The following is a 69,574-nucleotide window of genomic DNA, read 5'->3' on the forward strand; positions in this document are numbered from 1 at the left end:
ACTAAAGGGAACCACAAATGGAATGTGTTCAAAATTGTTTGTGTTAAAATGGGACACTTGTGACTTTGTCGGCGCCCTTTATATGGCGACGCTTTGCATACCCCGGGTATACAAAACAAAGAATATCACCGTGACCTGTCACATGCGACAATAAATTCTCATTCATCGTTCATTCAGTTGTATTGGAAAGTCGTGCCTGTTTCTGCTCCCCAAATTCAGTAACCTGGGAAACACAAACAAATCTTGATTTATCTTGATTTATTTTGATTTCATTTTTAATCAAATTAGGTTTTGAAGATCTACAAACCCTATTTTAATTATGGAAGTATAAATTTGTACTGCGTTTTTTTGCGTTTTCATTTTTTCAAATTGAGGGCGTGCTATTGAGGGCGTGCAGCGTAGGTTTACTAGATTAATTCCCGGAATGGCAGGACTAACATATGTTGAAAGACTGGAGCGACTAGGCTTGTATACACTGGAATTTAGAAGGATGAGAGGAGATCTTATCGAAACGTATAAGATTATTAAGGGGTTGGACACGTTAGAGGCAGGAAACATGTTCCCAATAACAGTAACATAACAGAGCTTTATTTGTCGTTCGGTACCGAAGTACCGAACGAAACTACATAGCAGTCATAGAAAAAAAAAGAACACAAGACACATAACCCCAACACAAACGTCCATCACAGTGACTCCAAACACCCCCTCACTGTGATGGAGGCAACAAAACTTCCACTCTCTTCCCCACGCCCACGGACAGACAGCTCGTCCCCGACCGACCCGCACAGTCCCCGCACCGGGCGCTGAAACGTCCCGCGGCCGAACCGGGCGATGAAAGGCCCGCGACCAAGCCTTGCGCAGCTAAGTCCCGTGGTCGAGCCGCACCGGGCGATGTCAAGTCCGCAGTCGAGCCGCACCAGCGATGAAAAGCCCCGCAGTCGAGCTGCACCGGGCGATGTTAAGCCCCGCAGCCGAGCTGCACCGGGCGATGTTAAGCCCCGCAGCCGAGCTGCACCGGGCACTGTTAAGTCCAGCGGCCAAGCCGCACCGGGATGTAAAGTCCAGCGGCCAAGCCGCACCGGGATGTAAAGTCCAGCGGCCAAGCCGCACCGGGTGATGTAAAGTCCAGCAGCCAAGCCGCACCGGGATGTAAAGTCCAGCGGCCGAGCCGCAGCGGGCGATGTTAGGCCCCGCAGCCGAGCCGCACCCTGCGCCGTGAGGAAGAGAAAAGTTCCCCCCCCCACCCCCACCCACCCCCCCCCCCCCCCCCCACCCACCCCCCACCACCACCCCCTCCCACACATACACAACCAAAAAAATATATATAAAAACCATCCCAACACCGACACACAACAAAAAAAAGACGGACAGACTGCTAGTCAGCCGCTGCCTTTAGGAGGAGTCGAGAACCAGGGGCCACAGTTTAAGAATAAGGGGTAGGCCATTTAGAACTGAGATGAGGAAAAACTTTTTCAGTCAGAGAGTTGTGAATCTGTGGAATTCTCTGCCTCAGAAAGCAGTGGAGGCCAATTCTCTGAATGCATTCAAGAGAGAGCTAGATAGAGCTCTTAAGGATAGCGGAGTCAGGGGGTATGGGGAGAAGGCAGGAACGGGGTACTGAGTGAGAATGATCAGCCATGATCACATTGAATGGTGGTGCTGGCTCGAAGGGCCGAATGGCCTCCTCCTGCACCTATTGTCTATTGTCAGTGGTAGCTGGGCCGCGACAGGTGAGGGTGGCTCGATCAAAAAGAGAGTCAGGTCAAGTCAAGTCAATTTTATTTGTATAGCACATTTAAAAACAACCCACGTTGACCAAAGTGCTGTACATCTGATTAGGTACTAAGGAAAAAAATGAAACATACAGTAGCACACAAACAGTTCACAGCGCCTCCTCAATGAGCCTCAAACGCTAGGGAGTAGAAATAGGTTTTGAGCCTGGACTTAAAGGAGGATTTAAGGAGGAAAATGACTGTTGAAACGTAAAGTCGACTTGACCTGACTGAACACAGACGGCAGCTTTAAAGAAGAATTAACATAGTCATCAGGAAGGCTGGCTCCATCCTGGGGGCTCCTCAAACTGCGGAGCATCCTGGACAATAACAGCTCACCCCCTCCGTGACACGCTGGTCAACCTGAGGAGCAGCTTCAGCAACAGACTGGTCCCACCAAGATGCAACACAGAACGCCACAGGAGATCCTTCTTCCCTGTGGCTATCAAACTGTACAACTCCTCCCCTTTCTGTCGTGGGGTCGACTGAGACTGACTCGCCCCCCCGCCAATCTTTGCACATCCCCAATCCTTTCCACTCGTCGCTTTCATTTCATGTTTCATGTATTTTGTGGGTTTTTTTTATGACCGTTGGCAGATCAATTTCCCTCCTGGGATAAATAACGTTGCATCGTATGGTAAATCAGCTTAAGTGGTGCTGTTTCATATCATATCATATCATATATATACAGCCGGAAACAGGCCTTTTCGGCCCTCCAAGTCCGTGCCGCCCAGCGATCCCCGTACATTAACACTATCCTACACCCACTAGGGACAATTTTTTTATTTTATTTTTACATTTACCCAGCCAATTAACCTACGTACCTGTACGTCTTTGGAGTGTGGGAGGAAACCGAAGATCTCGGAGAAAGCCCACGCAGGTCACGGGGAGAACGTACAAACTCCTTACAGTGCAGCACCCGTAGTCAGGATCGAACCTGAGTCTCCGGCGCTACATTCGCTGTAAAGCAGCAACTCTACCGCTGCGCTACCGTGCCGTCCATATTCAGACTGAGAGTCAGGGGAGAAGGAAACTAGGGATATGAAGAGATATGAAATACGAACCTCTTCATATCTCTAGTTTACCTCTCCCCTGACTCGGTCTGAAGAAGGGTCTCAACCCAAAATGTCACCTATTCCTTTTCTAGCATCCAGAGATGCTGCCTGACCCGCTGAGTCACTCCAGCATTTTGTGTCTATCTTCGATGTAAAATAACGGTTGCTTTAAAAGTCTTTTGGGATCCCATGCGATTTTCTGCTACATCACAGGCATGGTTATTTTTTTATATATGAAATGAAATATGAACATAAAAAACTAGCAATATTGGGTAGTGCAGGGAGGTGCCTCCTTGCTCATTTTGGGGGAGTTTTGTTTTTCAGAAGTCGTCGAATTCCAAAGTGTCTACGTCCCCGTCTGACAACTACTACCTGGCCCGCAGGCGAACACTGCAGGTGGTGGTCAGTTCCCTGCTCACTGAAGCGGGCTTCGAAGCTGCTGAGAAGGCTGCCGTGGAAACGCTGACCGAAATGCTGCAGAGTTGTAAGAAATAGTTGGCTCCATCCATTCAAGATAGTTCACGTCATCTAAATATGGATCGGCACAGTGGTGCAGAGGGCGTGCAGCGTAGGTTTACTAGGTTAATTCCCGGAATGGCGGGACTGTCATATGTTGAAAGACTGGAGCGACTAGGCTTGTATACACTGGAATTTAGAAGGATGAGAGGAGATCTTATCGAAACATATAAGATTATTAAGGGGTTGGACACGTTAGAGGCAGGAAACATGTTCCCAATGTTGGGGGAGTCCAGAACAAGGGGCCACAGTTTAAGAATAAGGGGTCGGCCATTTAGAACTGAGATGAGGAAAAACTTTTTCAGTCAGAGAGTTGTGAATCTGTGGAATTCTCTGCCTCAGAAGGCAGTGGAGGCCAATTCTCTGAATGCATTCAAGAGAGAGCTAGATAGAGCTCTTAAGGATAGCGGAGTCAGGGGGTATGGGGAGAAGGCAGGAACGGGGTACTGATTGAGAATGATCAGCCATGATCACATTGAATGGCGGTGCGTACAGGCTCGAAGGGCCGAATGGCCTCGTGCACCTATTGTCTATTGCAGCGGTAGAGTTGATCCCCCCCCCCCGCAACACCAGAGAAAAAATATATTTACTTTTATTAATATTGTCTGCCTCAGTGCCAGGGACACGGGTTCGATCCTGACCTCGGCTGTGCGCGGAGTTTGTGAGGTTCTCTTCTGTAACTGGGTTTCGTCCAGGTGCTCCGGTTTCCTCTCAGCCCAAAGACATGGGGTATTTATTGTAGGTTAATTGGCCATTGTAAATTGCCCCATGTGTGTCGAGAGTAGTGGGGGAAAGTGGGACAACAGAACTAGTGCGAACGGGTGATCGATGGCTAGTGTGGACTCGAGGGGTTGAGAGAAAGGAGGAAAGAGAGAGATAAAGATGTGATATGTAGGAGAACTTTGTCAGGCAACATCTTGGGAGAGAAGGAATGGGCGCCTTTCGGGTCGAGACCCTTCGGACAGATGTCAGGGGAGGGGGCGGGACAAAGATAGAATGTAACAGTAAGACTAGAGGGAGAACTCGAGCGGCACGGTGGCGCAGTGGTAGAGTTGCTGCCTTACTGCGAATGCAGCGCCGGAGACTCAGGTTCGATCCTGACTACGGGCACCGTCTGCACGGAGTTTGTACGTTCTCCCCGTGACCTGCGTGGGTTTTCTCCGAGATCTTCGGTTTCCTCCCACACTCCAAAGACGTGCAGGTTTGTAGGTTAATTGACTGGGTAATATGTAAAAACTGTCCCTAGTGTGTGTAGGATAGTGTTAATGTGCGGGGGATCGCTGGGTGGCGCGGACTCGGTGGGCCGAAGGGCCTGTTTCCGCGCTGTATCTCGAAATCTAAAAAAAAATCTAAAATCTAAACTCGCAAGGGGGAGGGGACAAAATACTGTATTACATCTTAAAGATGTAATACAGTATTTTGTCTAAACCCACAAAGTGCTGGAGTAATTCTCCATGCACTTATCTCAACATGAAACTAAATTGAATATTATTATCGTGGATAACTGTGAAAGATATAACAATGTGTCGTGATACTTTTCAACAGAGACTTTTTGTTTCCTGCCTAGATCTTTCTGAAATTGGTCACAGTGCTAAAGTTTATTGTGAACATTCGGCAAGAACGCAGCCAACCTTGTCGGATGTGGTGGTCACTTTGGCAGAGATGGGTACGTAACCCCGTTGGGTTCATGCGTTGAGCTGATTTGTTCAATTTAGCGGCTGCTGTAGTGTGACTGCTGTCCCAGAGATTCAGAGGCCTGACCAGAAGATGACATTCCCCTCATTTGCACTTGATAATAATAATAATAATAATGCATTACATTTATATAGCGCTTTTCATACACTCAAGGACGCTTTACAGGGATTTAAAGAACATAGGGAAGTGAATAAATAGATAAATAAGTAAACGAACAGAGAAAGGAGACAGAAGGTGAGGAGTCTCTGACGGTTTGGGGTAGTGAGTTCCATAGGGTGGGAGCAGTGATGGAGAAAGCCCTGTCCCCCCAGGATCTGAGTTTGGTCCGGATGGGGGGGGGGGATAGGAGATTGGCAGCAGCAGAGCGGAGGGTGCAGGTGGGAGTGTGCCTGTGGAGGAGGTCAGTCAGGTAGGATGGGGCCAGGTTATGGAGGGCTTTGTAAGTCATGAGGAGGATTTTGTACTGGATTCTCTGGGGGATGGGGAGCCAGTGGAGTTTGTAAAGGACGGGGGTGATATGGTCACGGATCGGGGTGTGGGTGAGTAGACGGGCAGCGGAGTTTTGAATGTATTGATGATTTTTGAGGGTGCGCCATAGAGGAGGCTGTTGCAGTAGTCCAGACGGGAGGTGATGAAGGCGTGGATGAGGGTTTCTGCAGCTGTGGAGGAGAGGGATGGACGGAGACGGGCAATGTTTTTGAGGTGGAAGAAGGCTGTCTTTGTGACGTGTTTGATGTGTTTGTCGAAGGAGAGGGTTTGATCAAAGATGATTCCAAGAACTTGTTTTTAAGTTCCACTTTTTGAGTTCACAAGTTTTTGAGGCCCACCGGAAATTGGAGGAACAGCACCTCATATTTCGCCTGGGCAGTTTGCAGCCCAGTGGTATGAACATTGACTTCTCCAACTTTAGATAGTTCTTCTGTCCCTCCCTTCCCCTCCTCCTTCCCAGATCTCCCTCTATCTTCCTGTCTCCACCTATATCCTTCCTTTGTCCCGCCCCCCTAACATCAGTCTGAAGAAGGGTCTCGACCCGAAACGTCACCCATTCCTTCTCTCCCGAGATGCTGCCTGACCCGCTGAGTTACTCCAGCATTTTGTGAATAAATCGATTTGTACCAGCATCTGCAGTTATTTTCTTGTACTGTTTTTAAACAAAAGTGGTTTGCAATCAGCGAGCAAAAAAACTGCAGATGCTGGTTAGAATCGAAGGTAGACACACAATGCTGGAGTAACTCAGCGGGTCAGGCAGCATCTCGGGAGAGAAGGAATGGGTGACGTTTTCCGGGTCGAGACCCTTCTTCAGACTGAATATAAGAAAATAACTGCAGATGCTGGTACGATATCGAAGGTATTTATTCACAAAGTGCTGGAGTAACTCAGCAGGTCAGGCAGCATCTCAGGAGAGAAGGAATGGGCGAAGTTTCGGGTCGAGACCCTTCTTCAGACTGATGTCAGGGGGGCGGGACAAAGGAAGGATATAGGTGGAGACAGGAAGATAGAGGGAGATCTGGGAAGGGGGAGGGGAAGAGAGGGACAGGGGAACTATCTAGTGCCATAGTGAGGCCCACCGGAAATTGGAGGAACAGCACCTCATATTTCGCCTGGGCAGCTTGCAGCCCAGCGGTATGAACATCGACTTCTCCAACTTCCTTCTCTCCTGAGATGCTGCCTGACCTGCTGAGTTACTCCAGCATTTTGTGAATAAAAACTTCTTCAGACTGATGTCAGGGGGAGGGGGGGTCTACCTTCGTGTGTTGTAGAGACATTTTGGGCCGAAGGGCCTGTTCCTGTGCTCTCCTTCTGTTTAACTGGGATGGGTGATAAATACTTGCATGCTAATGTTATCCTTATTCTGCACACAAATTTAAACAAAATAAAAGCATGAATACTCAATAGAAACTGGCACATTAGCAATTAGAGTGTTGCTGTGCCTTTTAAGTGAATCTTGAAACATTCGAGAATGGTTTGTGAAAGATAATGAATGCACTGAAAGCTAATTAGTAATCATCTAAAGGTCATGTTACTTCTCAGAATGGAGCAAGGAATTAGATTACATCCCAGACTAGGCACCTGTGAAATTGCACTAATAACCAGTGCATTTGTCGGATCAGGTTGTTTTGTAGGGTAAGATAGTCTGTCTTTTCCCAGAGTTGGAAGAGTCAAATACCAGAGCATGGGTTGAAGGTGAGAGGGGCAAAGTTTAAAGGAGATGCGCGGGGCATGTTTTTAACACAGAGGGTGGTGGGGGCCTGGAACGTGCTGCCAGGGGTGATGGCGGAGGAGGCACGTGCGTGCGATAGTGGCGTTTACGAGGCTTTTACACACGCACCTGGATATGGTGGGATCTGGATCTTGTGTGGATTTTTCACACGGAGGGTGTTGGGATACGTCACGAGCTGCCGGAGGAGGTCATTGAGGCAGGCACTATAACATTTAAAAGACATTTGGACAGTTACACGAATGGAAGGTTTTGAGCGATATGGGCAAATGCGGGCAGGTGGGACTTGTGTAGAGGAGGCAAGGGCAAGTTGGGCCAAAGGGCCTGTTACCATGCTAACTCTATGACTGTGTGCAGGCAGAGAAAACCAGTTGACAACCGGTGACTGGTCAACCCGCACCAAAAGCTCGGTACACCTGAGAATAAACTGAACAAAACTAGTTTATCTTGTTTATCCTGTTTCTATGCTGAACTGTTGATGTTCTAATGTTGGTGCAATCAATCAGAGGCAAAGTATTTTGCTGATCACCATGATGCTTTCCTCTAGGTTTCAACGTGGATAATATTCAAGCTTATGCCAAGCGTTCACAGAGGATGGTTATTACTGCTCGTAAGTACATCTGCACGCACGTTAATTATGGAGTGCTGTTAGCATTTTACAGTAGGATGTTAGAGTTATCAAGTTAAAACGCCAGGAGGAAGGGGAAATGCTGCCTAGAAGTAATGAGGTGAGATATCCTGTCTTCACCCTGGCAATGCTTGGTGTGGGAAACTCTCTGTTGACGCAGGGCGAGAATGGATATTTTAAGTTTTTAAGTCCATGCATGAAATGGATTAAAGGTGATTAAGGTTGCAGACAGCGGCTGCTTTAGAATACAAGAGACAACTTCTGTATGCGGGCATTTATATCAAGAGGACTGGAATACAAAAACACAGATGTAATGCTGAGGCTCCATAGGGCGCTGGTCAGGCCGTATTTGGATGTGAGCTCATTTGGGCCCCATATCTGAGGAAGGATGTGCTGGCTCTGGAGAGGGTCCAGAGGAGGTTTACAAGAATGATCCCAGGAGTGTCTGGGTTAGCATATGAAGAGCGTTTGTCGGCACTGGGCCTGTACTCGCTGGAGTTTAGAAGAATGAGGGGGGACCTCATTGAAACTTACCGAATAGTGAAAGGCCTGGATAGAGTGGATGTGGAAATTATGTTTCCACTAGTGGGAGAGTCTAGGACCAGAGGTCACAGCCTCAGAATTAAAGGACGCTCTTTTAGAAAGGAGGTGGGGAGGAACTTCTTTAGTCAGAGGGTGGTGAATCTGTGGAACTCATTGCCACAGAAGGCTGTGGAGGACAAGTCAGGGGATATTTTTAAGGCAGAGATAGACAAATTCGGTCCCCGCACAGTAACACTGTCCTACACCCACTAGGGACAATTTTTACATTTGCCTAGCCAATTAACCTACAAACCTGCACGTCTTTGGAGTGTGGGAGGAAACCGAAGATCTCAGAGAAACCCCACGCAGGTCACGGGGAGAACGTACAAACTCCGTACAGACAGCACCCGTAGTCAGGATCGAACCTGAGTCTCCGGTGCTGCATTCGCTGTAAGGCAACAACTCTACCGCTGCGCCACCATGCCGCACCTTGTCTATTTTGTGTCTATCTTCAGTGAAAACTCAGTTGTTCTTTACTGTTAGTGCTAAGGGACCCTTTACATGCTGGACCCTTTCCATTTACATCTCGTCTGATCGATAATGGACCTGACTGCAGAAAAAGACACAAAGCGCTGGAGTAACTCAGTGGGTCAGGCAGCATCTCTGGGAGGACATGACTAGGTGACGTGTTGGGTCAGGACGCTTCTGGAATGTTGTGGGAACTCGCTGAATGCCATCAGGACTTGCTTCTCTTCCTGCACAGTTCAAAAGGTCGTGGAATTCATTTATGAGCATTTTGGGACCAAGTTCATTTTGAGGAGCATATGGCTTGGTTGAATCATGCTTGTTGGTGGCTCGAAAGCAAACTGGAACTCAAGTGAATGGCGGAAACCATCTTGCCAAATGAGGAGACATGAGAAACTGCAGAAGCTGGAATCTTGAGCACCTTGTCTATTTTGTGTCTATCTTCAGTGATGGATGTTTCTTTTTTTGTGTGTTTTTGGGGCTGTGTAATTTGCCTATTTTAATGCTTTATTGTTGGACTGTGGGTGACTGAATTTCATCCAAAAAAATCGTTTTTTTGGATGACAAATAAAGCTATCTTGAATCTTGAAACAAAGTTCCGGAAAAACACATAGTAGAAACTCGCCTGAAGAAGGATCTCGACCCGAAATGGCACCCATTCCATCTCTCTCCAGAGATGCTGCCTGTCCTGCTGATTTACTTCAGTATTTTGTGTCTATCTTCTGGAGAAACTCAGCAGGTCAGATTGCATCTGTGGAGGGAATGTTTTGAAGATGCTGTGCGTTGTGATCCTTTAGAATTTAGAGAAGGGTCTCGATCCAAAACATCACCTATTCCTTTTCTTCAGAGATGCTGTCTGACCCGCTGAGTTACTCCAGTTTTTTACGTCTATCCATGTTCTCCAGAGATGCTGCCTGACCTGCTGATGGTCCAAATAACTTAATTTGGCTCCTATCACTTATGAACTTATGAAACGGCACGGTGGCGCAGTGGTAGAGTTGCCGCCTTACAGTGAATGCAGCGCCGGAGACTCAGGTTCGATCCTGACTACGGGCGCCGTCTGTACGGAGTTTGTACGTTCTCCCCGTGACCTGCGTGGGTTTTCTCCGAGATCTTCGGTTTCCTCCCACACTCCAAAGACGTGCAGGTATGTAGGTTAATTGACTGGTAATTGTAAAAATTGTCCCTAGTGGGTGTAGGATAGTGTTAGCGTGCGGGGATCGCTGGGCGGTGCGGACTCGGTGGGCCGAAGGGCCTGTTTCCGCGCTGTATCTCTAAATCTAAATCGAAACAATCATATTAAAATGGTATCCTTTCATTTTATGTATAATTTCTGAAGAAGGGTCTCGACCTAATACGTCACCTATTCATTTTCTCCAGAGATGCTGTTTGACCCGCTGAGTTACTCCAGCTTTTTGTGTCTATCTTTGTGCTAAATAATTTCCTTTTTCATCCTCCAAGCTCCTGTTACAAATACTCCAGGAACACCCAGAGCACTTTCTACCGGACAGAAAAAAATACATCCTTCCTACATCCCAGGGCACTTCCCAGAATTCCCAGATCCTCACACCTACATTAAGACACCTGTAAGTATAACACCTTTGTCTCTTCATATCGTCTTTATTTTCTCTTCTAATTTCAGACGTGTAAATAAAGTTCAAGCTTGGCCAAAGAGCCTGTTTCCATGCTGTATGAAAAGCACACTGTTCCATTGGTTGTCTAAATCTACCAGCGGACTCTCAGATAGAAACATAGAAAAATAGGTGCAGGAGAAGGCCCTTCGAACCATTCAATATGATCATGGCTGATCACCCAAAATCAGTTCCATGCCTTTTTCCCCACATCCCTTGATTACTTTAGCCCTAAGAGCTAAATCTAACTCTCTCTTGAAAACATCCAGTGAATTGGCCTCCACTGCCTTCTGTGGCAGAGAATTCCAGAGAAGATGGATGCCTTGCCAGTGGTGCAAGCTGCCTTTAGCCGACTGCTCAGCTCAGTTCAGTTTTGTTTATTTGTCACGTGTACCGAGGTACAGTGCAATGCCTTGTTTTTTTGTGCACAACCTGGTAAAATCATGCAGGAGACCTCACCTAGGGCGTACACAACGAGTCGGCATGTTTCTGGAGCCGACAAAGTTGCATCGAGTTCATTGAATAGGATTGTCTTCTGCTCGCAGTGTTGAATCAGGCCTGCTGCTGCAGGTGGCCCCTTGCTGCCCCCCCCCCTTCATTCTCAGTGCCCCCCCCCCCCCCCCCGCCGGGTCCCCAGGTTCTTAAACACTTCCATGTTGTATCTTGTTTACAAAAAGAGTTTGGCTCCGTTTAGTTTATTGTCCCGTGTACCGAGGTACAGTGAAAAGCTTTTGTTGCGTGCTATCCAGTCGGCAGAAAGACTGTACACGATTGCAATCGAGCCGTTTACAATGTGTGGATACTTTATAAGGGAATATCATAGTTAAAGCAAGAAACGTTGCTGCAGGAGTAGAGATTGAAGAGTGTGGAGTGATTGCAATATGTGATTGTAGATCTGCTTCTGTGGCTAGCACGCTAATAGTCGCCTGGGTTGGGCGCCATCTTGGAAGTGTCGTATACTTTGCAATGTCTCGTGCGAACATCCAAGTGTGCTTTCCCTCCTGGTAGACGATCAGAGAGCCCATGTCCGACTACCAGGTGCTGCGGGAAAAAGCTGCCTCCCAGAGACGAGATGTGGAGCGAGCCCTCACCAGATTCATGGCCAAAACAGGAGAGACCGAGAGCCTGTTCAAAGATGATGTCTCCACCTTCCCATGTGAGCGGGCCACATTTGTATTTATATTAAAGATAGAAGAGAGCTGGATGTACTTTGTTTGCTGTCTGAAGGAGGACCGCGGCCCGAAACGTCACCCGTTCCTTCTCTCCAGAGATGCTGCCTGACCCGCTGAGTTACTCCAGCATCTTGTGTCTACCTTGTTTACTGGGACACGTGCTTAGGAGATGGTGCTTGCATCGTCAAGAGCAGACACAAAATGCTGGAGTAACTCTGCGGATCAGGCAGAATCTCAGGAGAGAAGGAACCAGTGACCTTTCGGGTCGGTGACTTTCTTCCGACACCTGAAGTCTGAAGAAGGGTTCCGATCCGAAATGTCGCCTATTCCTTTTCTCCAGAGATGCTGAGTTACTCCAGCATTTGGTGTCTATCGCATTAGTTCTAGGCCCAGTCCCTGCACACTAGGAGCAATCTACAGAGGGCCAATTAACCCTCGAACCCAAACTCTGTAAATTGCAGTTCCTCTGGCACTTGGGAGGAAACCGGAGAGCCCGGACTGCAAGGAGAACATGCAAACTCCACACAGCTCGGGATTGAACCCGGGTGTCCGGCACTGTGAGGCAGCAGGCCTACCCGCTGTGCCTCGGCCTGCTATTCCATTATATGCCACAGTTTTCTCTGACAGGTGACTTTATATCTAAATTAGAATCCTGAACTTGTTGGCTGCTGTCAACAGTTCTAAAGTTTTTTTGTAAATAGAAGTAAGATGTTATAGCAATTGCAAAAGTAGTTCCAGATTTAGAAAGCTTTGGCTTTGATGTTGTGACACTGTTCAATATGTCACTGTTTTTATTCACAGGTTTTTCGAATGCCTCTTGTGCCAATCAAGAAGTGTTGATTTTCAAATTTTTAGACAATATCTTCTCTAAATTATTGATTTAGAAACATTTTCAATTGTGCAATAATCACTCTGTAAAGGTGAGGTGCTTAAAGTTAGCTTGAGGTGCGTTCTGCTTTCTTTCAAATAAAAAAAGCGTATTATTTTCCAGTGATTGCTGCACGGACAACCACTAATCCTTATCTCAACGCCTTGCTGCCATCCGAACTTGAACTCCAACAGATGGAGGAGACAGATTCGTCTGAACAGGACGATCCGACTGACATGGAAAGCGTTGTTCTAAATATGAATGCTGTATGTTTACCAGTTCATTCCTTTGCAATATTCTGTCTTCTAAATCTTGTCAACTAACGAGCCCAACAAAAGTCCCAGATTCACCCGAGTCTGAGGAAGGGCCCGACCGAAACCTCGCCTGTCCATGTTCTCCAGAGATTCCGCCTGACCCACTGAGTTGCTCCAGCACTTTGTGTCTATCCATGCATGTTCTCCCGAGATGCTACCTGACCCACTGAGTTACTCCAGCATTTTGTGTCTACCTTCGATTTAAACCAGCATCTGCCGTTATTTGTCCTAAAGGTAGAATGTAGTCAATAGACAATAGGTGCAGGAGGAGACCATTCAGCCCTTCGAGCCAGCACCGCCATTCATTGTGATCATGGCTGATCATTCTCAATCAGTACCCCGTTCCTGCCTTCTCCCCATACCCCCTGACTCCGCTATCTTTAAGAGCCCTATCCAGCTCTCTCTTGAATGCATTCAGAGAATTGGCCTCCACTGCCTTCTGAGGCAGAGAATTCCACAGATTCACAACTCTTAGTCGGAGACAGGAAGACTAGTGGGAGAAATGGGAAGGGGGGGGGGGTATAGAGAGGGAAAGCAGGGACTATCTGAAGTTAGAGAAGTCAATGTTCATACCGCTGGGGTGTAAACTACCCAAGTGAACTATGAGGTGCTGTTCCTCCAATCTGCACTGGTTGTTTAAAGCATGTTTGAATTGCCCTGTTTTCTTTCCTAGGATGAATTGTCTGCTGGGAAGGAAAACTCCATGTTGCAGCTGAATGCGGGTTTATCAAACAATAAGATCATCGAGGAGCCCATGATCGATAACCCGTACCTTAGACCAGTTAAAAAGCCCAAAGTCCGGAGGAAGAAGTGAGGAGGGAGGAAAATCCAAAGGTCATTTTGCTGGAACACTCAGCGTTGAAACGATGCGACTATTTAAACTGAAAGCTGCCATCCTCCCACGCATTGTGAACAATGGACTGACTGCAAGCCCAATGAAATGGTGGTCCTGAAATATATCTTAAATAAGGCAGTTCCAATTCGGTTCAGCTGTGTAGAATCTGAATCAGCAATACATCAAACCAGAATTTTCTGCACCACCTTGCGGGTGAAATAAAACATTCTCTTGTTGTCCATTTAAAAACTGCTTGAAATATGTTGCAGAACAACTGTTGGGTATGTTTGATCTTTGTACGAGGATCGTTCGCAACATGTAAGCTCAATTGGTTTACCAATGTGGTTTAATAATTACATTGCCTGTCCAAGGTCAACTATATTTTCCCTGCTGTTCATTACAGGTTATTGTACCTCCAAATAAATTAAAGTTTTTTTAGAACCACTTTGTATGCTGTTGACATGTTTTTAGAGTATACTCCACACGTTGCCATTTCAGGTCCTTTGGCTACTGGTCTTTAAGCTGAATGTCTGAACATTGACCATTTTTCTCTCTCCACAGATGCTGCCTGACCTGCTGTGTGTTTCCAGCATTTTCTATTATTTTAGATTTCCAACATCCGCACTTTTTTGATTTTCATTTGAGGGATGTGGTGAGTGTGCAAAGCCTACAATGAAGTACTAGTTAGTGACATTGCAGACAGATCGTGCACTACGTCATGCAGGCAACTAGACAGCCAGAGTGAGATTGCGAATATCACCTATCTATGATCTCTAGAGATGCTTCCTGACACGCTGAGTTACTCCAGCACTTTGTGTCTATCCATGCATGTTCTCCAGAGATGCTGCATGACCCGCTGAGTTACCCCAGCACTTTGTGTCTATCCACGCATGTTCTCCAGAGATGCTGCTGAGTTACTCCGGCACTTTGTGTCTGTCCATGCATGTTCTCCAGAGATGCTGCAGAGTTTTACTCCAGCACTTTGTGTCTATCCATGCATGTTTTCCAGAAATGCTGCAGAGTTTTACTCCAGCACTTTGTGTCTATCCACGCATGTTCTCCAGAGATGCTGCTGAGTTACCCCAGCACTTTGTGTCTATCCATGCATGTTCTCCAGAGATGCTGCAGTTTTACTCCAGCACTTTGTGTCTATCCATGCATGTTCTGCAGAGATGCTGCTGAGTTCCCCCAGCACTTTGTGTCTATCCATGCATGTTCCCCAGAGATGCTGCAGAGTTTTACTCCAGCACTTTGTGTCGATCCACGCATGTTCTCCAGAGATGCTGCTGAGTTACTCCAGCACTTTGTGTATCCATGCATGTTCTCCAGAGATGCTGCCTGACCCACTGAGTTACTCCGGCACTTTGTGTCTGTCCATGCATGTTCTCCAGAGATGCTGCAGAGTTTTACTCCAGCACTTTGTGTCTATCCATGCATGTTCTGCAGAGATGCTGCTGAGTTCCCCCAGCACATTGTGTCTATCCATGCATGTTCCCCAGAGATGCTGCAGAGTTTTACTCCAGCACTGTGTCTATCCATGCATGTTCTCCAGAGATGCTGCTGAGTTACTCCAGCACTTTGTGTCTATCCATGCATGTTCTCCAGAGATGCTGCATGACCCACTGAGTTACGCCAGCACTTTGTGTCTATCCATGCATGTTCTGCAGAGATGCTGCAGAGTTTTACTCCAGCACTTTGTGTCTATCCATGCATGTTCTCCAGAGATGCTGCATGACCCACTGAGTTACCCCAGCACTTTGTGTCTATCCATGCATGTTCTGCAGAGATGCTGCTGAGTTCCCCCAGCACTTTGTGTCTATCCATGCATGTTCACCAGAGATGCTGCAGAGTTTTACTCCAGCACTTTGTGTCGATCCACGCATGTTCTCCAGAGATGCTGCGGAGTTACTCCAGCACGTTGTGTCTGTCCATGCATGTTCTCCAGAGATGCTGCAGAGTTTTACTCCAGCACTTTGTGTCTATCCATGCATGTTTTCCAGAAATGCTGCAGAGTTTTACTCCAGCACTTTGTGTCTATCCACGCATGTTCTCCAGAGATGCTGCCTGACCCACTGAGTTACTCCGGCACTTTGTGTCTATCCATGCATGTTCTCCAGAGATGCTGCTGTTACTCTAGCACTTTGTGTCTTTCCATGCATGTTCTCCAGAGATGCTGCCTGACCCACTGAGTTGCTCCGGCACTTTGTGTCTGTCCATGCATGTTCTGCAGAGATGCTGCTGAGTTCCCCCAGCACTTTGTGTCTATCCATGCATGTTCTGCAGAGATGCTGCTGAGTTCCCCCAGCACTTTGTGTCTATCCATGCATGTTCTGCAGAGATGCTGCTGAGTTACTCCAGCACTTTGTGTCTATCCATGCATGTTCTCCAGAGATGCTGCATGACCCACTGAGTTACCCCAGCACTTTGTGTCTATCCATGCATGTTCTCCAGAGATGCTGCAGTTTTACTCCAGCACTTTGTGTCTATCCATGCATGTTCTGCAGAGATGCTGCTGAGTTCCCCCAGCACTTTGTGTCTATCCATGCATGTTCCCCAGAGATGCTGCAGAGTTTTACTCCAGCACTTTGTGTCTATCCACGCATGTTCTCCAGAGATGCTGCTGAGTTACTCCAGCACTTTGTGTCTATCCATGCATGTTCCCCAGAGATGCTGCTGAGTTCCCCCAGCACTTTGTGTCTATCCATGCATGTTCCCCAGAGATGCTGCAGAGTTTTACTCCAGCACTTTGTGTCTATCCATGCATGTTTTCCAGAAATGCTGCAGAGTTTTACTCCAGCACTTTGTGTCTATCCATGCATGTTCTGCAGAGATGCTGCATGACCCACTGAGTTACGCCAGCACTTTGTGTCTATCCATGCATGTTCTGCAGAGATGCTGCAGAGTTTTACTCCAGCACTTTGTGTCTATCCATGCATGTTCTCCAGAGATGCTGCATGACCCACTGAGTTACCCCAGCACTTTGTGTCTATCCATGCATGTTCTGCAGAGATGCTGCTGAGTTCCCCCAGCACTTTGTGTCTATCCATGCATGTTCTGCAGAGATGCTGCTGAGTTACTCCAGCACTTTGTGTCTATCCATGCATGTTCTGCAGAGATGCTGCTGAGTTCCCCCAGCACTTTGTGTCTATCCATGCATGTTCTCCAGAGATGCTGCATGACCCACTGAGTTACCCCAGCACTTTGTGTCTATCCATGCATGTTCTCCAGAGATGCTGCAGTTTTACTCCAGCACTTTGTGTCTATCCATGCATGTTCTGCAGAGATGCTGCTGAGTTCCCCCAGCACTTTGTGTCTATCCATGCATGTTCCCCAGAGATGCTGCAGAGTTTTACTCCAGCACTTTGTGTCTATCCATGCATGTTTTCCAGAAATGCTGCAGAGTTTTACTCCAGCACTTTGTGTCTATCCATGCATGTTCTCCAGAGATGCTGCATGACCCACTGAGTTACCCCAGCACTTTGTGTCTATCCATGCATGTTCTGCAGAGATGCTGCTGAGTTCCCCCAGCACTTTGTGTCTATCCATGCATGTTCCCCAGAGATGCTGCAGAGTTTTACTCCAGCACTTTGTGTCGATCCACGCATGTTCTCCAGAGATGCTGCGGAGTTACTCCAGCACGTTGTGTCTGTCCATGCATGTTTTCCAGAAATGCTGCAGAGTTTTACTCCAGCACTTTGTGTCTATCCATGCATGTTTTCCAGAAATGCTGCAGAGTTTTACTCCAGCACTTTGTGTCTATCCATGCATGTTCTCCAGAGATGCTGCCTGACCCACTGAGTTACTCCAGCACGTTGTGTCTGTCCATGCATGTTCTCCAGAGATGCTGCAGAGTTTTACTCCAGCACTTTGTGTCTATCCATGCATGTTCTCCAGAGATGCTGCTGAGTTACTCCAGCACTTTGTGTATCCATGCATGTTCTCCAGAAATGCTGCCTGACCCACTGAGTTACTCCGGCACTTTGTGTCTATCCATGCATGTTCTCCAGAGATGCTGCAGTTTTACTCCAGCACTTTGTGTCTATCCATGCATGTTCTGCAGAGATGCTGCTGAGTTCCCCCAGCACTTTGTGTCTATCCATGCATGTTCCCCAGAGATGCTGCAGAGTTTTACTCCAGCACTTTGTGTCTATCCATGCATGTTCTCCAGAGATGCTGCTGAGTTACTCCAGCACTTTGTGTCTATCCATGCATGTTCTCCAGAGATGCTGCATGACCCACTGAGTTACGCCAGCACTTTGTGTCTATCCATGCATGTTCTGCAGAGATGCTGCTGAGTTCCCCCAGCACTTTGTGTCTATCCATGCATGTTCCCCAGAGATGCTGCAGAGTTTTACTCCAGCACTTTGTGTCGATCCACGCATGTTCTCCAGAGATGCTGCGGAGTTACTCCAGCACGTTGTGTCTGTCCATGCATGTTCTCCAGAGATGCTGCAGAGTTTTACTCCAGCACTTTGTGTCTATCCATGCATGTTTTCCAGAAATGCTGCAGAGTTTTACTCCAGCACTTTGTGTCTATCCATGCATGTTCTCCAGAGATGCTGCCTGACCCACTGAGTTACTCCGGCACTTTGTGTCTATCCATGCATGTTCTCCAGAGATGCTGCAGAGTTTTACTCCAGCACTTTGTGTCTATCCATGCATGTTCTCCAGAGATGCTTCCTGACCCACTGAGTTACTCCGGCACTTTGTGTCTATCCATGCATGTTCTCCAGAGATGCTGCTGTTACTCTAGCACTTTGTGTCTTTCCATGCATGTTCTCCAGAGATGCTGCCTGACCCACTGAGTTACTCCGGCACTTTGTGTCTGTCCATGCATGTTCTGCAGAGATGCTGCTGAGTTCCCCCAGCACTTTGTGTCTATCCATGCATGTTCTGCAGAGATGCTGCTGAGTTACTCCAGCACTTTGTGTCTATCCATGCATGTTCTCCAGAGATGCTGCAGTTTTACTCCAGCACTTTGTGTCTATCCATGCATGTTCTGCAGAGATGCTGCTGAGTTCCCCCAGCACTTTGTGTCTATCCATGCATGTTCCCCAGAGATGCTGCAGAGTTTTACTCCAGCACTTTGTGTCTATCCACGCATGTTCTCCAGAGATGCTGCTGAGTTACTCCAGCACTTTGTGTCTATCCATGCATGTTCCCCAGAGATGCTGCTGAGTTCCCCCAGCACTTTGTGTCTATCCATGCATGTTCCCCAGAGATGCTGCAGAGTTTTACTCCAGCACTTTGTGTCTATCCATGCATGTTTTCCAGAAATGCTGCAGAGTTTTACTCCAGCACTTTGTGTCTATCCATGCATGTTCTCCAGAGATGCATGACCCACTGAGTTACCCCAGCACTTTGTGTCTATCCATGCATGTTCTGCAGAGATGCTGCTGAGTTCCCCCAGCACGTTGTGTCTGTCCATGCATGTTCTCCAGAGATGCTGCAGAGTTTTACTCCAGCACTTTGTGTCTATCCATGCATGTTTTCCAGAAATGCTGCAGAGTTTTACTCCAGCACTTTGTGTCTATCCATGCATGTTCTCCAGAGATGCTGCTGAGTTACTCCAGCACTTTGTGTCTATCCATGCATGTTCTCCAGAGATGCTGCATGACCCACTGAGTTACGCCAGCACTTTGTGTCTATCCATGCATGTTCTGCAGAGATGCTGCAGAGTTTTTCTCCAGCACTTTGTGTCTATCCATGCATGTTCTGCAGAGATGCTGCTGAGTTCCCCCAGCACTTTGTGTCTATCCATGCATGTTCCCCAGAGATGCTGCAGAGTTTTACTCCAGCACTTTGTGTCGATCCACGCATGTTCTCCAGAGATGCTGCGGAGTTACTCCAGCACGTTGTGTCTGTCCATGCATGTTCTCCAGAGATGCTGCCTGACCCACTGAGTTACTCCGGCACTTTGTGTCTATCCATGCATGTTCTCCAGAGATGCTGCTGTTACTCTAGCACTTTGTGTCTTTCCATGCATGTTCTCCAGAGATGCTGCCTGACCCACTGAGTTACTCCGGCACTTTGTGTCTGTCCATGCATGTTCTGCAGAGATGCTGCTGAGTTCCCCCAGCACTTTGTGTCTATCCATGCATGTTCTGCAGAGATGCTGCTGAGTTACTCCAGCACTTTGTGTCTATCCATGCATGTTCTGCAGAGATGCTGCTGAGTTCCCCCAGCACTTTGTGTCTATCCATGCATGTTCTGCAGAGATGCTGCTGAGTTACTTCAGCACTTTGTGTCTATCCATGCATGTTCTCCAGAGATGCTGCTGAGTTCCCCCAGCACTTTGTGTCTATCCATGCATGTTCTCCAGAGATGATGCATGACCCACTGAGTTACTCCAGCACTTTGTGTCTATCCATGCATGTTCTCCAGAGATGCTGCAGTTTTACTCCAGCACTTTGTGTCTATCCATGCATGTTCTGCAGAGATGCTGCTGAGTTCCCCCAGCACTTTGTGTCTATCCATGCATGTTCCCCAGAGATGCTGCAGAGTTTTACTCCAGCACTTTGTGTCTATCCACGCATGTTCTCCAGAGATGCTGCTGAGTTACTCCAGCACTTTGTGTCTATCCATGCATGTTCCCCAGAGATGCTGCTGAGTTCCCCCAGCACTTTGTGTCTATCCATGCATGTTCCCCAGAGATGCTGCAGAGTTTTACTCCAGCACTTTGTGTCTATCCATGCATGTTTTCCAGAAATGCTGCAGAGTTTTACTCCAGCACTTTGTGTCTATCCATGCATGTTCTCCAGAGATGCTGCATGACCCACTGAGTTACCCCAGCACTTTGTGTCTATCCATGCATGTTCTGCAGAGATGCTGCTGAGTTCCCCCAGCACGTTGTGTCTGTCCATGCATGTTCTCCAGAAATGCTGCAGAGTTTTACTCCAGCACTTTGTGTCTATCCATGCATGTTCTCCAGAGATGCTGCCTGACCCACTGAGTTACCCCAGCACTTTGTGTCTATCCATGCATGTTCTCCAGAGATGCTGCAGTTTTACTCCAGCACTTTGTGTCTATCCATGCATGTTCTACAGAGATGCTGCTGAGTTCCCCCAGCACTTTGTGTCTATCCATGCATGTTCTCCAGAGATGCTGCAGTTTTACTCCAGCACTTTGTGTCTGTCCATGCATGTTCTCCAGAGATGCTGCAGAGTTTTACTCCAGCACTTTGTGTCTATCCATGCATGTTCCCCAGAGATGCTGCAGAGTTTTACTCCAGCACTTTGTGTCGATCCACGCATGTTCTCCAGAGATGCTGCTGAGTTACTCCAGCATTTTGTGTCTGTCCATGCATGTTCTCCAGAGATACTGCAGAGTTTTACTCCAGCACTTTGTGTCTGTCCATGCATGTTCTCCAGAGATGCTGCAGAGTTTTACTCCAGCACTTTGTGTCGATCCACGCATGTTCTCCAGAGATGCTGCTGAGTTACTCCAGCACTTTGTGTCTGTCCATGCATGTTCTCCAGAGATGCTGCAGAATTTTACTCCAGCACTTTGTGTCTATCCATGCATGTTCTCCAGAGATGCTGCATGACCCACTGAGTTACGCCAGCACTTTGTGTCTATCCATGCATGTTCTGCAGAGATGCTGCAGAGTTTTACTCCAGCACTTTGTGTCTATCCATGCATGTTCTGCAGAGATGCTGCTGAGTTCCCCCAGCACTTTGTGTCTATCCATGCATGTTCCCCAGAGATGCTGCAGAGTTTTACTCCAGCACTTTGTGTCGATCCACGCATGTTCTCCAGAGATGCTGCATGACCCACTGAGTTACGCCAGCACTTTGTGTCTATCCATGCATGTTCTGCAGAGATGCTGCAGAGTTTTACTCCAGCACTTTGTGTCTGTCCATGCATGTTCTCCAGAGATGCTGCAGAGTTTTACTCCAGCACTTTGTGTCTGTCCATGCATGTTCTCCAGAGATGCTGCTGAGTTCCCCCTGCACTCTGTGTCCACGTGGATGTCCCTGTCAGTCACGGGCAGGGTGGGCGGGACCGGATGTGAAGTGGGCGTGGAGCTTCCGCTGGCCGAGGCGGGTCCAAGATGGCGGCGAGATGGCGGCCGCCCGTCACCGACTGACCGCCTTCCCCGCCGTCTCCAGCGCCCCGGTCCCGGCCCCTTGTGCGACCAGCAGCGATGGACGGGCGTTAGTGTGTGTGTGAGTGAGTGAGTGAGTGGGGCGGGGAGGGGAGGGTGAGACGATGAGGAGGGGGAGCGCGGGGCCAGCGCTTCCAAAATGGCGGCGGCTCGGCTGCTGCGGCCGCGGCCCCAGACCCGTCCCCCAACCCAGGCCCTCCAGCCCAGCCGCTCCCGCAGCATGCACCAACCCGCCGGCACTGCCCATCCCACTCACACCGCTGCATTCCCCTCCGTGCAAAAAAGGCAAAGCGTCGCGGGTGCAGAAACGTTGGGGCTGAGGCCAGAAAATGCGTGCAAAGGTCACGAGGGGGGGGGGGGGGAGAGTCTCCGAGGGCTAGCAGGGGCACGACGGGCCGAACGGGTGGATGGCAGTGAAATGTTCAATATAGTCAAGTCAATTTTATTTGTATAGCACATTTAAAAACAACCCACGTTGACCAAAGTGCTGTACATCAGTTCAGGTACTAAGAAAACGAACATACAATGGCACACAAACATAAACAGTTCACAGCGCCCCCTCAGAGGGCCTCAAAATGTAGGGCGTAGGAAAGAGATTTAATCACTACTCTCCTCGCTCCGATCTGCGCGAACCACCCCATAGTGGTGTTTGTGCGGTAATCAACCAGAACTGCAGATGCTGGTTTAAATCGAAGGTAGACACAAAATGCTGGAGTAACTCACACAGTGGGACAGGCAGCATCTCTGGACAGAAGTTTCAGGGTCCAGACCCTTCTTCGGATTCAATTTAGGGTATTGCGTTCAGTGCTCCTGCCGCACCTTCATGAGCATAAGTGATAGTACAACATGGCCATTCGGCCCATCAGGTCTACTCCGCCATTCAATCATGGCTGATCTATTTCTCCCTACTAACCCCATTCTCCTGCCTTCTCCCCATTACCCGTGACACCCATACTAATCAAGAATCTATCTATCTCTGCCTTTACAGGTATGTAGGTTAATTGGCTGGGTAAATGTAAAAAATTGTCCCTAGTGGGTGTAGGATAGTGTTAATGTACGGGGATCACTGGGCGGCACGGACTTGGAGGGCCGAAAAGGCCTGTTTCCGGCTGTATATATATGATATGATATGATATGATAAAACACCCATTGACTCTGCAGCCTTGTAGGCAATGAATTCCACAGATTCCCCCCCCCCCCCCTAAAGAAATTCCTCCTCATCTCCTTCCTATAGGAATGTGCTTTTATTCTGAGGCCATGATGTTTCGTCCTAGATTCACCCACCAGTGGACACAAGCTCTCCATACCCACTCTCTCCAGGCCTTTAGACTGGAGAAACCACACACTGGGTGGCTAATTTATTGAGGAGCTCAATTTCTTCACAAATATGACAATAACATCCTTTTCAGTTTGCCATGTTTCCAATGGTGTCTAAAATAATTTTATTCAAACTGCTGGTCTTTAAAGTAATTGTTACCTTGACAAGTAGAAACAAGGAACTGCAGTTGCTGGATTACAAAAATGGACAAAAATTGCTGGAGTAACTCATCGGGTCAGGCAGCATTTCTCTGGAGAAGGATAAGTGACATTTTGTGTTGAAACCCACCCTCGATTCTTTGGGTCAAAACCCTTCAATGGATAGGTAGAAGGCAGGAGAATGGGGTTGAGAGGAATAGATTGATCTGCCATGATTGAATGGCAGAGAGAATGCGATGGACCGAATGGCCTAATTCTGTTCCTGACTTTTCAGGTTAGGACCCTTCTTCAGAGATGAGATCGCAGATTTTTAGAAATACAGAGTGGAAACAGGCCCTTCGACCCACCAAGTCTGTGTCGACCCGTGATCACCTCGTACACTAGCAATATCCTACAGACTATTTACTGAGGCCAATTAACCTGCAAACCTGAATGTCTTTGTGATGTCGGAGGAAACTGAAGCACCCAGAGAAAACCCATGCAGTCACAGGAAGAACGTACAAACTCCATACAGACAACATGCGCTGTCAGGATCGAACCCAGGTCTCTAGTGCTGTGAGGCAGCGACTCTACCGTGCGCTACTTAGTGTCATAGGGTCTCTGATGAGGTAGATGGTAGGTCAGGACCGCTCTCTAGCTGGTGAGAGGATGGGTCAGTTGCCTGATAACTGCTGGGAAGAAACAGTCCCTGAATCAGAGGTGTGCGTTTTCACACTTCTTTCTGCGCCTCTTGTCTGATGGGACAGGGAAGAACGGTGAGAGTGGGCAGGGTGCGACTGGTCCTTGATTATGCTGTTGGCCTTGCCGAGGCAGCATAAGCTATAAATGGAGTCAATAGAAGGGAGGTCGGTTTATGTAATGGTCTGGGCTGCGTCCACAATTCTCTGCAATCTTGCAGTCTTGGATGGATGTGTTCCCAAACCAAGCTGTGATGCATCCCGATAAAATGCTTTCCGCGGCACATCTATAGATGGTGAAAATTGCTGGGAACATACCCATTCCCAATCTGACCTTTCTGTCCTGTACCTCCTCCGTTGTCAGAGTGAGGCTCAGCGCAAATTGGAGGAACAGCATCTCATATTTCGCATGGGCAGTTTACACCCCAGCAGTATGCACATTGAGTTCTCCAACTTTAGATAGTTCCTCTTTCCCTCTCTATCCCCTCCCCCATCCCAGTTCTCCCTCTAGTCTTCCTGTATCCTACTACATCCTATCTTTGTCCCACCCCCTCCCCTGACATCAGTCTGAAGAAGGGGCTCGACCCGAGACGTCACCCATTCCTTCTCTCCAGAGATGCTGCCTGGCCCGCTGAGTTACTCCAGCATTTTCTGCCTACCTTCGATTTATACCAGCATCTGCAGTTTCTTTCCTAAATACGGAACTTCCTAAGCCTTCTAAGGAAGTTGTGGCGTTGGTGTGATTTCCTGTCCATTGCTTCAATATGGGTGGTGCTAGAGAAGTTGTTGGTGATATTTACTCCTAGGAATTTGAAGTTTTTAACCATCTCTACTTTTGGTCTGGGATCTGTCGATAGTTTGTCCCCCATGATGGATGCAGGGTGATTATTAAAGGGGAGAGTGGTTCAGAGATAGTCCAGATCAATTTGAGGGCAGGTGGGAAGTTAGTGGTAAAGTTGATGAAAGTCAACTTTTGACAGTCGTCGAGGGTTGGGGAATGGTGCCGGTGTACATTTGGAACATGGGCTTTGTGTTTTGCTCAAGATTCCAGCATCTGCAGTTCCTCGTGTCACCAAGTAATAATGGCCAGTGATGTGATTTGTTTTAATGGTGTGAGTGGATCAAAATTGGACAGTGCACTAGGTTCTGGATACAAAAATGAGTTATACATTTGCAGAAGATAGACATAAAAAGCTGGAAGAACTCAGCGGGACAGGTAGCATCTCAGGAGAGATGGAATGGGTAATGTTTCAGGTTGAGACTGGTCACCCATTCCTTCTCTCCAGAGATGCTGCCTGTCCCGCTGAGTTACTCCCAACTTTTTGTGTCTATCTTCTGCAAATGCTTCAGCTTTTTGTATCTACAGTTTAAACCAGCATCTGTAGTTCCTTCTACATTTGCAGATATGTAAGCAGCATAAACACTGCAAATGTAAAATTTGTACCAACTGTTTTCAAAGTTGTGGTTGCTCTTTTAAGGAAGTGAATGCATCTGGCATTAAAATATGTTCTTGTAGTCTCTGCAATATTTCATAAACACTTTGCGGCTTCTACAGATGTGTTGCTTTGTTGTAGTGGTATGTTTTGACTCTTGTGAATCTTAGTTATACAGAAAAAATGCTCATTCACAAGTATACTTATGAATTTTGTTATGATTTATTCAGTCGGGCAGAGTTTGATTATGTTGATTAGTTGGTAAATTCTGCAGAGGTTGCGAGCAAATGAATGGCATTGTTTTGTGTTACTGTGTGCAGCTGTGCATTTTTGTCAATTTTAGGGTCTGATTAACTTGTGAATGAAATGTGTGGGTTGAATGCAAGTTGAGTGGTATTTTGTTCATCTGTATTTGTATTGGGACTCAGGGTTTTAAAGCAAGATTAGAAACATAGAAAATAGGTGCAGAAGTAGGCCATTCGGCCCTTTGAGCCAGCATCAACATTCAGATGCTGCCTGACCTGCTGAGTTACTCCAGCATTTTGTGAATAAATACCTTCGATTTGTACCAGCATCTGCAGTTATCTTCTTATACTTCAATATTCACTTCTGTTTGGTGGATTCTGAGGTACCTCACAAGTAACTGCGGATGGGAGAGATGGTGTCTGATGCAGTGTGGTGTGTGTGGCTGTTTGTGAGTTGGTGTGTTCCTGTAGTGTCCACTGGGTTTCTGTGTGACCTTGTGTTTCTCAGCACCACCCCAAATGTTCCTTCTCTACTTTAAATGACAATGGGCCAGGAATGTCCTTGATTACCTGAGAATGTTGCATTTCACTAAGGAAGCTTTGTAGCAACAAAGAACCCCAGATGCTGGTTTCTACCAAACTCAGACACGGTGCTGGAGTAACTCAGCGGTTCAATAGACAATAGGTGCAGGAGGAGGCCATTCGGCCCTTCGAGCCAGCACCGCCATTCAATGTGATCATGGCTGATCATTCTCAATCAGTACCCCGTTCCTGCCTTCTCCCCATACCCCCTGACTCCGCTATCCTTAAGAGCTCTATCCAGCTCTCTCTTGAATGCATTCAGAGAATTGGCCTCCACTGCCTTCTGAGGCAGAGAATTCCACAGATTCACAACTCTCTGACTGAAACAGTTTTTCCTCATCTCAGTTCTAAATGGCCTATGATTTGGTCTTTGATTTGGTTGTTGAGGCCGGTACTATAACAACATTTAAAAGACATTTGGACAGGTACATGGATAGGAAAGGTTTAGAGGGAAATGGGCCAAACGCGGGCAGGTGGGATTTGTGTAGATTGGGTATCTTGGCATGAGAAAGTTAGGCTGAAGGGCCCGTTTCTGTGCGATGTGACTTGTATGTTAAATATGTTTATAATTAATTTCACTCCTCTCCTTACCTGCAGGCAAAACCCTGTCAACATGACAACGGCATCCACATCTAAACCATATACATCATCTGATAATCCATGCAGTATATCAGCAGAAAAGGTTGGCCAGGTAATGTGTATCAAAACTACAGATTCTCCATTGTAAACATGGCTTAACATTTACAGTTCTTGTCAGTTGTGATGGTGGGTTTGTGCAATGCAATGATTGGTTTGGTTCACTATTGCCATGAGTACCAAGTTACAGTTTTGCGTGCTATCCAGGGAAATTATTACCAAACGCGAATACATCAGGTAGTGCTAAAAAGAGAAAATAGATAGCATGTTACATCTACAGAGATGGTGCAGATTAAAAAATAGTACAAGGGGCTTCATAAGGAAGATCAGAAGATTGGGAATAAATCCGTAGCGTCTGAGAGGTTAGATCAAGAGTCTAATAAAAGTGGGGAAGACGCTGTTCCTGAATCTGGTGGTATGCGGTTTCAAGCATTTGTCTTCGGTCTGATGGGAGAGGGGAGAAGAGGGAGTGGCTGAGGTGTGAGTAGTCCATGATTATGTTGGCTTTTTTGAGGCAACATGAAGTGTAGAAGCAGTCAATGGACTGAATACTGATTTATGTGATGGACTGCGCTGTATTCACAATTCTCTGCAATTTCTCTGCTGTCTCTTAGCTGAGCAGTTTCCATATCATCCAGAGAGGCCACTTTACACAATGCATCTGTAGAAATTAGTATACCCTGTGCTTATTACAAAAAATGCAGGGAATGGAGGGATATGGGTCACCTACAGGCAGAGGAGATTAGTTTATCTTGGCATAGTGTTCAGCACGGGCATAGTGGGTAGAAGGGCTATTCCTATACCATTTCTCAACCCAAATTATTAATAAACTTGAATCTGGAGTTTCATTATGATTTGCATTATTAGTGCGTGTTGCTTGCAAGACCAAATTCCCGGAATGGCGGGACTATCGTATGTTGAAAGACTGGAGCGACTAGGCTTGTATACACTGGAATTTAGAAGGATGAGAGGAGATCTTATCGAAACGTATAAGATTATTAAGGGGTTGGACATGTTAGAGGCAGGAAACATGTTCCCAATGTTGGGGGAGTCCAGAACAAGGGGCCACAGTTTAAGAATAAGGGGTAGGCCATTTAGAACGGAGATGAGGAAAAACTTTTTCAGTCAGAGAGTTGTGAATCTGTGGAATTCTCTGCCTCAGAAGGCAGTGGAGGCCAATTCTCTGAATGCATTCAAGAGAGAGCTGGATAGAGCTCTTAAGGATAGCGGAGTCAGGGGGTACGGGGAGAAGGCAGGAACGGGGTACTGATTGAGAATGATCAGCCATGATCACATTGAATGGCGGTGCGTACAGGCTCGAAGGGCCGAATGGCCTCCTCCTGCACCTATTGTCTAAATCGAATAGTGAAAGGCCTGGATTGAGTGAATGTGGAGAGGATGTTTCCACTCATTGCAGAGTCTAGGACCAGAGTTCACAGCTTCAGAATAAAAGGACGTACCTTTAGAAAGGAGGAATTTCTTTAGTCAGCGTGGTGAATCTGTGGAATTTATTGCCACAGACACCTGTGGTGATCAAACCAATGGATATTTTAAAGAGTGAGATTGACAGATTCTTGATTAATACAGGTGTCAGTGCTTTAGTGGGAGAAGGCAGGAGAATGGGGTGGAGAGGGAAAGATAGGTCAGCCATGATTGCATAGCAGAGTTGACTTGATGGGCCGAATGCCCTAATTCTGTTCCCAGAACATGTAAACATGAAATAAATGCTTCTTTGTTGAAAATAATTCCTTTTTGTTTTTCTGGCTAAGTATAAAAGTGCATGTAGATAACTGATGTGAATTTAAATGTTTTATAAATTCATAATCTAGTGTGCGGTTCTGTTTTGTTTTCCTCTTTAGATAAGGCCAAAGGTGCCTCTGCTGACCATTCTACATGAAGCAGGTGCATCAGGGGAAACCTTCACATTGAAGGAGGTAAAACAGCAGTCGAATGTTTTAATGATATTAATAAAGCTTCCAAAGAGTATGTGCAAATTATAGATAGATATAATGTTCACTACTGTTCAGGAAGTCACAGTGACGCATCGGTAGAGTTACTGGCTCGCAGCGCCAGAGATCCAGGTTGTTCCATTTTATGGGTGTTGTTTGTATGGAGTTTGTACGTTTTCCCTGTAACCACGTGCGTTTTCCCCAGGTGCTCCGATTTTCTCCAACATTCCAAAAACGTGCAAGTTTGTAGGTTAATTGGCTTCTGTAAATTGTCTCTAGTGTGTCGGATAGAACTAGTGTACGGGTGACTTGGTCAATGGACAATAGGTGCAGGAGGAGGCCATTCGGCCCTTCGAACCAGCACCGCCATTCACCGTGATCATGGCTGATCATGCATAATCAGTACCCCGTTCTTGCCTTCTCCCCATATCCCCTGACTCTGCTATCATTAAGAGCTCTATCTAACTCTCTTGAGAGCATCCAGAGAATTGGCCTCCACTGCCTTCTGAGGCAGAGAATTCCACAGCTTCACAACTCAATGAGTGAAAAGGTTCTTCACTTCACTCGGTTGGTGCGGACTCGGTGGGCTGAAGGGCCTGTTTCCACGCTGTATCTCTAAACTAAACAAAACCAAAGTCCAGAATCAATTATCCTTTCTTTTGAACATGATCTCATTTCTTGTTGGGCTCAGATAATTTGTTGAGGAAGTGTTTCAGAATCATAGAATAGTTAAGTGTATTTTCTAGCCGCTGTGGTTGCATTGGTTGTAGATCATACGACATGGAAACAGGCCTTTCGGCCCAACTAGTCCATACTGATCAAGATGCTGATCTCAACTAGTCCCTGTTTGGCTAATAATGGGTGAATAGTAGCCAGTTGCATTGCTTACCGAGTACCTCTAGTGTTAAAAAAGGGTACTACTGCACTGATCAAAAGTTACAGCAGGATATTGATCAACTAGGTATGTCAGACGAGGATAGCGAAATGATGTTCATTTCAGGATGGACACAAAATGCTGGAGTAACCCAGCGGGTCAGGCAGCATCTCGGGCTAGAAGGAATGGGTGACGTTTCGGGTCGAGGCCCTTCTTCAGACTGAAGAAGGGTCTCGATCCGAAACGGCACCCATTTCTTCTCTCCCGAGATGCTGCCTGACCTGCTGAGTTACTCCAGCATTTTATGTCTACCTTCGATTTTAACCATGATCTGCGGTTATTTTCCTACACATGATGTTCAGTTCAGATAATGGCGAGATGATGCATTCTGGAAATCCAACCAGCGTAGGACTTGCACAATGTACACTTGGGACTCTGGAGAGCATAGGGAACTATAGAACATAGGAGTACAAGTACTTACCTCCCTGAACCAGTGGACATAGATTTAAGGTGAGGTGGGAAAGATTGAATAAGAACCTGAGGGGTAACTTTTTTACCAGTCCATTTCTTTTACACATGGGGCATGTTGGTCGATGTGGGCAGGTTGGACAGAAGGGCCTGTTTCCACGATGTCTGACTCTATGAAAGTGACGTCACTGGTAGATAGGGTGCTGAAGAAGGCGTTTGGCATGTTGGCCTTCTCAGTCAGGGCATTGAGTACAGGAGTTGGGACGTTTTGTTGCAATTGTGCAGACATTGATGGAGCTGCACTATTGCGGACAATTGTGTTTGCAAAGGAGCCATTAAGCTGCAAAGAGTGCCACGGAGATTTGCAAGAATGTTATGAGGACTCGAGGGACTGAGCTGCAGCAAAAAAAATTGACAGGTAAGAACTTTATTCCTTGGAGTTTAGGTGACTGAGCACTTGAAAGCGGTCCATCAAATCATGAGGGGCATAGATAAGGTGAATGTATGCGGTCTTTTCACCAAGGAAGGAGCATCAGAAACTAGAGGGCATTGGTTTAGGGTCAGAGCAGAAAGGTTAAAAGGGAAGGTAGACACAAAACGGTGAAGTAACTGCGGGTCAGGCTGCATGACCCACTGAGTTACTCCAGCATTTTGTGTCCTGCCTGACCCACTGAGTTACTCCAGCATTTTGTGTCTGCCTTCGATATGAACCAGCATCTGCAGTTTTTTTTCCTGCATAAGTTTAAAAGCGATCCGTGGGGCTGGTAATGTTTGACTCCTATTGATACAACCTATTATTATACAACTTGTCATGATACGACCTATTGAATGACAGTATTGCCAACAATGTTCTTATCCTGAATAACTATTAGAAGAAATCTCCCTGTATTTGAAGCTCACCTTGATTTGTGATGTTTTCTTTGTGCAGGTAATGTATTATCTTGGTCAGTATATAATGTTAAAGCAACTCTACGATCAACAGCAGCAGCACATTGTGTATTGTGGAAATGATGCACTTGGAAAAGTATTTGGAGTCCAAAGTTTCTCTGTCAAAGATCCGAGGTAAAGGCGATTGTTTTAAATTGTTTTATTCTCTGGACAGCATCAAGGTGGTTTTGAAAGGGAGACACTGGAGTAACTCAGCATCTCCGGAGAACATAGATAGGCGACGTTTCAAGCTCGGACCCGTCAGAGATGTTGCCTGACCCACTGAGTCACTCCAGCATTTTAAGTATTATTTTGTAAACGAGCATCTTTAGTTCCTTGAAAGAGAGTGCATGAAGAGTCTGATGAACCTGAAGAAGAGTGTGGAGGGGATGTTTCCACTAGTGGGAGAGTCTAGAACTGGAAGTCATAGCCTCAGAATTAAAGGACGTTCTTTTAGGAAGGAGATGAGGAGAAATTTCTTTAGTCAGAGAGTGGTGAATCTGTGGGATTCTTTGCCACAGAGGGCTGTAGAGGCCGTCAGTAGATATTTTTAAGGCAGAGATAGATAGATTCTTGATTAGTTCAGGTGGCAGAGGTTATGGGGAGAAGGCAGGAGAAGGGTTAGGAGGGAAAGATAGATCAGCCGTGATTGAATGGCGGTGTAGACGATGGGCCGAATGGCCTAATTCTACCCCTATCACATGACTTATGACTAAGGGTGTCGACCCGAAACGTCGCCTATTTTCTCCAGAGATGCTGTCTGACCCGCTGAGTTACTCCAGCTTTTTGTGTCTATCTTCGGTTTAAACCGGCATCCACAGAAGTTCCTTGCTATGCACACCGACTTCAATTATCTGTTTGATTTCAAAAGCTAAATTTAATTGTTTTAACTGACAGGCGACTGCAAAATGTATAAACAGATTAATCCTAAACTTGACTGCCGTTCTGACTTTGGGTTTCAGCCTGGGTTTACATTTTAAGAAAAAAAGACACAAAGTGCTGGAGTAATTCAGTGGCAGCTCTGAAGACCATGGATAGTTGGCATTTCGGGTCAGGGCGCTTCTTCAGACTGATTTTATGTGTGTGGTGGGGGGGAGGGGAGACGGGAGACATTTCCAGTCTTGACTGACCATTGCAAACATGTTATTTTGAGGAAGAAGGGTCCGACCCTCGACCCGAAACGTCACCTCTCCAGGGTTGCTGCTTTACTTACTTACTGAGTTACTCCAGCACTTTGTGTCTTTCCTTGGTAAATCAGCATCTGTACTTCATTGTTTCCACATGCTATTTTGGGGAGTGAGTTTTTTGATTGGTTTCACTAAGTTGTGAATTCAAGTCAACTCAACGCAAAACTAAAACATTTTTTAAAAGATTAAATACACATGTTACATTTTGAGATTTTTACTTTATCTTTTAAATTCTAAGCAACGTTGAAGAGGGCAGCATTTGGGATTGTTTCATATGCTATTACAGTCTGGCAGGATGGTGATTTAAAATGTAATGTACCATGAACTGAAGCATGCTGTACTACAGCAGAATGTCACCGAGCATTATATGTCTGAATTTACACCAGCTTTTTGGAAGGCCAATTCGTGCAAACGGTTCTTTGATGGCAACATTTATAAACAACTTTGTTTTACTTTCAACATGAATGCCAACATAGATGCTTAGGAAGGTTCATTCTTTTAGAAACATATAAAATAGGTGCAGGAGGAGGCCATTTGGCCCTTCGTACCAGCACCGCCATTCATTGTGATCATGGCTGATCATCCGCAATCAGTACCCTGTGCCTGCTTTCTCCCCATATCCCTTGATTACGCTAGCCCCATGAGCTTTATCTAACTCTCTTAAATTTATCCAGTGAAGTGGCCTCCACTGCCCTCTGTGGCAGAGAATTCCACAAATTCACAACTCTCTGGGTGAAAAAGTTTTTTCTCACCTCAGTTTTAAATGGCCTCCCCTTTATTTATAGACTGTGGCCCCTGGTTCTGGTTTTAACTTGTTACCTACTGACTGAAGCAATGATGTGACTTGCAGCATTTAACCAGGAACTTGTTCTCTTACAGCCAGTTGTATGACATGCTTTCAAGGAACCTGATAGCTGCCAATTTTCAAGGTGCGTATATGTTTTGTTACCTTGTCATTTTACTGAAGCATACAATTGCTGTTGAAGGATAGATAAATGGGGAGGGGGGGAGTCGTGTAGAAATATGTGGTAAATCAACCCCGTCGTGGCAAAAGTGAAATGGTGGATTTATCAGCGTACATTGATTAAGATCATTCCAGTCTTGCAGAACCGTGACCGTTTAGAAAGAAGCAAATGGCGAATAAAAGGTTTGAAAGAATACGCGTACTGAATGTCTGCAGCGAGATGACTATCCGTACACGCTGGTCTATCATGGTGCCGTTCATAGGCTGAACTTGTGTGAATGGGCTGGTGTTTCATGGAAAGGGAAACCGCATCTGAACGATGGTTACAGCTATTAATGCGGGCATCTGCCAGCACCTTGTTGAGAGGCAGAAAGACCCTGTGGATTGAACAGAGAGCATAGAACAGTAGTACAGTACAGCACAGGAATAGGCCCTTCATGCCGACATTCCAGGTTAAATTATCTCCTCTGGCTGCACGTGATTATATCCATTCCCTGCATATTAAAATTCCACGGTCATATCTACCTCCACCATCAATCCTGGCAGCCGTTCCAGGCACCCACTGCTCTGTAACAAAAACTTCCTCTGCTCATCTCCTTTAAACTTTGCTCCTCTCATCTTAAAGCTATAGAAACATAGAAAATAGGTGCAGGAGTAGGCCATTCGGCCCTTCGAGCCTGCACCGCCATTCAATATGATCATGGCTGATCATCCAACTCAGTATCCCGTACCTGCCTTCTCTCCATACCCCCTGATCCCTTTAGCCACAAGGGCCACATCTAAATCCCTCTTAAATATAGCCAATGAACTGGCCTCAACTACCTTCTGTGGCAGAGAATTCCACAGATTCACCACTGTGTGGAAAAAAAACTTTCTCATCTCGGTCCTAAAAGACTTCCCCCTTATCCTTAAACTGTGACCCCTATGTCCTCTAGTCTTTGATATCCACCCTGTGGGGAAAAAAAACATTTTGACTGTCTACCCTATGTCTCTCTTTATTTTATACTTAAAATTTGATATATTTAGGTTGAAGATTCTCACGAGTTGCAATATTCTAGTAGAAGGTTTGCAAGGCATGGATTCTCAGTCACAACCTCCAATGAGTTGCTGTATTTGTTTCCCATTAAAGTTGCTGTAGAAATCAAAGAGTTTGTTCCTTTAGTCCGTAAATTGTTGGAAAACAAGAACAACAGTTATTTTATTTTCTCCCACGTGCCTTTTTTTTAGTTTCTCAATTCAGAATACGTTTCTCTTTTTGAACTGGCTTCGACATTACATTCACACACTCTTGATTTATCTTCCACTATTTTTCACAAACCTTGAATCTCATCGTCTGAGGTGATGTATTGCTGAATTTTAGGTTTTATTGTCACGTGTACCGAGGTGCAGTGAAACGCTTTCGACCGGTTGGCACGCAACAAAAACTTTTCACTGTACCTCGGTACATGTGCCAATAAACGAAACTGAATAAACCAAGTCTAACTAACAATAAACTAAGTCTGAAGAAGTCTCGACCCGAAACTTCACCTGAAACTTCTCTTCAGGGATGCTGCCTGTCCCGCCCGCTGAGTTACTCCAGCTTTTTGTGTCTAATCTTAAACTAAAACTAAACTGGATTTCTCTTGTGCAATTACTGCCAGCAGCTTATAGGGCAAAGTAGTTTAACGTTCAAAGAGCACAACAAAACCTTTAACTAATTGGGCACACAGCCTGATTCCCTTATTTACAGATTCTCAGCCAGTATATTTTTGCAAATAATTTATAAATTAGTGATGAATGTAATGGGATAGTTTCCGACTTGAAAATAATTAAATTGAAAAGGAATTAATGCTGTAGTGTATGGCTTAGAGTCTGGATCAGGAAATGAAACTGAAAGTTCTGAAGTAGAACTGATCTAATTTCATCGCATTGCAGTTCTGAAACTGATAATCTAATGCCAAATAACTGCTGCTGCATGCTTCCTAGCTGCATGCAATTTATTTTCCTGATTCGCCCGAATTAACAATCCATAGTGTAATTAGTTTGTTTTGATTTTTAAAAATCTGTGCGTGTTGTTCCAGCTCTTTATCCTTGACTCTGCACAGTTAATCAGATGTAGTACAAATGGCTCATGCTTGTAGTGGCATCAAATGACAAATGAGTCCACCAAGGTGGTTGCAATATCCACCAGATTTTCATTTGAGATGATGAGAACTCTGGTCCCTGAATTATGTTGATGACAGCCAACCAAAATGCACAAGTTTAGTTTAGGGACATAGCATGGAAGCAGGCCCTTCGGCTCCCTGGGTCCAGGCCGACTACTGATCATTTGTTCACAGTAGTTCTATGCTATCCTGCTTTCACATCCACTCCCTACACACCAGGGAAGATTCTACAGGACACAGTTAACCTTCATACCCGCAAGTCTTTGAGATGTGGGGAGGAAACCCAGGTGCTCTCAGGGAGAACGTTCAGTTTAGCTTATTGTCACGTGCAGTCTCCACACAGACAGCACCCGAGGTCAAGATCGAACCCGGGTCTCTAGCGCTGTGTCACTGTGCTGACAGTGGCTCGGATGTGGCAGCAGTTGTAACTGACCTGCTGGCATATTCCATTGTAAGTGCCACCAGGCTCAGAATTGGCATGCGATGTGGATTCCTGAGCAATTCTCTTTCATTCGACAGTAGAGTATTGGCTGAGTGAGCGCTAGATACATATGAGGGCATGTACCTTTTTAATCTAATTGCATTTGTCGGATTGGTTTTAAGGTATTTTAGTTTTACTTTCCCCCCAAATTTAAATTCCCTCTGATTTTAATTACTTTTTACTACTGTGCGTTCTTAAGGCGACACAGTGGCGCAGCGGAAGATTTGCTGCGTCACAATGCCAGAGACCCGGGTTCGATCCCGACCTCAGGTGCTGTCTGTACGCTCTCCCTCTGACTGTGTGGGTTTTCTCCGGGTGCTCCAGTTTCCTCCCAAACTCCAAAGACGTACAGGTTTGTAAGTTAATTGACTTCGGTAAAATTGTGTGTAGGTGCCTGGTGTCCGGGTTGATTGCTGGTCGGTGCGGACTACGGTGGACCATAGGACCTGTTTCCGCACTGTAGGTCTACTTTGAGTTTTTGCATGTGAGGAGCATTCTGAGTTTGCTCAGATGGGGCATGATTTAGCCAGCTGGCAAGGTTGGATCTCCACTTGTTTTGTGAAGGTAGTTGTTTGGTTTCCGCATTCCCCCCGTTCCCCATCCCAACCCTCTCCCCAAAGAATCACTTTGTGCAAGGTCCTTGTGCCGTGCATGCTCTGGTGTTTTTAGCTGGGGATAGGGTGGTAGCTTGGAAAAGCAAGTTGCTACCTGAGGATGCAGATTAGGTAAGCACATACCCAGCTAGGGTTGCCAACTTCCTCACTCCCAAATACGGGACAAGGTGAAGTCACCGCCCCGCGCCCCACGTGACCTCACCCAGCCAGAGGCCACGTGCTCCCGCTCCACCAATGGCAGCAGCCCGGGCCGGGCGGAGCGGGAGCACCTGGCCGCTGGCTGGGTGAGGTCACGTGGGGCGCGGGGGTGGTGACATCACCCTTTGTCCCGTATTTGGGAGTGTGGAAGTTGGGACCCCTACTAATACGGGACAAGGGCGGTCCCGTACGGGACAAACTAATTTAGCCCAAAATACGGGATGTCCCGGCTAATACGGGACAGTTGGCGACCCGATACCTAGCACACGAATCAGTAACCCACCATTGTGGCAGCAATCTCTGACACGCTGTTGTGGTTGATTTACACTACAAGGGTTTTAAAACAATGAAAAGAGAAATGTGTACAATATACTCATTCTTGGAGCGGCATATTTTTTTTAAGAGAACTAACATAACGTGCAACATTATTTATATGTGCATTATTCCCCCACCCCATCCCCTTGCCTCTGTTTTATTGCCCTTATAGGTCCCTGCTGCCGCTACATTTTCTTCTGCCAGCATGTTTTTGGTTGCAGACTTCAGTGACTGCTTTCAGCTTTGCTAGCTGACAGAAGCTGCCCTCCTGCAGGGTGGAACTGGTGCTGCCAGTCCACCCCCTTCCCCAAATCGAGAGTGAGCACTCCACTGCAAGGTGCTCGCGTCTGGCAGTCTGGCCAAGAACTGATGAGATTTCGCCTGCAGTAGTCTGAAGAAGGGTCTCGACCCGAAACGTCACCTATTCCTTTCCTCCAGAGATGGTGTCTGAGCCGCTGAGTTACTCCAGCTTTTTGTGTCTTATCATCAAGCATTGATGAGGCTCCCCTCCAAGTGGGGGCAGGTGAGTTGGAATGTCAATCAATGCCTGAATTTGAACTCCAACCTCCTGGTGTATACTCCATGTGTGGCCTTTCAGTGGCTTCTTCCTAATCTGTCCCCATTTCAGCATATAAACATTTACAGACTCCTCTCTATCTCCCCCTAAAACTGGCATCTTTCAGGGCAGAACATTTTGGTAGGAAGGTGATCTTAGTTTACGTTTAGTTTATTATTGAGATGCGGTGAAAAGCTTTTGTTTGCATGCCCAGCAGTCAAAGAAAAGACTGCATGAATACAAACCATCCACAGTGCACAGATAAAGGACAAAGGGTATAGCATCATTTAGTGCCAAGATTTTAGACTGCTGAGGAATTAATACAATCCAAAAATGATGTTCTTTTCAATCTATATCTACATCCTCTGATCTGCATTTCTGCTAGATGCTCCTTAAAATCAAAACATCAATAAGTTTGCATCAGTTTTCATTTGGAACAAAGTGTACCATGAGGCAGAATGGCTGCTTGAATTAAATTGTGCAAAGCAAGGTGTTTTTTGTTGTTGTCTTTTTATACCACCAGATGTGTAATCATAATTCATTGGAGTGTGTACGTAAAGAACCTCAAATAGACATTGAAGCATAAAATGAGTACTTCATCCATATAATTTTATTATGCAGTGTGTCGAAAGCGAAGAACTTTGCTCAACTGGATGATGAGTAAAGTTTAGGATTTCAACATTTCCTTTTAAAACAGCGCAAAAAAAGAGTTTGCAAATAGATTTAGCACAGCAGTCAAACAATGGGAAAACCAAGTTTAATGCCAAAAGAAATGTGTAGGAAGGAACTGCAGATGCTGGTTTACACTGAAGAAGGGTCTCGACCCGAAACGCTGTCCATTTGTTCTACCCAGAGATGCTGCCTGTCTTGCTGAGTTACTCCAGCATTTTGTGCCAATTTTTAGATGCAGAAAGCTTATATTATAAAGCTTCAGCGTAATGAATGTAAAGTACAAAATGAAACGTCTGAAGAATTAGAAGCCTTTTTCTTCACTTGCACTAAAAAATATCATTTAAATCCCCACATTAATTGTAGATCTGCAGTTCGGTCTCTTCTGCATGGAAGGATGGTGTGTTATTGAGCATTGGAATGGGAGAGGAATATTAATAAGGGAAACTTCATCTTTCTTCCTTGTTTTTTTAAAATCAGTGATCGAGGTTGAGTGGTAATGCGCACTGAGTTCCCAATGCTTATTGTGAGAATGGTTAATATTGGGGAAGGTGTTTTTCTTTCTTTGTTTTGCCTGCAATGCAGATGCTGCACAGACCTGCACACTTGTAAAGGATACGAAATGCCTGCCTATGAGGGAAGACCAGCCGAAGGTAAACTACTGTGTGCTTTGTTTCGTACAGAGTGGCCCCGTCTCTGTACTTCCCGCCTGAGATCAGGCGGGTGGGACAGAGCCACCTTCTCTGTTTTTTATCAGAGTTCTCTTCTCTGTCGTTTGGTAGGATGCAGCATCTCTCTCCCTGTTCACCTGGCCTCAGTTTGTGAAAGATGGCAGAAATATGAAGGCTCCTTGTCAACTCGAAGAAGAAAAGCATTGTAAATGTTTGAGGGGAGTGAGGGAGAAGCTCGGACTGTAAATTGGGCGGCGCCTAACTGCGTTCTACGTTTTCACCACCACCTCTCCCCACGGTCATTTTGATGTGGCTGTGGGAAAGCCTGTGTTTGTGCCTGGCCCCTTAACGTAAAGAACACTGCATTATCATTTAACTTTCAAATGACTTTTCATGATTTTCAACAAGAATGATAACAGAGGATCAGACACCGAGGGGAAAACCACCCCAAAATTCTGGAGAACTCAGAGGGTCAGGCAGCGTCTCTGAAAACCATAGATAGACGTATAACTCCGTACAGACAGCACCCGTAGCCAGGATCTAACCCGTGTCTCCACAGCGCCAGAGACTCCGCGTTGATCCTGGCTACGGGTGCTGTCTTCATGGAGATTGTACGTTCTCCCCGTGACCTGCGTGGGTTTTCTCCGAGATCTACGGTTTCCTCCCACACTCCAAAGACATATAGGTTTGTAGGTTAATTGGCTTGGTATAAATGTAAATATTGTCCCTAGTGTAGGATAGTGTTAATGTGCTGGGATCGCTGGTCGGTGCGGACTAGGTGAGCCAAAGTACTTGTATCTCTAAACTAAAGATGACATTTCGTGAAGGGTCCCGACCTGAAACATCATCTATCCTTGTCCTCCAGAAATGCTGCCTGACCTGCTGAATTGCTGCAGCACTTGGCAGTGATTCCAACCTCCCTAGAATAATTTACTTACAGTTTCCACTCTTGTCCAGATTCAGGACATTCTGTACAAAACATAAACTTCAGGTCCGAAGGGTCTCGACCCGAAACGTCACCCATTCCTTCTCTTCAGAGATGCTGTCTGTCCCGCTGAATTAATCCAGCATTTTGTGTCTATCTTCGGTTTAAACCAGCATCTGCAATTCCTTCCTACACATTTACTCTCATCTCCTCTGCCTGCACATGATCCATATCCCTCCATTCCCTGCATATCCACATGCCTATCTAAAAGCCATACGTTCACCTGTCCTAATACACTTGGAAACCTTAATCAACATAATATAAGGGTCTCGACCCGAAACGTCACCTATTCCTTCTCTCCAGAGATACTGTCTGACCCGCTGAGTTACTCCAGCTTTTTGTGTCTACCTTTATATTTTGACAATTAGTGGAAATTGCCCTGTTGTCAATTTTTTGCCTTTTGGAAATTTGCAATTAATTATTATGACAGTTTATTTAAACCCAGCTTGGTGAGGTGGATATGTTTGAATCGCAATTTGGCAGGTCAAACTGAAAGCGGAAACGTTTAAACGATTATGTATTCATGTACGGAAGTATCGTGCATGGATCTACACTGCACCACGAAGGCGTGCTTTTTACAGCTCATTATAATTGTGATTACTCGTGTTCCCTCTCTAATTTGCAGAAACAGCTTCTCCACCATCCCTCCCACAGTTGGATTTGATGTGACTGTGGAAAAGCCTGACTTTGTACAGGCCCTTTAACGCAAAGAACATTGCATTATAATTTGGCTTTCAATCAGTAACGGGTGTGACTTTTCCGTAGGAATTTCAATTTACAGATAACTCTGAACCTCCAAATTTCAAGGGGTTGGATTCTGCCTTTTTGTATGCACAAAGGTCGGTGATGGATTGGAACTGCTACATCCTATTCCCAATCAAAGATAACCATGTAAACATTGGGCTTCGACCTTTGTCTTCCCCACACAGTGCCCTGCATCAGGGGAACGTGAAGAAACGCCAACTGCCTGCAACGTACCCACTCCCGCTACCTCACACTTAAAAAGAAAGAACCCTGAATCAGGTCTGTGACTTTCTATCGTCTCTCAGTCTGAGGTTCCACAACATATATTTATTTACAGGCTGTCAAGGGTCATACAGCACGGAAACAGGCTCCTTGGGCACAGCTTGACCATTTTGAATAAGATGCCCCACCTGAGCGGCTCCCACCCGCCTGCCTCTGGCCCATCTCCCTCTGACCCGTTGCTATCCATGTAACCCATGTAAACCGAGTTTTCAAGCGAGAGTTAGACATAGCTCTTGGGGTTAACGGAATCAAGGCATGTGGGGAGAAAGCAGGAGCGGGATACTGATTGAGAATGATCAGCCATGATCATATTGAATGGCGGTGCTGGCTCGAAGGGCCGAATGGCCTACTCCTGCACCTATTTTCTATGTTTCTACCTGTCCAAATGTCTGTAATAAATATTTTAAATCCAAAAGTAGCAGATATAATATACATTATGCACTTAAATGTAATATATATTGATAGACAAGAGGACTCATGTTGGATGTGATTGGGGACTGAACTCTGTTGCCGGCACCCACCATTAGCATCGAGCTTTCCTGAGGCAACTCGAGCAGGAACATAGAACAGTACAGCACAAGAACAGGCCCTTCGGCCCACAATGTCTGTGCCGAACTTGATGCTGGGACCAATGCTTATCTGCCTGCACCTAACCCATATCCTTCCATTCTCTGCATATCTGTATGCCTATCTAAAAGACATCCATATGCCCATCCAAAGACCATCCATTAATGTTTCCCCATGCCCATCCTCTTTGCTCACTGGCCAACTGGTGAGATTGTTGGTTAGATGCTGCGGTGGATTTTAGAAGCTCCATTAAGCCTTTTTATTTTGTTCCATTCTTGTAATTTAAAGATTCTTTGTACGACATCTATTTATTTAAGAGCTATGATACTTCAATCCTGAACTTCGGAAAATTTTGAACCCAATGGTAGCTGTCGGCACGGTGGCGCAGCGGTAGAGTTGCTGCCTTACTGCGCCAGAGACCCGGGTTCGATCCTGACTACTGGTGCTGTCTGTACAGAGTTTGTACGTTCTCCCCGTGATCTGCATGGGGTTCCTCTGGGAGCTCCGGTTTCCTCCCACACTCCAAAGACGTACATGTTTGTAGGTTAATTGGCTTGGTAAAATTGTCCCTGGTGTGTGTAGGATAGTGTTAGTGTGCCTGGATCGCTGGTCGGCGCAGACTCGGTGGGCCGAAGGGCCTGTTTCCGTGTTGTATCTCTACTGAAGAAACTAAGCTGAACAATGAGTTTGGGATAAAAGGAATGTGTTCAATTTTGTAGATGAGTCTCGAACAGATGAACACATTGAAGCTAAAAGGTTGAAAGCAGATAATGTTTCTGATCTGTGGGACACTGCCGGACTGCCCTGGTGGTTTATTAAAACCTTGCGTAGTAATTATGGAAGCAGGAAAAGCGGATCAACTGATATTCACAGCAACCAGGTGAAGTGGTTTCTATTTTCACTTACTCGGTAGCTTGTTTTGTTTGTACATTACACTCTTCTTGTGAACACTCCTAATTCGAACACTTTCTCCTGGACGTGACAGCAGAAGCAGTAATGAGGCAACATCAAAATTAGGGGTTTGAGGCACCATACTGGTAAAGGCTCTGTCGATTAACAAGTGCGTGATCTCCCACCTATCCCCAATCAGAATTAGAGTCATACAGCTTGGAAACTTGCCCACACCGACCAACATGTCCCATCTACACGAGTTCCACCTGCCCACATTTGAATCATATCCCTCTAAACCTGTCCTATCCATGTACCTGTTTACGTTGCGCCTCAACTACCTCCTTTGGCGGCACGTTCCATATACCCACCACCCTTTCTGTTAAAAAAAACAGTTGCCCCTCCGATTCCTACTAAATCTTTCCTCGCTCACCTTAAACCCATGTATCAGTCTGAAGCAGGGTCTCGACCCGAAACGTCACCCATTCCTTCTCTCCAGGGATGCTGCCTGACCTGCTGAGTTACCCAGGCATTTTGTGTCTATCTTGGGTGGGGAGAGGATGTTTCCACGAGTGAGAGAGTCTCGGACCAGAGGTCATAGCCTCAGAATAAAAGGACATTACTTTAGGAAGGAGATGAGGAATTTCTTTAGTTAGAGGGTGGTGAATCTGTGGAGTTCAATTGCACAGAAGGCTGTGGAGGATATTTTTAAGGCTGAGATAGATAGATTCTTGATTAATACGGATATCAGGGGTTATGGGGAGAAGGCTGGAAAATGGGGTTAGGAGGGAGAGATAGATCAGCCACGATTGAATGGCGGAGTAGGCTTGATGGGCCGAATACCCTAATTCTGCTCCTATCACTTCCGAGCTTCTCCATGATGAGCCACGTGGCCCGCCCTTGCCCCTGTGTTGTCCGTGTGAAGATGTCACGGGTGGTGTACCGAAGGATCACTTGCTGGATCAGCCTCGCCGCAGTCGAGCAAGACTTCATCCTTAACGTTGCGTTTTGACTCCGCAGGATTTAGACACTGCCGTTGTCTCTGACTCCACCGATGATCTGTGGTTTCTCAATGAACCTGCTGCTGACCAGGGCAACACGGACACCAAGCAGGACAATGTTGAGTTGAAAGGGAAAGATGATTATGAGGGTCAGGTGGAGGAAGGCAAAGACACCGATCACAAGGAGGTAGGCTAAATCTAATTTCAGACAGAAATGAGCCTGGACATATGTGCCCTGCGACACCCTTCCCCCTGGCCCCCAACTTGCAAAGACTTGAACTGTTGAATGGGGGGTCGGCTATTTTGATCTGCTTCTGCATATCAAGTTTAAAGATGTTTCAGTGCAATACATCTTTGAGAAGCTGCGGATTTGATCATCACTGACTAATAAGATTGTTCATTTATATTATTTCAAAAAAACTTGCACCATGTATTTTAAACAAAATGAATGAACCTTGCTTGCATTTGGAAAGTTTTTGTGTTGGAAGTAATGACAGCAGGTGGTTGAAGATGTTTTTATCTTGGTCGTTGTTTGTCTCAGGTTAAAAAAGTGCTCATTTCCTGACCGCAGAGGAACCTTGAATTGGGAGAGGAAACTAAGTCCAAATAGATGCCGTAAAGGTCTCTTCTCCGAAGGCTCTTAATTTCCCAAGAGGAAAATGAGCTTGTGGGCAACTAACTCGGTTAAATGCCCTGAATTTAGCATAAACTGCTTGCAATTCAACAAGCTCTGTCCTAGGACACGCAAGGATGAAATGTCCTGGGAACGTTTTACTCTGGTGCGATATGGCAGCACTTCACTGAAGTTGATATATCACCAGTTGTGTGTAGACACCTTTACTTTGCATCTAACCTCTGGCATATCACTCAGAAGTGTTCAATACTCGTACCAGGTAAAAAAAAAAACATCATTCCCAAAATCATTATCATCCTTCACCGTCAAAGTGAAAAGTCGGTAACACTAAACACGGAGCAGCCAAGGTAAGAATCACTGTGCACCTCATCACCATTTAGCGAACCGCACTTTCAGCTTAGCAGCAGTTATCTTGGTATGAGCTTGGTTGTGATTTGCCCACCTCCCTTTCAAAGGTTATTGGAGTTACAGTATTTGAAGCAGTAAAGGACCCACCGTGCTCGGGGGACGATACTGACACTGAAGTCTCCGAAGTGGCCGACGATCCCCAAGATTCAAAGGTACGGCTTTGCGTTTTGACCAGCCCTAGAGTTTTGCAATACCCGCTGCCGTCTCAAAAGGTCATCACCACCAGACTTGGAAACAGCATCTTTCCCTCTGAAAAGCAGCCAACGTACTCAAAGGTCTTGTCCCACCCCAGTCATTCCTTCTTCTCCCTGCTCCTGTCCGACAGAAGGTACAGGAGCTTGAAAGCGCGCACCACCAGACTCGGGAACAGCTTCTTCCCCTCTGCTATCTGGCTTCTGAAAGGCCCTTCCATAAGCTAGGGTACTGTCCGATTCGCCTTTACCCCATTGTGCACAGTCCATGGAACTGACGCTACGATGCTGAGAACTATATTCTGCACTCTGTATCTTCCCCTTTGCTCCACCTACTGTACTTTATTGTATTGATGTATAGTATTATCTATAGGAAAGAACTGCAGATGCTGGTTTAAATCGAAGATAGACACAGTCTGAAGAAGGGTCTCGACGTCGCTCATTCCTTCTCTCCAGAGATACTGCTTGTCCCACTGAGTTACTCCAGCATATAGTATTATCTGATCTGATTGGATAGCTATCCAACTATCTTTCAATCAACCCCCCCTAACTGCATTCACCTATCACTTGCCAGTCTTTGTCCTGCCCACAGTCAGTCCATCAGTCTGAAGAAGAGTCCCAACCTGAAACGTCACCTATCCATGTTCTCCAGAGATGCTGCCTGACCCGCTGAGTTACTCCAGCACTCTGTGAAACGTCACCTATCCATGTTCTCCAGAGATGCTGCCTGACCCGCTGAGTTACTCCAGCTCGTGTAAATATTTCTTCATTTTGCTTCCCTGTATGGTATAAAATGGTTTATGTTTTGCTATAAACCATTGATCAGATATATGGTTTGCAAGTTAGTGTTGGTGATGGAAGTCAACTTTACTGTAATAATGTTTTGCCAAGTATTTGTTCAATGTAAAACTATGTTGTGGTCTTTCGGCAAGTCTGGTCTGTTTCCATGTGGTTCCAAGGATCTGTGATGACTTATGATACTTGCTTTTCCTTCTAGGGCTCTTGGAAATGTACCAAATGTGGGCGATTTAACCCCTCTCAAAAGCAGTACTGCCTCCAGTGCTGGGCTCTTCGTAAAGGCTGGCACCTTAATTGTCCCAAGTTTGTACCTTGCGTTTCTGACCCCTCCATTGTTGGTTTTGTGGAGACTGAGGATGGTGAAGGTGAAGGGATCGACGTTCCCGACTGTCGGCGCTCCATCTCGGAGCCGCTGCCTCGGAGCGAAGAAGCCAAACACAAGGACAAGGGGAAGCACCCCCAGTGTCGCTCCTCCGGCTTTGCGGGGAGACGTCTGCAAGCGTCCACCTCGAGCCTCAGCTTACACGGGAGCAAAGAGGAGCTGGGATCTTCGGGTGAAGAGACGAGGCTGAAATTGATGGGATCCTTGCAGCTCCAGAGGAACCGCCTGGGGCCCTGTATCCTGTGCGGCCTGCGGCCCAGGACTGGGAATATCATTCACGGAAAGACGGGACACCTGGTGGCGTGCTACGCGTGCGCCAAAACGCTACACAAGCGAAAACTGCCTTGCCCTGTCTGCGTGCAGCCCATCAGTACAGTCATTAAAACCTTCGTAGGCTAAGCGTCTTGCTTGGATAGATCCCTGTAGGATGCATAGAACTGAACGTGAAGCATCACCACTCTGGAGCAGAGCTACTCAGAATAAGGGTCTTGTCCTGAAACGTCAGGTTCTCCAGAGATGCTGCCTGACTCGCTGAGTTAGTCCAGCACTCTGAAACGTCACCTATCCACGTTCTCCACAGATGCTGCCTGACCCGCTGAGTTAGTCCAGCACTCTGTGAAACGTCACCAATCCACGTTCTCCAGAGATGCTGCCTGACCCGCTGAGTTACTCCAGCACTCTGTGAAACGTCACCTATCCATGTTCTCCACAGATGCTGCCTGACCCGCTGAGTTACTCCAGCACTCTGTGAAACGTCACCTATCCATGTTCTCCACAGATGCTGCCTGACCCGCTGAGTTACGTGAGACATGCATTATATGTCTCATCTTCGGTTTAAACCAGCACCTGCAGTTCCTCCCGTCACATACTCAGATTGCAGATGCACCTCAGTATCCTGTGTCGCAACAACGTGTGTGTAATGAAAGTGACCTATTCCTTCAGACTAGCTGCCTATTTTGACCATTCCCAGGCAGTGTTTTGCCATGAACTTACTGCCATGGTTCCTCTACATAGCTTTCTAAAACAAACACTGCCGGTGGGGGAAAGACGAGCACCTTTCGAAGCTACTTTTACTCAATGACTTAATCAGCGGTGAGACTGGACGGGAACGGATGAGTGTAATTAAATTACCGAGACCATCACTTAGTCTTTGCTGCTTGAGCGGGCGACATTTAATGTAACGCTCACTGCCGCCAGTCCACCCAAACTGCCGCCAGTCCACCCAAGCTGCCGCCAGTCCGGAGGTGAGATGAAAGTTTAAAAGTATTTTGAGGTTTTCACACGATGGGATACTTACTCCAACCTCGTAACTGAGTGAGGAGTTGACCGCGATATTTATTTGCACAGTTTTTTTGAGCATCGTTTCCGGCTCTTTGTGAATAGTCCAGATACCTAAACAGTTTGCCACGTTTATTTCCTAAAGTTCTGTTCGTTAAATAGGTGCAAAATAATGAAGTTGGCTCGGGTGATACTTACATTTGCGTTGAAAGATTTACAATTATACATTCGCTGGAGACAGAAGATATTTTTCTCTGGCTCGAGCTTGGAAGGATAGCGTTGTTTAGGATTGTACTTCCCGCTACATTATGTGTGACCGTCACATTCCTTAGCGTCCCAGCGCCATGCAACATTGGGAAGACATCCTATATAGAATTCTAAAAACACTAATGTCGTAATCAGTATTAAGCAACAGGTGGCGAGCACGTTCCACGTATGTAAAGCTCCTTAGAAACAAGTGCGCCCATAAATTCCAGTAGCAGGTTTACACCATTGAAACATGGAAAAACAGGTGCAGGAGGAGGCCATTCAGCCCTTCCAGCCAGCACTGCCATTCAATATGATCATGGCTGATCATCTAAAGTCAGCACCCCGTTCCTGCTTTCTCCCCATATCGCTTGATTCCTTTAGCCCAAAGAACTAAATCTAACTCTCTCTTGAATACATCCAGTGAATTGGCTTCCACTGCCTTCGGTGGCAGAGAATTCCACAGATTCACAATTCTCTGGGTGAAAAAGTTTTTCCTCATCTCAGTCCTAAATGGCTTAACCCCTTATTCTTAAACAGTGACCCCCTGACCCATCAAGTCCACTCCGCCATTTAATCGTGGCTGATCTATCTCTCCCTCTCGATCCCATTCTCCTGCCTTCTCCCCATAACCCTTGACACCCATACTAATCAAGAATCTGTCAATCTCCACTTAAAAAATACCTACTGGCTTGGCCTCCGCAGCCTTCTGTGACGATTCCACAGATTCACCACCCTCCGACTAAAGAAATTCCCCTCATCTCCTTTCAGCTTTCTTTCTGAGGCTGTGGCCCCTGGTCCAAGACTCCCACTAGTGGAAATATTCTCCCCACATTCACTCTTATCCAGTGTGTCAAGATACCAGTGCATTTTAGTGCGAAGCTTCACCAGTAAGGGGGCTTCTTTATCCTGACATCGTGAAGCCAGCAAGCACTGTTCCAAATGCAGTTCTGGTTTGCAAAGAAAATTAACAATCCTGTCGTATTTTGAACACGTAAGAAAACGCTAATTTGAATTTAATGTCCCAGCATAAGTGTTGGGACTGTGCTATATTTTCTCTTATGCCTTACAATGACGTGTGTATAGTCAGTTCACATGGTTTTCATTCCAAAGTCTGCACTGCCATTGTGTGTCACGGCACCCCTCAGCCATATCCTTCTCTTCCAACTCACGTTGAAAACATGTAATTTACCTGAAAATTGTGCTCACAGTTTGAATTCAGTGAAAGAAAATTTGCAACAATGTTAATAAAAGATTTGACTATTTATTATCAAACCTCACTGCTTCTTATTTAGCCATCCGTCAGTTTTTTAGTTAATGTGGAATTCGTCATTTAGAAATAATTCAGGCAAGACACCATGGTGGCGCAGTGGTAGAGTTGCTGCCTCACAGCGCCAGAGGCCCGGGTTCCATCCTGACTGTGGGCGCCGTCTGTATGGAGTTTGTACCTTCTCCCCGTGACCTGCGTGGGTTTTCTCCGGGATCTCCAGTTCCCTCCCACACTCCAAAGACCTTTCTTAAGACTGAGCGTCGGGGAGAGGGAGTTACAGAGAAAAGGAATTGTAAGAAATCAAAAGAGATGCAGATCAAGGAAAATGTAGAATAAATAGACCATTGTTAGCTGGGAGTGGGTAACAACAAAGCAAACAGAGATAACGTGTAATCAGGGGGACAGTCAGGCTGCTTGGAGAACTGTGAAGGGGAGGGGATGGAGAGAGAGGGGAAGAAAGGGTTACTTGAAGTTCGAGGTCAATGTTCATACCGCTGGGGTGCAAGCTGCCCAAGCGAAATATGAGGTGCTGTTCCTCCAATTTGTGTTGGGCCTCATTCTGACAGTGGAGGAGGCCCAGGGCAGAAAGGTCAGTGTGGGAGTGGGAGTTATAGTGCTGTGCTGAGGTAAGGTAGGTTAAGCAAAACGATCACTGACCCTGCACTTGGTCTCGCTGAGTCACTCCCGCATTTTGTGCCTACCTTCGGTTTAAACCAGCATCTGCATTTCTTTCCTACATATATACATACATATACGCACTTAGCGCACACACACACATATATATATATACAAAAGGCCGGAGTAACTCAGTGGGATAGGCAGCATCTCTGGAGAGAAGGAATGGTTGACGTTTCGGGCCAAGACCCTTCTTCAGACATCACCCATTGGTCTCGACCTGAAACGTCATCCATTCCTTCTCTCCACAGATGCTGGCTGCTTTACTCCAGCATTTTGTGCCTATCTTCGGTGTAAACCAGCATCTGCAGTTCCTTCTGACACATGTGAGAAGATGTTGTTAAGCTGGAAAGGGTGCAGAGATTTACGAGGATGTTGCCACGACTTGAAGTTTATTACCATTTAATCTTAGCCTATTTCACTGGAATAGTAATTTTTTGATCAGTGTTTGATTCTTTTATGCAGAGTAGAGGAATCATGAACTATATGGAGAAGTTGGACAGGCTGGGACTCTATTCCTTGGAGTGCCAGAGGATGAGGAGTGATCTTATAGAGGTGTCTAAGATCATGAGAGGAAGGATTGGGTAAATGACTGCATTTATGCTGAGCAGCGAAATCAAGAACCAGAGGGCATAGGTTTACGGTGAGAGGGAAATGATTCAATAGGAACCCGAGGGGCAACATTTTTACACAAAGGGTGGTGGGTGTATGGAACGAGCTGCCAGAGGAGGTAGTTGAGGCTGGGACTATCCCAACATTGCAGAGCATTTGGATAGTAGTAACAGGATTGTTCCGAGTCAGCATGGATTTACAAAGGGGAAATCATGCTTGACTAATCTTCTGGAATTCTTTGAGGATGTAACCAGGAAAATTGACAGGGGAGAACCGGTGGATGTGGTGTACCTTGACTTTCAGAAAGCATTTGAAAGGTTCCACATAGGAGATTAGTGGGCAAAATTAGAGCACATGGTATTGGAGGTAGGGTACTGACATGGATAGAAAATTGGTTGACAGACAGAAAGCAAAGAGTGAGGATAAATGGGTCCCTTTCAGAATGGCAGGCAGTAACTAGTGGGGTACCGCAAGGCTCGGTGCTGGGACTGCAGCTATTTACAATATACATTAATGACTTGGATGAAGGGATTAAAAGTACCATTAGCAAATTTGCAGATGATACAAAGCTGGGTGGTAGTGTGAACTGTGAGGAAGATGCTATGAGGTTGCAGAGTGACTTGGACAGGTTGTGTGAGTGGGCGGATGCATGGCAGATGCAGTTTAATGTGGATAAGTGTGAGGTTATCCACTTTGGTGGTAGGAATAGGAAGGCAGAGTATTATCTGAATGGTGTCAAGTTAGGAACGGGACGTACAACGAGATCTGGGTGTCCTAGTGCATCAGTCACTGAAAGGAAGCATGCAGGTGCAGCAGGCAGTGAAGAAAGCCAATGGAATGTTGGCCTTCATAACAAGAGGAGTTGAGTATAGGAGCAAAGAGGTCCTTCTGCAGTTGTACAGGGCCCTAGTGAGACCGCACCTGGAGTACTGTGTGCAGTTTTCGTCTCCAAATTTGAGGAAGGATATTCTTGCTATTGAGGGCGTGCAGCGAAGGTTTACTACGTTAATTCCCGGAATGGCGGGACTATCATATGTTAAAAGACTGGATCGACTAGGCTTGTATACACTGGAATTTAGAAGGATGAGAGGAGATCTTATCGAAACGTATAAGATTATTAAGGGGTTGAACACGTTAGAGGCAGGAAACATGTTCCCAATGTTGGGGGAGTCCTGAACAAGGGGCCACAGTTTAAGAATAAGGGGTAGGCCATTTAGAACTGAGATGAGGAAAAACTTTTTCAGTCAGAGAGTTGTGAATCTGTGGAATTCTCTGCCTCAGAAGGCAGTGGAGGCCAATTCTCAATGCATTCAAGAGAGAGCTGGATAGAGCCCTTAAGGATAGCGGAGTCAGGGGGTATGGGGAGAAGGCAGGAACGGGGTACTGATTGAGAATGATCAGCCATGATCACATTGAATGGTGGTGCTGGCTCAAAGGGCCGAATGGCCTCCTCCTTCACCTATTGTCTATTGTCTAACATTTCAGAAACAGACAGGAACATGGATAGGACAGGTTTGGAGGGATATGGAACAAACGCAGGTCGGTGGGACTAGTGTAGATGGGACTTATTGGCCGGTGTGGGCAAGTTGGGCCGAAGGACCTATTTCCATGCTGTACCACTCTACGACTAAATTAAGGACAAATTTCACATACTTAAAAGATACACAGTACAAAATGCTCAGAAATTGTATTAAAAAGAATAACATTTCCGTTAAAAGTCATCAGGAATAAAATGAATAATTTAGGTTATTGTTTAGGAACCATGCATTTTCAATACCTGCTGGATACAGTAAAGCCATTTAGCGCACATTAAGAATTCTATTCGCTCCTCTGCGACATTCTGATGGGGCCGATCTTACTGAGCAATTTTACTCAAGTCCACAAGGTGGCACCAACTGCGCACCTTTGTAAAGGAAGATACATGGAACAATGCTCAATATCAAAGACCATGCTCATAGGTTACTGTACCTCCAGTGAAAGACACTCCATTTCTTAGGGCAGCACGGTGGCGCAGCGGTAGAGTTGCTGCCTTACAGCACCAGACTCCCGGGTTCCATCCCGACTATGGGCGCTGTCTACGGTGTTTGTACTTTCTCCCCGTGACCTGCGTGGGTTTTCTCCTGGAGCTCCGGTTTCCCTCCCACACTCCAAATACGTGCAGGGTTATAGGTTAATTGGCTTTGGTATAAGTGTAAACTGTCCTGTGTGTGTAGGATAGTGTTAGTGTGCAGGGATCGCTGGTCAATAGACAATAGGTGCAGGAGTAGGCCATTTGGCTGATCATCCACAATCCTCATACCCCCTGACTCCACTATCCTTAAGAGCTCTATCTAACTCTCTTGAAAACATCCGGAAAATTGGCCTCCACTGCCTTCTGAGGTCCACAGAGAGTGGTGAGTCTGTGGAATTCTCTGCCACAGAAGGTAGTTGTGGCCAGTTCATTGGTTATATTTAAGAGGGAGTTAGATGTGGCCCTTTTTGCTAGAGGGATCAGGGGGTATGGAGAGAAGGCAGGTACGGGCTACTGAGCTGGATGATCAGCCATGATCATATTGAATGGCGGTGCGGGCTCGAAGGGCCGAATGGCCTACTCTTGCACCTATTTTCTATGTTTCTAAGAGAATTCCACAGATTTACAACTCTGAGTGAAAAAGTTTTTCATCATCTCTGTTCTTAAACTGTGGCCCCTGGTTCTGGACTCCCCCAACATTGGGAACATGTTTCCTGCCTCTAGCGTGTTCAATCTCTTAATAATCTTATATGTTTCAATAAGTTCCCATCTCCTCCTAAATTCCAGTGTATACAAGCCCAGTTGCTCCAGTCTTTCAACATATGACAATCCTGCCATTCCGGGAATTCTACGCTGCACGCCCTCAATAGCAAGAATGTCCTTCCTTGGGTGGCGCGCACTTGGTGTTTCCGCTTTAGCGAGATTCCCGATATACAAATTTCACTCCCATCGGATCACATCTCATAACTATCCCACAAGATCCAATACTGGCCCACCAGTAACAGAGACACACAGATTTTCCATTCCTCCAGATTCTTTATTTGTATTTACTCAATTGACATTGTTGTCTGAACTTTGCTTGACAGGAAGAGGAGAGAGAGAGAGAGAGAGAGAGACTGCACATGTTCATTTACTACAATCTTCCATAACAACACATTCCATCAAAGCATGTTTAACTGAAGGGAGGTAAGAGACCACAATTACAGAGCTATTTGCATAGTTCAAAATAAACAAAGAAATGAATTTATTTACAACAGGATAAAAAAGTTATCCATAAACTGATGGAGAAATATTTATTCTTTTTAATACAAGAAGATTGCAGGATACATTATTTCTTTATGATTCACAAATGCAGGCTTTTGTAAAAAAATACTCTTGACTTTCCTACAATCACGCTTTTTTTTTGAAGTCTCAGGAAACATTGCCAATTTTCTTACGAGTTTTTCTTCCCAACTGAATGTACTAGTCATTGAATGTCGTGTGTTCTGGAAGAAGCTGTTTTGATTATTCATTCCATCACAAGAACCATATAAATACATGCAAAACATTTTACATCGAGGTTATATTACTGATAATAGGAGGAAAATATCAAAATGCAAGATACAGCATTAGCACTCCAAGCTGAACACTAATGTGCCACACACATTAGCGTGCACATTGCCCATACTCTCCACAGTACACATGCATACCACATAATTATTCAGTCATTTCCTAGAATTTTTTTAGAAGTTTTTATCACTTTTTTTTTTTCTTACAAAAAAAAACCAAGTGTTCGCCGACCGCCCTGGTTACTACAATCTTGCTCTCCTTGTCTGCGCCTTAAAGAAACAGTTTAGCTTCGCTAGTGAGTTTTATCGAAGGATGGATTTGTTCAAAAAAAGATATTTATACATTCACTTTTGCAAAGGAGCCAGCATTCACAGTGTTCTCCTTCCCCCGTCCCCCTCTTAAACAACACCCCCCAAAACTCAGCGTTCACTCCCCTCCCCTCCACACCGAGGCAGATCAAAGTTGCCACCCCACCAAAGTTGCTCATTGGGGGGTTTTTTCCCCCCCCAAATCGGTATTGTATTTTTCTTTAAACGCCTTAGGACCGTTTTATCGTTCAGATTTGTTTCACTGAAGTCGGAGAACTGTAGTGGCAGAATTGAGAGCCATTTATTTAACGATTTTAAACAAAAGCATTCCCTTAGTTCCTATGTGAAAGGTGAAGAGAGGCAGACTTTCCCCAAAGAGTGCCTGAGCAAAGTGACGTTGCTGTTTTGATTCGTGAAGGAGCAACACACAAGACAGACCCACACATTAGAGTCAATACGTTTCCCCATCTTTCAAGAGTTCAGTTAGCAAAGACGCGCTATGTTTTTTTGATGCTTATCGAACAGAATATATACCTTTAAGCTACAGCACCGCACATTTTTTTTTAGAAATTCAATAACTTAAGCCATGGTGTGATTTTTATACTTTTTTTTTGTGTTTAGTGTTTGCTCACTTTCAAATTAAGCCCAGAGGGTAGAATATATTTATACATAGAAACAGAATTGTACACAAGAGCAACAAAAAAAAAATCACAAAAAAAAATTCTCAGACCAATTTAATATCAACAAAATGTATATAAAAATACTTCAAAAAAATGAGCACAATTTTATCAGAGCAAAGATGTTCCAAATGACAGGGTTAAAATACCTACCGATGATGAGCATATCAAGGTGGAACTGCTTTGACACATGCAAGCATATATCCCACTCTTCTCTCTGTTTTATATTATTTATACATTCCTTTTTCCTCACTTAAAACTAGTGTTTCAAAAAGAGAGGGGGGGAGTGAAAAACTCCACCAGAACCAGCACGCAAGGATCCACTGAAGTAGTACCTGTAAATAAGTTAGTTATTTACACTGTCTGAGTTAACAAAATGAACCGCCTTCACAGTCCACTCCAGTTACTGAAGGAGCTCGGTCGGACAAGTTCATTTTCTCTACTGTACAAGAGGCGAAAGTTTGGATTTCTCGGGAGAAGGTTCGACTTTGGGCGAGCGAGGTTCGACATTAAGATTCGGAGTGTTTTTGCTCGTTACCGGTGAAGCAACGGGTAAGCCAGACAGAACTAAACAAAAAAAAACTCAAACAAAACCTGCAGCAGCTTTGGAAAGAACGCAAACCGACACCGACCACGTGAAGATATATCTTATACGTTTTAAACAACAACAATTTAAAAAGTAAAACGCGCGCGCACACACACACACACACAAACACACACTTCTAGGCCAGGACAAAGATATTTGGAGAACTCAACAAAAAAAAGCATTCAGGAAACTGGCAGTCCCCAACATCACCACCAACCACTTTGTTACTGATTCAATGGCAACTCACAGCCACAGAGCTAATCAGGCAGGTATCGAACGCAGAACGACACACCTTTACAGAGCCAGGAATTAAAACGTACACTCCTTAAAAGTCTGTGCTGATGTGTTCGAACGAGCTGTGTGGGCTGCTCTGGAATTTCCCTCAAAAAATCAAAACATTTAAAACACTTATGGTCCCAAATAACCCTGTGTGTAAATCCATCCCCCTGTCCGTCTCAAGTCAATCACCACCTCCAGAGGCGACACCAGATTAGGCTCCAGAATCATCAAACACTCTCTCTCCAAACTACTCAGTGCCAAGCCAACCTTGGGAAGCTATGGCTTGGCATTGTGTTACAGCAGGTGTTATAGATACTTCACGTGAAACCCTTTTGTAAGGCAGGCGTAACGTGTAGGAAGGAACTACAGATGCTGGTTTACACCCAGGATAGACACAGAATGCAGGGGTAACTCTGATGGACAGGCAGCATCTCTTGTTTAGTTTAGTTTAGAGATACAGCTCGGAAACAGTCCCTTCGGCCCACCAGGTCTGCACTGACCAGCGATCCATAGCACTATCCTACACACACTAGGGACAATTTACACTTGGACCAAGCCAATTAATCTACAAATCTGCATATCTTTGGAGTGTGGGAGGAGACCGAGGATCCCGGAGAAAACCCACGGGGAGAACGTACAAACTCCGTACGGACAGCGCCCGTGGTCGGGATCGAACCAGGGTCTCCGGCGCTGTGAGGCGGCGACTCTACCTCCAAGACAAGGAATGGGTGACATTTGGGGTTGTGACTCTTCTGCAGACTGAGAGTCAGGGCAGAGGGAGTGGCAGAGATATGGAAGGGCAAGGTGTGAAAATGAGAGATCAAAGGGGACAGAGATCAAGGGAAATGTAGAATCGATCATTGTTGGCCGGGAGGAGGTGACAACGAAGCTTACAGAGACTGGTTGGAGAACTAGGATGGGGAGGGATGGAGAGAGAGGGAGAGCAAGGGTTGCTTGAAGTTAACGAAGTCACTATTCATATTGCATAGACACACAATGCTGGAGTAACTCAGCAGGACAGGCAGCATCTCTGGAGAGAAGGAATGGCTGACGTTTCGGGGGGAGACCCTACTTATTCAGACTGCAGCTTACAAAGAAGACGGTGCTATATTACAGAGCCCTTGTTTCTGCATCTGGCTGTCGTGCAGATGTTTCTGCATCTGGCTGTCGTGCAGAGATCCAGGTGCATCTCTCACCTGTTACTGAACCACCGTCTCGGGGATGACAAAACAAGGGCGGGGAAACCACCGAGGGGGGATGGTTTCTGCACCAGGAACTGATCGGTTACTGGAGATGGTCCACGCCTCCATCACCTAATCCACTGAATCTAGCCTTTGGGGCAACTTGCATTAGCTCACAGTCTCTCCGTCACCGTGTCTGGAGTCGGCGTGTGGCTTCAAACTGGGACAAAAATAGCTGCCTGCAGTCACTATATCCATGGGCTTAACTACCCCTCCTCCAGCTTCCATTCTATTTGGAACATTTTGCAGGACCAAGAACCAAGAATCCCAGAGTGGAGCATCGTCCCCGACTCTGCCAGGTGTGCGCCAACCTTCTCACCTCTTCAAGTCACAGCTGGACAACTTGGGCATGGGTCACCTCTCCAAACTCGCCCAGGTAAACATCTAAATGACCTGTTTGCAACCGGTACCCACGCCAGCAAAACCCGCACCAGGTAGCCCAGCTGTTGGGGGGGTCGTGCAGAAGCAGACAGAAACAGAGAGAATCACTTTATTCACAAAGTGCTGGAGTAACTCAGCAGGTCGGGCAGCATCTCAGGAGAGAAGGAATGTGTGACGTTTCGGGTCGAGACCCTCAGGGTCTCAGGGTCTCGACCCGAAACGTCATCCATTCCTTCTCTCCTGAGATGCTGCCCGACCTGCTGAGTTACTCCAGCACTTTGTGAATAAATACCTTCGATTTGTACCAGCATCTGCAGTTATTTTCTTATACTACCGAGAGAATCACTTTCTGGATGACACTGGGTGCTTGCAGCATTCAACACAACGCCCCCACAATATCCTGCTGCATTCTAAAATTAGAGCTCAGCTGATGACTCGGGAGTTTAGATTACTTGCCTGTGCTCTCAATCGTAGGGAGAGAAAGAGAGGTTTCTTCCACACCAGTGGGAAAGCCAGCACAACACCAGGGGCAGCAGCTCGGAATAGTTTGCACATGATCCCATTGTGAATTTATCTCGTCAATCGTAATCTGTGTGCAATTGATCAGTGCGGGTGTCAGGGGTTATGGGGAGAAGGCAGGAGAATGGGGTCAGGAGGGAGAGATAGATCAGCCACGATTGAATGGCGGAGTAGACTTGATGGGCCGAATGGCCTAATTCTGCTCCTGGACCTTGTGAATGAACGGGGAGAACCCAGTTTCATATTGTGGGCAGTGAAGATCAGGCCTGGAATTGATGTTTAGTGCAACTGTCCTAGACCTTCCTCGCCGCCTGGAATGTGTGAAGTAAAATTGGGGGGGGGGGGCTTTGTTCAGCTACTGCTGATGGGATGGTGCTGGCTCGAAGGGCCGAATGGCCTACTCCGGCACCTATCTTCTATGTTTCTATGAGTGGTAGACAGAGATCTTCCTTGGTTCTACTACGAGACTGCCTGGAGATGAGAACCAAACAGTTGCCCCCAGCCCGCACACTCTTCTCTCCTCTCCCACACCCTTGCTACATCCTGTCGTCTACAGGAGGCAATCATAAACCAATGGGCCGCTGCACACGAGGCAACAGCTCGTCAATGGTCAGCGATGGTCAGCCGAGAAGGTTGTTGGCCGCAACCTTCCCCCCCATCGACAAACTGTACACTGCAAGGGCCAGGAAGCCAGCGGGCAAGATCACCTCTGACCCCTCTCACCCTGGCCACAAACTCTTCGAAGCACTTCCCTCTGCTGCCCGACCTGCTGAGTATTTCCAGCACATACCACCAGGTTCCAGAACAGCCTCTCTTTCCCTTCTTTAGATATATTCAGGACAAATTTCCGATCTTCCAACCTATCTCTTTGTAGCCCTTGCACTTTTCTTCTCTGCACTTTCTCTATGGCTGCAACACTCTATTATTTTCTCCGTTGCACTGTCTGACGTAGTCTTGTATGACATGATCTGACTGCACAGGAGCACAAATAACTGTTCATTTCGCAACATCATGATACAGGTGATGTTAATAAAACCAAGAATCCATTAATTATAGATATCCTTCATCTATACTATGTTGTGTCTGTAGATACAAAGAAACTGCAGATGTTAGTTTATACCAAAGATAAGACACAAAGTGCTGGAGTAACTCAGCGAGTCAGGCAGCATCTCTGGAGAAAGGGTCTTAAGAAGGGTCCCGAAATGTCACCCATCCACTTCTCTCCATAGATGATGCCTGATCTGCTGAGTTACTCCAGCACTTTGTGTCTTATCTTTGGTATTATGTGTCTGTTTTGATTCCGAGAGGGCTGTCCAGTTTACAGGACTGACATACGATGAAAGAATGGGTCGACTGGGCTTGTATTCACTGGAATTTAGAAGGATGAGAGGGGATCTTATGGAAACATATAAAAATTCTTAAAGGATCGGACAGGCTAGATGCAGGAAAAATGTTCCTGATGTTGGGGGAGTCCAGAACCAGGGGCCACAGTTTAAGAATAAGGGGTTAGGCCATTTAGGACTGAGATGAGGAAAAACGTTTTCAGCCAGAGAGTTGCGAATCTGTGGAATTCTCTACCACAGAAGGCAGTGGAGGCCAATTCACTGGATGTATTCAAGAGAGAGTTAGATTTAGCTCTTGGGGCTAACGGAATCAAGGGATATGGGGAGAAAGCAGGAACGGGGTACTGATTTAAGATGATCAGCCGTGATCATATTGAATGGCGGTGATGGCTCGATGGGCCGAATGGCCTGCACCTGTTGTCTATGTTTCTATGTGACATCCTCAGTTCTTTGTGACCCACGTTTTGTTGAGCACCACTCCTTCTTTGCCAACAATCGTACCCTGAATAGACACAGAATGCTGGAGTAACTCAGCGGGACAATCATCCAATAAATGCCATAACTCAAGAAGGGCTGCAAGTGAATAATCTTTGCACGGGGGATCGTTAGTTGACTGGACAAGCCTGGCAAAGAGTTACGAACCATTTCTGACTGCGATACCTAAGGACACCTTTCTCGTGAGCTCTGCGATGCAACTTTTCCTAACAAGAAGAGCAGAGGGATATTTGTTTTGAACAAACTAATTCCAGGATGGAGGTAAAAAAAATATTTTCCTACTCTTCAGAATTAAGTGTTTTTAGTTTAGAGATACAGCGCGGAAACAGGCCCTTCAGCCCATCGAGTCCGTACCGACCAGCGATCCCCGCACACTGACACTATCCTACACACACACTAGGGACAATGTTACATTTATACCGAGCCAATTAACCTACAAATCTGCACGCCTTTGGAGTGTGGGAGGAAACCGAAGATCTCGGAGAAAACCCACGCAGGTCACGGGGAGAACGTACAAACTCCGTACAGACAGCGCCCGTAGTCGAGATGGAACCCGGGTCTCCGGCGCTGTGAGGCAACAGCTCTACCCGCTGCACCACCGTGCCGCCTGAGCGTGTCCCACATAATATTTATCTTCTAACTTAACATCAGGCTGTTAATGCTGCCTAACCCCTTCTCTCGGTTGGCCAATGGAATAGAGCTTTGTCAACGGTATATATGACAACATTTTTCTACATTTATACGGCAGCTTTTCTTTGCCTTTTAACCATCTTCTAAAGAACGTTGCGGTTTTACAAAGTGACTGGGAACCTAGACATCCTCCACTAACATCCGAACTAAGTCCCTGCCAACACCCTCACGCAATACATGACTTGGCTCCAGAGACACAGGCCCTTTGGCCCACCGAGTCCGTACCGACCAGCGATCCCCGCACACTAACACTATCCCACACACACCAGGGACAATTTACAATTTCACTGAAGCCAATTAGCCTACGTCTTTGGAGTGTGGGAGGAAACCCAAAGTTCTTGGGAGAAAACCCACGCAGGTCACGGGGAGAACGTACAAACTCCGCACAGACAGCACCCGTAGTCGGGATGGAACCCGGGTCTCTGGTGCTGTCAGGCAGCAGCTCTACCCGCTGCGCCACCGTGCCGCCCTTCTGAAAGGGAATACATCAGAACCAAGCAGAGGCCAAAACATTGGGTAATTCTAAAGCAGAGATTGATGGATATCCGATCAGTGCGGGTGTCAGGGGTTATGGGGAGAAGGCAGGAGAATGGGGTTAGGAGGGAGAGATAGATCAGCCATGATTGAATGGGCTGAATGGTCTAATTCTCCTCCTATGTGTTATGGTCTTGAGGGAGATAAGAGATGGTCTCGGCATCATGTGTAGGGAGGAACTGCAGATGCTGGTTTAAACCGAAGATGGACACAGAGTGCTGGAGTAACTCAGCGGGTCAGGCAGCATCTGTGGAGAACATGGATGGGTGACGTTTCACAGAGTGCTGGAGTAACTCAGCGGGTCAGGCAGCATCTGTGGAGAACATGGATAGGTGACGTTTCACAGAGTGCTGGAGTAACTCAACAGGTCAGGCAGCATCTGTGGAGAACATGGATAGGTGACGTTTCACAGAGTGCTGGAGTAACTGAGCAGGTCAGGCAGCATCTCTGGAGAGAAGTGGTGTCGTTTTGGGTGGAAACCCATTTTCAGAAGGTTGAGCAGGCTGGGACTCTATTCCATGGAGCGCAGGAGGACGAGGGGTGATCTTATAGAGGTGTACAAAATCATGAGAGGAATAGATTGGGATAATGCCCAGAGGACATCGGTTTAAGATGCCGGGGGGGGGGGGGGGAATTTGATAGGAACCTGAGGGGTAACCTCTTCACATAAAGGGTCATGAGTATAATGAACGAGCTGCCGGAGGAGGTAGTTGAGGCAGAGACTATCACAGTCTTTAAGAGACCATTAGACAGGTACATGGACAGGACAGGTTTGGAGGAATGTGGGCCAGACGTGGGCATGTGAGACGTGTAGCTGGGGCATGTTGGCCGGTGTGGGCAGGTGGGACTAGTGTAGCTGGGGCATGTTGGTCGGTGTGGGCATGTGAGACGTGTAGCTGAGGCATGTTGGCCGGTGTGGGCAGGTGGGACTAGTGTAGCTGGGGCATGTTGGCCGGCGTGGGCAGGTGGGACTAGTGTAGCTGGGGCATGTTGGTCGGTGTGGGCAGGTGGGACTAGTGTAGCCGGGGCATGTTGGTCAGTGTGGGCAGGTGGGACTAGTGTAGCTGGGGCATGTTGGCCAGACGTGGGCAGGTGGGACTAGTGTAGCTGGGGCATGTTGGCCGGCGTGGGCAGGTGGGACTAGTGTAGATGGGGCATGTTGGCCAGACGTGGGCAGGTGGGACTAGTGTAGCTGGGGCATGTTGGCCGGCGTGGGCAGGTGGGACTAGTGTAGCTGGGGCATGTTGGCCAGACGTGGGCAGGTGGGACTAGTGTAGCTGGGGCATGTTGGCCGGCGTGGGCAGGTGGGACTACTGTAGCTGGGGCATGTTGGCCAGACGTAGGCAGGTGGGACTAGTGTAGCTGGGGCATGTTGGTCGGTGTGGGCAGGTGGGACTAGTGTAGCTGGGGCATGTTGGCCGGTGTGGGCAGGTGGGACTAGTGTAGCTGGGGCATGTTGGCCGGGCTGGGCAGGTGGGACTAGTGTAGTTGGGGCATGTTGGCCAGACGTGGGCAGGTGGGACTAGTGTAGATGGGGCATGTTGGCCGGTGTGGGCAGGTGGGACTAGTGTAGCTGGGGCATGTTGGTCGGTGTGGGCAGGTGGGACTAGTGTAGCTGGGGCATGTTGGCCGGCGTGGGCAGGTGGGACTAGTGTAGCTGGGGCATGTTGGCCGGCGTGGGCAGGTGGGACTAGTGTAGCTGGGGCATGTTGGCCGGCGTGGGCAGGTGGAACTAGTGTAGCTGGGGCATGTTGGCCGGCGTGGGCAGGTGGGACTAGTGTAGCTGGGGCATGTTGGCCGGCGTGGGCAGGTGGGCTGAGGCATGACCCTTTGTAACTCGATGAATTTACAGCAAATTGTTTTACTCTTGGTCACTTGTTGACTTGGAATTTGGATGAAATTAAAGAAATTTGGTACGTTCCTGACCTTGAGCTAAGCTCAAGCAAAACCTCAGCTCCATCGCTTCCAGATGCGGACTGCAATGAGGGTGAACGCTTTGTGAGGATTGACCCAGGTCTGGGCTCGCACATGGGTTACCACGTCAGATCCCCACCCCGTACAAGTCCCACTGTTCCACTAAGAGAGAGGGTAGGATATACTGTACCTCCTCCCAATCTCGATGGACAGCCAGCTAACGGAGGTAACAATAAACCAGCCAGTTACACCAAACCATCGCAGTCCCCAACTAACGACAAAGACATTGCCACACCCCCCCCCTCCATCCACACCCGACACTGCCCATGCTGAAACAACAAACTGCAGGTGCTGGTTTACAAAATATAAAAGACACAAAGTGCTAGAGTAACTCAGTGGGTCAGGCGGCATCTGTGGAGAACATGGAAAGGTGACGTTTCACAGAGTGCTGGAATAACTCAGTGGGTCAGGCGGCATCTGTGGAGAACATGGATAGGTGACGTTTCACAGAGTGCTGGAGTAACTCAGTGGGTCAGGCAGCATCTGTGGAGAACATGGATAGGTGACGTTTTGGATCGGGACCCCTTTTCAGACTTTCTCCCTCACCCCCCCCCCCCCCCCCCCCCCCACCCTTTACAAGAATCAGACTGAAGAAGGGTCCCGAAACGTCACCTATCCATGTTCTCCACAGATGCTGCCTGACCCGCTGAGTTACTCCAGCACTCTGTGAAACGTCACCTATCCATGTTCTCCACAGATGCTGCCTGACCCGCTGAGTTACTCCAGCACTCTGTGAAACGTCATCTATCCATGTTCTCCACAGATGCTGCCTGACCCGCTGAGTTACTCCAGCACTCTGTGTCTTTTCACTGTTATTGCCTCTGGTCTTGGGGTTGTTCTGGTAACTTTGCCATGGAGTCTGGAGCTTAACAGTTAGCCTGCCAACACCTATCACACGTTGCCTGATCTGGAAGGGGACCTTTAGTGTCACGCACAGAAGCAGCACACTGGAATCCAAGAGGCTTTGCCCTCTTACAACAATAAACGTTTTTGCCCGATAAAACAAATGGAAACTAAATTAAATGAAGGACAAAAAAAAAAAGAGGAAAGTATGAAATGTGAGAAAGATTGGAGTTGGACGTGCTGAGACCCAGCCTGGTCAGCTGCCATCTCCTTCACCCGCCCACATCACAAACACTCACTAACCCTACAGCCCACCCACCCACCCCCCAACTGAACCTGAAGTCCCGAGGTGCAGTCTCTGTTGGTGACAAGTAAAAGCCTGGATATAAATGAGTCTTGCCTTGGGAGAGCGAGTAGCATTCTGTGGATGCTTCTGGCTTGGCAGATTGGTCTGTTCTCAAACTTCAGCCGGCGTTTTGCCTTTAAGTGGCCCCCCAAGAATCATTACCCTCTTTTCACCCCATGCACAGGATGGTTCCGGATTCTTTCACCCCCCACCCCCTCCCCCTCATTCCCCTCCACCCCCACCCCCTCCCCTTGGCTATTTGCCAACTAAAATACAACTTTTTTTTGTTTTTCGTGTGAGACTTCCAGTGAGACAAGCGAGCGAGCGAGGATAGTGGGAAAGCTGAGAGTCCGGAGGAGGGGAGGGAGGGAGGGGAGGGGCGGCAATGGTCAGACGGACGTCTCCAGACTGTGCAGGGGGCTCCCTGGCGGTGAGGAGGCAAGCCTGTTGGCGTCTGAGAGCACGAGAGACACGCTGCTGTCCACGGCGTTGTTGTTCCTGTTGAGCGAGGGGGACGGGCTGGGGGGCTCACAGTTGGCCAGTCCGTTGATCTCCACGTCGGTCTCGTCGATGAGTGGAATGTACGGCTCGTCGTCGTCCATTCCGAATTCTGGGTGGGTCATGAAGTTGTGGATGGAACTGCGCGATTCGGGCTTCTCGATCCCCTCGTACAACGAGCTACGGAATGCATTCACCACTTTGATCTGGGAGGAAGAGAAGCCGGAGAACAAGAGAGCAAGTTAGACAGAGTCCGGGCGAAGCTCACGGGGGAGCTGAGGGAAAATGGGGTTGGCTTTTTTGATTTTAAAATATATATATATATATATTATTTTTTTTTTGGCGAACAGTGTGCTGTGAAAATGGAGATTGAACAAATTTGCCAATGTCGGGCGGCCAACAAGGAAGCTGTAAAGAAAATGTATAACACAACACTGGAAATGTAACTATGGCAAATGGAGAAAAATTAAAATTAGTCGTTCATTCCGAAATTTCCCGAATGCAGCACTTTTGTGGAGACTTTGAGAGACTTTAAACGACAACAGATTGGGTTTTTTTTTTAAGCAATCTCTAATCCTTCAAGGCTACACAATTTGAAGCAAAATTCTCAGCAATGGAGTTATGGTCTCAGTTTAGTTTACTGTCAGGTGTACCGAGGTGCAGTGAGAAGCTTTTGTTGCGTGTTTGTGTGAAACAGAACCAAACGTTGGTGTCAACAATGCATGGCAAACACTTTTGCCTTCAAATGGTGGCATAAAATAGTCAACTGCTTGACAAGAATTTTTCTTTCAGGCAAGAGGTACAGACGTGTGCAAACGCACACCTCCAGATTCAGGGACAGTTTCTCTTCCCGGCTGTTCTCAGGCAACTCAACCATCCTTCCACAACCAGAGAGCAGTGCTGAACTACTATCTACCTCATTGGAGACCCTCGGACTATCCTTGGTCGGACTTTGCTGGCTTTACCTCGCACCAAACGTTATTCCCTTGTCCTGTATCTATACGCTGTGAACGGCTCGATTGTAATCGTCTGTTGTCTTTCCGCTGACTGGTTAGCGCGCAGCAAGTAAGCTTTTGGCTGAACCTCGGTACACGTGATAATAAACTAAACTGAAATGAACTGAATAGGGATCAGGGGGAAAAAAACCCTTCTGCTTCCCACCGACTTACGATAGATTGACTTGGAGTGACAGATGCAGATGGACCAGCTACAGGTGGGGTTAATCAACATTACCTAACATTCCTTTGGTTTCCATCAGGGATTGGAGGACAAGTCGATGCATGGGGCATCTGTAGGGAATGGTGGATGGAACACAGGCACATTGGACATTGATGGGATTAAACACCACAAGACTGAGGTACACGATTCACTAATGAGCCTTGGGAGGGAACGCCCCAGTTTGTTGTAGCCCACTGAGCCTTCAGGTGTAACCAGCCTCCGAGAGGTTTGCCCTGGTGGACAATCCCTGATGGAAACCAAAGGAATGACTTCACAGAGGTACAAATGGTGTGAATGATTTGTCCCTAGCTCCGCCAACAAATGACAATGATGGACAGACAATAGACAATAGGTGCAGGAGTAGGCCATTTGGCCCTTCGAGCCGGCACCGCCATTCAACGTGATCATGGCTGATCATTCTCAATCAGTACCCCGTTCCTGCCTTCTCCCCGTACCCCCTGACTCCGCTATCCTTAAGAGCTCTATCCAGCTCTCTCTTGAATGCATTCAGAGACTTGGCCCCCCACTGCCTTCTGAGGCAGTGGGGGCCAAGTCTCTGAATGCATTCAAGAGAGAGCTGGATAGAGCTCTTAAGGATAGCCTTCTGAGGCAGTGGATCATTGTGAGGACACCAGTACCTACACAACCAGGCCCCTCGTTCCTGCCGACCACCGACTACCGAAGCAATACGTGGAAGTAAAACGCGACGCTGAAGGACAAAGACGACATAAAGGATCACGATTTCGACAGGGAACGCAACACGAGGGGGGCACAATGCATCGATCGTCAGCGTGCTGGTAGTCGGGGGGGGGGGGGGGGGGGGGGGAGGAGTTATTATTTTGCGCAGTGGGGGCGGTAGGATCTCCAACTGTCCCGTATTGGCCGGGACATCCGTGTTTTGGGCTAAATTGGTTTTGTTCCCCGTACCCGTATTAGTAGGGTTGCCAACTTCCTCCCTCCAAATACGGGACGAGACCGCCCCCACGTGACCTCGCCCCGCCAGCGGCCACTTGCGGCATCGGAAGCCATTGGTGGAGCGGGAGCACGTGGCCACTGGCTGGGCGAGGTCACGTGGGGCGCGGGGCGGTGACAATAGACAATAGGTGCAGGAGGAGGCCATTCAACCCTTCGAGCCTGTACGCACCGCCATTCAATGTGATCATGGCTGATCATTCTCAATCAGTACCCCCGTTCCTGCCTTCTCCCCATACCCCCTGACTCCGCTATCCTTAAGAGCTCTAACTAGCTCTCTCTTGAATGCATTCAGAGAATTGGCCTCCACTGCCTTCTGAGGCAGAGAATTCCACAGATTCACAACTCTCTGACTGAAAAAGATTTTCCTCATCTCCGTTCTAAATGGCCGACCCCTTATTCTTAAATTGTGGCCCCTGGTTCTGGACTCCCCCAACATTGGGAACATGTTTCCTGCCTCTAACATGTCCAACCCCCTAATAATCTATACGTCACCCCTTTGTCCCGTATTTTGGGAGGATGAAGTTGGCAACCCTAGTGGGTTGGGGAGATGGGAGGGGCGCCCACGTTGGCCAAACTCTGCAGATCAAGCCATAGTACTTCTCGTTGGGCCGCAACACACAAACATGAGGGGTGGCCTGCGTGCAAGTTTGAGTCTAGCCCAATATTCCACTCTGCAGCGTGCAAAGTCAGGGTGAGAAAACAGCGTGGTTGGCAGGGTCAGGGGCAAACCTTCGGAGGCTGGTTACACCTAAAGGCTCAGTGGGCCACGACAAACTGGGGCGTTCCCTCCCAATCTTCCCAAAACCTTCTTTCCTCGTGCCTTGTGCCAGATGGAGGAACAGCAGTCCCAAGCCAGGGTAACGGGCTCTGGCAAACTAAGTACCATTAGAACGATTTAAGGATTGGGGGGGGAAAGGTGGGGGAGTGGGGGGGTGGGGAGAGTCAAGGTACATTTTCTAAGAACAAATCAATAGAAGATCAGCAATTGTCCATCTCTGCCCAATGTAGATAGAATTATTGTCCCGTATTAGGCCCGGGGGCGGGGGGCTGTAGGCTCGGATGCTGTAGGCCCCGACACTGTAGGCCTGGACACTGTAGGCCCGGACACTGTAGGCCCGGGGGGCACTGTAGGCCCGGACACTGTAGGCCTGGACACTGTAGGCACTGACACTGTACGCCTAGACACTGTAGGCCCGGACACTGTAGGCCCGGGGGGCACTGGTAGGCCCGGACACTAGGCCTGGGGGACATTGTAGGCCCGGGGGGCACTGTAGGCCCCGGGGGGCACAGTAGGCCCAAGACGCTGTAGGCCCTGACACTGTAGGCCCAGGGGTCACTGTAGGCCCGGACACTGTAGGCCCGGACACTCTACGTTTCCGACATCTTCTCTGGACAGTGTAGGCCGGGTGCCGCCTGACGGAGGTTGCATGGCAACCCGCCTCCCGGCCCGGGCGGCCACCATTGGTGGAGCGGGAGCACGTGGCCGCTGGTTGGGCGCGGGGTGGTGACGTCACCTTGTCCCGTATTTGGGAGTGAGGAAGTTGGCAACCCCTGGATTCAACCCTCACGCCCACCGCTCCCATCAAATAGGCACTAAAGTACATCATGCGGCCATTGGTCCTCCTGTTACACAGGGAGAGATGAACACAGTAACACGACCAAGGGGTGGATCCTTTCCGTGCTGAGTTGTGACCGAGCGCAGGAACAAAAGTAGGTCAGAGGTCTACCATCGTGAAGTGGTTTAATGCCGTCACCGTGTTTCAACTGATGGGACCAGAGGCATGGCGGGTAAGTTAAGGCACTTCTCTAGGCAGGAACTTTGTTTGTTTTGTTTAAAAGAAAAAGTATAATTAGTTGATAAGGCAAGTTGGCAAAAATATCTAACTGCCCAGTGGATTGTGATGCCTAGGAAAGGAACTGCAGATGCTGCTTTACGCGAAGATAGACCACAAAACGCTGGAGTAACCCAGAGGGGTCAGGCAGCATCTGTGGAGAGAAGGAATGGGTGACGTTTCGGGTCGAGACCGGAGTGGGTCTGAAGGAGGGTCTCGACCCGAAACGTCACCTGTTTCTTTTCTCCAAATATCTCTAAAAATATCCACTGACTTGTGGCCTCCACAGCCGTCTGTGGCAAAGAATCCCACAGATTCACCACCCTCTGACTAAAGAAATTCCTCCTCATCTCTTTCCTAAAGGAACGTCCTTTAATTCTGAGGCTGTGCCCTCTGGTCCTAGACTCTCCCACTGGTGGAAACATCCTCTCCACATCCACTCTATCCAGGTCTTTGACCCAACTCGCCCTTGCTAACCAAGTTGCACATCGACCAAGTCCGTTGACCCACAATTCACCCAGATCCCTCTCAACCTTTCCTGCCCCAAATGCCCCTCCAATGTCTTTATTGTACCTGCCTCCACTACTTTCTCTGGCAGCTCGTTCCATTTATGTAACACCCTCTGAGTGGAGAGGTTGCCCATCAGGTTCCTATTAACAGAAACCCAATCAGTTCCACTCTCCTACGCTGGTGGAAATCTGTCCTAACCTCAGCCCATCAAGTCCGCTCCGCCATGCAATCGTGGCTGATCTATCTTCTCCTCTGAACCCCATTCTCCTGCCTTCTCCCCGTAACCCCTGACTCCCTTCCCATTACGATCAGCCACTTACAAGCGTAACCTACCACCATCTACAAAGCAAAAACAAGTCTTAATAACGGGAGCTAGCAACTCACACACGCCAACTAAACTGGAGATTTGCTGGCTTTACCAGCACTAAACGTTATTCCCTTATCATAGTCATAGAGTGATACAGTGTGGAAACAGGCCCCACCTGCCCACACCGGCCAACAAGTCCCAGCTACACTAGTCCCACCTGCCCGCGTTTGGCCCACCTCCCTCCAAACCTGTCCTATCCGTAACAATCATGTGTCTGTATACTAATCTTACCACAACTAAAGAGCGGTCCCTGAACTACCATCTACCTCATTGGAGACCCCTCGGACTATCCTTGATCGGACTTTGCTGGCTTTACCTCGCACTGAACGTCATTCCCTTATCATGTATCTGTATGCTGTAAGGCTTGATTGAAATCGTGTCTTGTCTTTCCGTTGACTGGCTAGCACGTGACTGTACCTCGACACACGTGAGAATAAACTACACGGAACTCAGACTGATAGATGGATCTCACTTTTGGGTCGAGACCTTTCTTTTTTATTAAATCGAGCTCTGT

General features: G+C 47.1%; 3 protein-coding genes across 16 annotated transcripts in view; 2 read left to right on the forward strand and 1 right to left on the reverse strand.

The window, feature by feature from the left end:
- taf8 (TAF8 RNA polymerase II, TATA box binding protein (TBP)-associated factor) overlaps positions 1–14,196 on the forward strand; it is a 17,960-nt gene extending 3,764 nt beyond the window's left edge. For 2 of the 4 annotated variants that reach the window (XM_078420496.1, XM_078420494.1), the window contains exons 3-9: positions 3,152–3,311; positions 4,911–5,009; positions 7,804–7,866; positions 10,393–10,517; positions 11,571–11,718; positions 12,726–12,868; positions 13,590–14,196. In XM_078420496.1, coding sequence (XP_078276622.1) covers positions 3,152–3,311; positions 4,911–5,009; positions 7,804–7,866; positions 10,393–10,517; positions 11,571–11,718; positions 12,726–12,868; positions 13,590–13,730 — 879 coding nt within the window. In that variant the 3' untranslated portion in view covers positions 13,731–14,196. Of the gene's footprint in view, positions 1–3,138; positions 3,312–4,910; positions 5,010–7,803; positions 7,867–10,392; positions 10,518–11,570; positions 11,719–12,725; positions 12,869–13,589 lie in introns of all 4 variants that reach the window. The other 2 variants (XM_078420497.1, XM_078420495.1) reach the window with 2 other exon arrangements.
- A 7,583-nt stretch (positions 14,197–21,779) lies between these two features.
- On the forward strand, positions 21,780–48,583 carry mdm4 (MDM4 regulator of p53). 11 transcript variants are annotated; one of them, XM_078421049.1, is made up of 12 exons: positions 21,806–21,919; positions 23,609–23,877; positions 26,869–26,962; positions 28,767–28,841; positions 31,127–31,260; positions 33,192–33,241; positions 38,839–38,906; positions 40,839–40,932; positions 42,222–42,382; positions 43,411–43,578; positions 44,481–44,585; positions 45,622–48,583. In XM_078421049.1, exons 2-12 carry the CDS (start codon positions 23,813–23,815, stop codon positions 46,201–46,203), a joined length of 1,596 nt encoding a protein of 531 aa, XP_078277175.1. In that variant the 5' UTR covers positions 21,806–21,919; positions 23,609–23,812; the 3' UTR covers positions 46,204–48,583. The 11 variants fall into 11 exon arrangements, 9 of the variants coding, with proteins under 9 accessions (XP_078277173.1, XP_078277174.1, XP_078277180.1 ...); XM_078421050.1 differs by having other exon boundaries at positions 21,856–21,923; XR_013548872.1 differs by lacking the exons at positions 23,609–23,877; positions 45,622–48,583 and adding an exon at positions 43,933–44,372 and having other exon boundaries at positions 21,780–21,919.
- Positions 48,584–63,211: 14,628 nt separating this feature from the next.
- LOC144605242 (plasma membrane calcium-transporting ATPase 1-like) overlaps positions 63,212–69,574 on the reverse strand; it is an 87,057-nt gene continuing 80,694 nt past the window's right edge. The window contains 1 exon segment of the mRNA XM_078420338.1: positions 63,212–64,364. Coding sequence (XP_078276464.1) covers positions 64,050–64,364 — 315 coding nt within the window. The 3' untranslated portion in view covers positions 63,212–64,049.

This window comes from Rhinoraja longicauda, chromosome 24 (genome assembly GCF_053455715.1).
Source record: "Rhinoraja longicauda isolate Sanriku21f chromosome 24, sRhiLon1.1, whole genome shotgun sequence".
Taxonomy (NCBI): Eukaryota; Metazoa; Chordata; class Chondrichthyes; order Rajiformes; family Arhynchobatidae; genus Rhinoraja; species Rhinoraja longicauda.

Coding starts and splice junctions, on each gene's coding strand:
- mdm4 (XM_078421047.1), top strand. CDS start 21,816: ATGGCGGCCGCCCGTCACCGACTGACCGCCTTCCCCGCCGTCTCCAGC. Junction 38,907..40,838: donor TGAGGGAAGACCAGCCGAAG/GTAAACTACTGT, acceptor TTCCCCACACAG/TGCCCTGCATCAGGGGAACG. Junction 44,586..45,621: donor ACGATCCCCAAGATTCAAAG/GTACGGCTTTGC, acceptor TTTTCCTTCTAG/GGCTCTTGGAAATGTACCAA.